Genomic DNA, 72,089 nt, shown 5'->3' on the forward strand with positions numbered 1-72,089 from the left:
TCTGGGATTTACATATCAAAGAAGAGAAACCAGCATATCCCATTATGAAAGATGAAAGTCTTAATCTAAGATCGTTTACTGTATCACATCTCCATGACATTGGACTCCTTTGGCTATAAATTCTGTGAGCATGATCCAAATCTCCACAACCCCTGAGGAAGGAGCGGCCCTCTGAAAGCCAGTGCTTCCATATAAACCTGTTGGACTATAACCTGGTGTTGTGTGATTTTTTAAATAGATTTTTTATTAGAGATTTAACATTTTTACAAGTTTACAAAAATAAACAAAACTCTCAAATACAAACATTAATATACAATTAAATCAAATATACAATAGCCAAAATTTAACAAAAGAAAAAATACCAAAAAAGAAAAAAGTACAAAACTCAACTGTCTGATAATAATCTAACCTACAACTAACCAGAGTGTATATTTAAGTCTCTTACATGCTCGGAATGTGTTAACATCAAATGTAATAAAACCCGTATTCGTGCGGGATTCCTCTCCCAAGGGGCCCCGGACCAGCCAGGTTTGTAATCTCAATTAAATAAAAGCCCTTGTTAGGATAGCCGAAATATCTGTATTTATGTAATTCAAGAAGGGCTGCCATATTTTATAAAATAATTCGGTCTTTCAGTGCACCATATTTGTAAGGAAGTCAAGAGGAATACATTCCATAATTAATCTGTGCCAATTTGAAAGTCCAGGGGGGCCCTCAGCCACCCAGTTCACCAAAATATTTTTCCTTGCACAGAAAGAGAGAATAGAAAATAGTCTTTTCCCGTACGTGTCCAGGGTCCACTTTAATTTCCGTTCTTAAAATTTCTGTCAGGGTACTTGCTACTTTAATCCAATATCAATGGATCTTATGACAGGTCCATAGGCAACGTACAAGAGTGCCCACTTCTATTTTACATTTGGGACACATTGGAGATGCTCCTACCTTAAATTTTGCCAATCGAACCGGTGCTATATGGGCCCTATGAAGTATCTGCAGCTGAATAGCCTGGGTTCTGTTACAGATAGTAATTCTTCTAGCATTTTCCCAAATATCATTCCATGTTTCTATAGAGATTTCTAGTTCCAAATCCTGATCCCATGTTTTAAGCAGATTATCCATATCTCCCGATACTTCATCATGTAGTAAATGATAAATAGTACTGACGGAAGAAACCCCCACTGGTCGTAGGACACTACATTCTCCATCTGATTTATAAAGACTATCTAATAACGTAGTCTTCTTCTGTATATAGTCTCGAATTTGGAAGTATCGAAAGAGGTCTCCATTAGGTAATCCAAATTTCTGACGCAGCTGTTCAAAAGACATCAGGACCCCATCTTTAAATAGGTCCCCTAGAAATGAGATACCCCTGAATCTCCAGAGTTTAAAAGTGGCATCTGTAAACCCCGGTTAAAATCCCCATGCTCCCACTATCGGTGCATAGGGGGATGTTTTATGTGAATTACCCTCATTTTGCCGCATTATATTCCAAGCCTTAATTGTGTTTAGTATTAAAAGGTTTTTACAGTGATCTGTAATGAGTTTCCTCTTGTCTGAAAATAAAAGGTTAATAAGTGGGTATTTTTACTTGAGAGGCCTCAATGTCCAACCAGATTGATTGTGGATCAGACAAGACCCAATCAGCTATGTAACCCAGTAGGGAACTTAACTGATATTTCCTAAAATCTGGGAAGTCCAATCCTCCCCTTGCCTGTGGAAGCTGTAGCTTCTTCAGCTTAATGAGGGGCCGTCTATGATTCCAGATAAAGGAACACAGCCAGCCATATAATTTACATAAAGCCGTCCTCGGCAGCATCACCGGAAGCATTCTCATAGGATATAGGAGACGGGGCAGGACATTCATTTTGATTAGTGCTATTCTACCCAACCAGGAAATTGGAAGGTCTCCCCATCGCTGGAGGTCCTGCCTTATCCTTTCCAGTAAATGCACAAAATTAGCCTTATACAACTGACTAAATACTGGGGTAATAAAAATGCCTAAATATAAGATGCCCTCCAGAGACCAATGAAAGGGAAAAAGGGATCCGTCCACTAAGTGGGGTATCATAGCAAGGCCACCCATTGGCATAGCCTCCGATTTTGAAAAATTAATTTTATAGCCTGAGAATGTGCTAAATGTATTAATAACTTGGATTAGGCGAGGTACAGACATCAGAGGATTACTGAGGAATAGAAGAATATCATCTGCATAAAGAGTAATTTTATGTTTACCTGATGAAGGGCTTTTGCCCGAAACGTCGATTTTGCTGAAGCTCCTCGATGCTGCCTGAATTGCTGTGCTCTTCCAGCACCATTGATCCAGAATCTGGTTTCCAGCATCTGCAGTCATTGTTTTTACCACCTTTATGTTTACCTGTACCAATCCTCGGGGCCATTATATTAGGATCAGTTCATATAGCTTCTGCTAGTGGTTCAATTATTAGCGTAAATAACAATGGCAAGAGAGGACATCCCTGACAGCAGCCCCACCCACATTGAAGCTATGCGAACCTAATCCATTGGTAACCACAACTGCTTTGGGATCACTATACAATGTTGAGACCCATTTGGTAAACACCTGTCCAACGCCAAACCTTTCCAATGTGTAAAACAAATATGACCATTCGACCCTATCAAATGCCTTGTCCGCATCTAATGAAACTATTACTCATGGTATCTTTCCCTGATGACAGGCTTGAATCATAATCAAAACCCTTCTAATATTATTGGATGATCTACGACCCTTAATAAACCCCGTCTGATCCTCCTTTATAATATGTGGCAGTACCCTTTCTAGTCTCAATGCTAACGTTTTAGAAAGGATTTTAAAATCTACATTTAGCAAGGATATTGGTCTGTATGACACACAATCTTCTGGATCCTTTCCTTTTTTAAGGATAAGAGAGATATTTGCCTCTTTCAGCGAAGGCGGGAGACAACCCTGACTATATGCATAGTTATACATGTCCATAAGTAGACCAGCCAATATTTCTGTAAATTCTTTATAGAATTCAGCTTGAAAACCATCTGGGCCCGGTGCCTTACCACTCTGAAGTTGCCTAATTGCATCAAGTATTTCTTGGACTGTTAGAGGAGCATTTAGGACCGATATTTGTTCCAGAGTTAGGCCCGGAAAGGTCAAATTTTTTAAAAATGACTGCATCCTCCTAGTCCTGTCTTCACAATCCTGCGATTTATATAACTCAGAATAAAATTCTCTAAAGATCGCATTAATCTTTTTATGATCATGAGTCAAAATACCCGTACTTTCCTTGAAAGACGTAATAGTCTGAGGGGCCTTTTTCTTCTTTACAAGGAATGCTAAGTATCTACCCGGTTTGTCGCCATATTCATATAACCTTTGTTTTGCAAATAATATTTCCCTCTTAGCCGTTTGAGTAAGCGTAGTGTTTAGAGCTGTCCTAAGAGCCGTAATCCTTTGCAATTTAATAATAGAAGGTCTATCAGTGTATGCTGTTTCAGCTGCTTTTAAGCGAGCTTCAAGCAGATGCTGTTGTTCTCCCTTCACTTTTTTCTGGGTTGCTGAGTAGGAGATGATCAAACCTCGCATGTAAGCTTTAATGGTCTCCCACATCATTGATGGGTTGCGAGCCGTACCTGAATTAATTTCTAAAAAAGTTTTAAATTATTGAGAGAAGTACTTTACAAATGTACTATCTTTCATTAGGAAGGGGTCCATACGCCAATGCCGAGGGGATGTCCCATTGTTCCTCGCCTTAGTTTCCATATATACAGCAGCGTGGTCGGAAATTGCTATACTACCTATTTTACAGGATGATATGGAATTTAAAAAAATCGAGGGGGCAAAAAACATATCAATTCTGGGATGACATATATGTGGATTGGAGTAGAAAGAAAAGTCTCTGCCCTGTGGATGAAGACATCTCCATTCATCTACTAATCCTAATTCTTTGTTCAGATCCACCAATTGTCTAGATCTGGGAGATACTCCTGCAGTACTCTTGGGAATCCTATCTATTTCCAGATCCATAATACAATTAAAGTCTCCCCCTATAATTGTATGACGGGCACCAAAAGCCATCAATTTTGAAAAGGCTTCCGTTATAAATTTAAAGGGGTGTGCTGGGGGGCAGTACAAATTTAAAATCCCATATTCCTCTCCATTTATAAGGGCTTTAATCAAAATATATCGTCCAGATTCATCTTTTATCTGATTTAGGATTTTGAAAGGGAAATTCTTCCGAACAAGAATAACAACTCCCCTGCTTTTTGAGCTAAAAGAAGAAAAAAAGGCCTGATCAAATCCACCCTGTCGTAATTTCAAGTGTTCTTTATCCGACAGGTGTGTCTCCTGTAGGAGAGCTATATCAACTCTTTCTTTCTTAAGATTTGATAATATTTTCTTCCTTTTGACTAGCGAATTACTCCCCTTGACATTCCAGGTGCACTACTTAACCAACTGATCAACCATAATCAACCGGGCAAATCCGAGACCCCTCGGGAGGGGAAACCCTATCCCAGAACATCCCGAGCATAGAGCATATAAAATTTACAAAAATAAAGGCTCTCTAATACACTCACAACAGTATAATAAAAAACTATTTCTAAATAATAAAAAAAATAAAACATATTTAAGTGGAGATTTCCCCCCTTGTCCCAGGGGGTGTCACTTCCTTTCCAAAAGTCCACTATATCCTCTCCCAACCAATGCCCCACCCTTGACCCAGGCGCTCCTCAATAAAATGAGGAGAATTCGGATATAATACAAAGCTAGAGTTAACAGTGAGCACCCTACCCCCACCCATACCAACACCTGGATATATTAGGTAATGTTAATACCATATGTAAACATATAACTATAAACTTACAACCTCAACAAATAATAATTAAATAGAATAATACAAAATAACAAGGGAAAAACAACCCCGCTCCTAAAGACAGAGGTAAAATAGAATAAGGTAACCACCTCCCCCCACCAACATTAACCAAACCCCCCGGCTTATATATATATATATATACACATACACATACATATATATATATATATATATATATATATACACACATATACATACATACTCACATAGATACATAAAATAATAAAAGAGAACAACCCCAAGGGGGGGAGAAAATCAAATCCTTCTCCCCACCCCCATGATAATATTAAACAGTAAAGTAAGAAAAAAGAAAAAAAGGGGGGGGATATAAGCCAAAGCGGGGGGAAAGGCAAACCAACATCGATTATCTCTTACAATTTATCTAAAAGAGTCCAAGAATTCCTTAGCCTTTTCTGGCGATCCAAAGTTATACACGGATCCTTCATGGTTAAAGCGTAGCGTCGCTGGGTAGCGTAAGGAGTACTGAATATTTAAGTCCCTTAAATGCTTCTTCGCCTCGTCGAATGCCTTCCTCTTTCGGACCAGAGCTGGGGAAAAGTCCTGGAATAACATGATCTTGGATCCTTTATAGATCATAGCTAGGGGGTCTTTTCCAAGATTTCTAGACGTTTCTAGGAGTATCTGCCTCTCCCTATAGCTCTGCAGCCGGAACATGACCGGGCGTGGGCGCTGGTTCGAGCCGGGCCCACGTATTGCGACCCGGTAGGCCCATTCTACCCTTACCTGGCCTGATCCAGCCTCCAGATTTAAAAACTGTGGCAGCCACTGCTCGAGGAACGCTGGAAGCTGGCCTTCCTCTTCCCGTTCGGGAAGGCCCAGCAAACAAATATTTTTTCAACGACCTCGATTATCGAGGTCGTCAATGTAATTCTCTAAGGTCCAGACTCACTGTTCGAGAGTCCGGACCTGATCCACGGCCGATTGCGCGGTAGTTTCAGAGGTCGCAGCCTTTAACTCAGCCCCTCCGACTCGGCGCTCGATTTCCTGGATGTCTCGGTCATGCTTCTGCAGCGCGGCCGAGAGTGAGTCCCATCGATTTCGGGATTCTTCGATAAAAGCGTCGATCTTCGCATCCAGCTTGGAGATCATTTCCACAAGGCTTGTCACTGTAGGTAAGTCCCCCGGGGCGGCTGTGGACGCCTCAGCTGCAGCTGGAGAGGGTGGGGGAGGGGTTCCTGCTTGCTGAGAGCTGCGAGCTCCCTTCCCTTTGGTCATTTTTACTAAATATTAGATTGTTTAAATGTAATACTAACCAACTAATTAAATTAAACAGCTATTATGAATGATTTGGGGAGTGTGGTGGGGGTGCGTGACCCACTTTACCCAAGTCTTGGGAGAAGTACTATAGACTCAGACTTGCTGGGTCGCCGCCATCTTGGATTCCCCATGTGATTTTTAAATAAGTGAAAATTGAACTCAATTCAGCTGCCGAAAATATTAGGGATTTGTTGAAAAATGAGGCTGTAACACCATCATCCCCTCACAGCCAACAAGGCTCATCCCAGTCAAAAGGACTGCCGTGAAATGCTACAAGAAAGAAGACTTGCCTTAATGTCACTTTGATCTAAACTTAACACTGTCATGAATTCAGCTGTTGAATAATAAAAAAAAAGTACAAAACAGCTCTACCAAGTAAAAGTTATTGGTGAAGTTGAAGGTCCATTGAAACTGAAACGAGAGTAGGAAAAAGAAAAATGAGTGTCTGACCTATCGCCCCGCGACAGGGTGAAGGTATAGATTTGAGGGGTTTGAAGAGATTGCTGTTACTGTGGGATGGACAAAAGTGAGGTCTGCAGATGCTGGAAACCAGAGTTTAGATCAGAGTGGTGCTGGAAAAGCACAGCAGGTCAGGCAGCATCCGAGGAGCAGGAAGATCAACGTTTCAGGAAAAAGCCCTAAATCAGGAATCCCACTATGGGATGTCCTTGTTGCTATGGGTCCTTGTTGCTGTTACTATGGGATGTCCTTGTTGCTGTTACTATGGGATGTCCATGTTGCTATGGGTCCTTGTTGCTGTTACTATGGGATGTCCTTGTTGCTATGGGTCCTTGTTGCTGTTACTATGGGATGTCCTTGTTGCTATGGGTCCTTGTTGCTGTTACTATGGGATGTCCTTGTTGCTGTTACTATGGGATGTCCTTGTTGCTATGGGTCCTTGTTGCTGTTACTATGGGATGTCCTTGTTGCTATGGGTCCTTGTTGCTGTTACTATGGGATGTCCTTGTTGCTGTTACTATGGGATGTCCTTGTTGCTATGGGTCCTTGTTGCTGTTACTATGGGATGTCCTTGTTGCTGTTACTATGGGATGTCCTTGTTGCTATGGGTCCTTGTTGCTGTTACTATGGGATGTCCTTGTTGCTATGGACCTGATCGGCCCTGGTCGCTCTGTCATGACGTGGCGGTCGCGTTGTTGATGACGACGGTGATGCTGCGGCGGGTGGTTTGCCGGTTCCTGAGACCCGGAGGATGGGCCCCGTTCACCCGGGAGGACCGGGGGGGAGGTGAGTGCACGGAGCCCCGGGTATCTTCACTCCGGGCAGTCTGAGCGGACGGTCAGGTCCCGGGAGGGGACGGAATGGGGTCAAGGGATGAGCAAGGGGCAATGGCGGGGACGAGGCGGAGGGTGAGGGGCGGATAGAGCCGGGAGGGGGGGGGAGAGAAAGAGGGGTAACGGGCCTGGGAATCAGATGAGGAGCAGGGGTTACCGGGGAGAAGGGGCACGGTGCCCTGTAATGGGGAGCAGGGAGCATGGCGAGGTTTGGGGGGTGCTGCTGGTACAGGGGCCACAGGGTGACGGTGAGGAGTAGGGGAGTGTTCACCTTTCTGAAGAGGGTGACAGTTTATTCACCAGGGTTGGAGGGAGCAGGAGGGCAGTGGGGGGTAAACAGGGGAGGGGGGGTGGGGGTAGAGTGGGCAGTGTTGAGAATGCCCGGGGAACAGGCAAAGGCAGCATGAGAATGGGGAGGAATGTCAGGAGATGGTTCAGAGGTATGACGATCCCAGGAATATGTAGCTGGTGGAGGGGTGGGGGGGAATGCATTATGTAAAGCTAATCTTCCTGAACTGTCTAATATTAAACTAACCATAGTGCTGCAGGGTCACAGAGCTGCCCTGTCTTTAGATAGAGGTGACTGCTGGTGTTTGAAGTTGAGGTCACCACACCTCAGGTGAGGGGAGAGGTTGTGAAGGAGACTTCTTTGTGATAATTGTGGGAATTGAACCTGTGTTTTGGCATCTGTCTGCATTGCAAACCAGCCAACTGCTAATTTGAGATACGAAAGATGCCTGAGTGCACTTCAGTTAGAGTATTTTTGCAGTGCTCATAACCCAACTCTCCAGATCCAGTTTAGAAAATATCATAGTACAAGTTTACTCCTCTATGATGCGACAAGATAGTGTCTAACCCATTTCGTGGCCATTGTTGAATGTTGGCTGTCTTCCTACAGGTGCCAGTTCGGTAGCCGTGAACAATTATGCCAGTCTTTCAAAGAAAACCCAAGGTATGTAACAAACATCAGTGGATAGTACAGATACTGAGAGGGAATCTGCTCTTGCTGTATAATTTTTGCAGCAACACATTGACACCCTGTTTCTGTATTAGTTCAATTATCAGAGAGATCAACGGTTGCAGACTGTTGTAAACTAATGGATATCTTAAAGCTTTAGTTGTGTGAGAAATTTCTGAATGGGCTGTACTCAAAGGAGAAAATGGACCCCCAGTGCTAACACGTTACCATTACACTGTAAATACCATTTCATCCTTTCCAAACACACAGGCACCTATGCATGTAGTAAAGATTGGCTTTGGCAGCATGAATGGGTCAGGCATGCAAGGAGCATCTCAGTCTTGAAAGCCACATCCAAACCAGAGATGATGAAAAATCAAAGGAAGAAACTAATCTTTATGAACTGCCACAGTAGTTTAGAGGATGTCATGCAATTCAATTTAAAAAAGCCAATGCCTTGGAAATGAAGTAGCTAAGCGAGCCACAGACAAGTGCAGATGGTTACAGAACACCCAGTTGAAGGCCCAAGCAATAGCACTGCACAATCTTGTTCATGATTTCCTAGAAGTTGAGCTACTGAGGGATGTCTGCTCCGCTGACATGGGCTCCAAATGTCCAAAAAGGGTAACTGAACCACTAGCTAAAATGTAGGGATATTAATGACCAACACTCAGTCCAAATAATTTATGGATATTTGGGGTGTCCCTGAGCACTTGGCATTTGACTAGTGAAAAGTGAGAAGGATTTGGAAGTAAATGTAACTATCAAGAGGATTGATATGAAAAATACAGCCAGTCCAGCCAACAGGAGCTTGGGAGATGTTGAGGACATCCACGTTGGATCTCACACCTAACCCAATTTTTCTCTCTGGCTGAAATCAAATCCAATGCCTGTCTCTATTAAAAGGAGCCAAATCGTCTGAAAGACATTGACAACTGATGGCCATCACATTAAGTCCAATACTGCTCAAATTGTTCACAAAGATTATGGTGAAGTGACTGCACGAGACAATCAAAATCAATTCTTGGCAAAAGGGTTTCCTTGCAGCTACTCCTGGGTGCATAAAAATTATCACAGTCCTCAAAAATATCACTATGAAACAAACTGAAAGAACCTAGCAGCTACTTTTGTCGATCTTGTGAAGGCCTTTGACTCCATTGGTTACAAACTACTTATTAAAACTCAACATAGTGTGTGTGTCCCCAGAGACTTCATAACTCTGGTCTCAGATTTAAACGTTACCATGTGGTGGAAGAAACAAAACTAAGATCATTCCAATCAACAAGGAGAGGGGAGATAAACCATTCTCACTGATAGTATTGCCTGGGATCTATAGGTGTGCTCTCTGGAAAGGGTCAACTCATCCATCGTCCTGGGAGAGAGAAGAATCAAGTATTCATCTTTGGCCTTTGTGGATGTCAGCACTGTTTAATGACTTGGACACCAAGGTGGAGAGAAACATTAAACAGGGTCCATTCATTCTGATAAGCAATCACACTGTGTAGCGAGAGTGGGAATTTACAAAATGGTTAAAGCTCAAAAACCAGGGTATAGGCATATTGTACTCTAAAGGCGATAAGGTCTCAAATACCTGGATAAAATCTGCATACAACGTAAAATCATCACACCTAGTTAACAGTTTCCTGCTGATGCAGCCTGTATGAAAGGGTGAGCTGTGAGGACGATGCAGGGATGTTGCAGTGTGGTTTAGTCAGGCTGAGTGGGCAAATGTATGGCTGATGCAGTACAATGTAGATAAATGTGAGGGTGTCTACATTGATAGCAGAAGTAGGAAGGCAGATTATTGTTTAAATCGAGAGCGCGGAATGCTTAGCGGGACCCTAGGTGTCCCTCGTGCACCAGTCGCTGAAATTTGAGACCCAGGTGTAGCAGGCAGTAAAGAAGGGCAACAGTTATGTATTTGAGAATTCAAATATGGGAAAAGGATGTCTTGCTGCATTTATGCAAGGCATTAGTGAGGCTACGCCTGGAATGTGTGGTTTTGGCCTACTTTTCTGAGGAATGATGTTCTTGTCATAGAGGGAGTGCAGCGAAGGTGTACCAAATTGATTCCTGGGGTGACAGGATTGATGTATGAGGAGAGATTGAGTCGGCTAGCACTGTGTTCACTGAAGTTTAGAAGAATGGGGGGGGGGGGGAAGATATCATAGAAACCCATAAAATTCTAACAAGACAGACAGATTCTATTCAAGAAAAATGTTTCTAATGGTGGGGCAGCCTAGAACCAGAGGTCACAGTTTAAGGATAAGGGGTAAACTTTTGATGATTGAGATGACAAGAAATTTCTTCATGCAAAGGATGGTGAGTCTGGAATCCACCTACAGAAAGTGGTTGAGGCCAAAGCTTGCGTTTTCAAGCAGACAATCAAGAGGTATGAGGAAGAGTGGTATTAGGATATTGAGCTCAATGATCAGCTATGATCATAATTAATATTGGAGCAGCTTGAGAGGCCGAATAGCCTACTTCTGCTCCTGTCTTCCTTTCTATGAACCCCACAAGGTTGACCCTTACACAGGGCTGGCCTCGTATGATAAAATTCTGTCAGAGATGTGAGGATCCCAATGAATGCCTTGCCCATATTTGAGTGTCAACCATTCATAAAGTATGAGAAAATAAAGTGCCACAGCAAGAACTTGGAGATAAGTTGTTATAACCTGTCTTAAGTCTGCACAACCTACCTTGAACCAAGACTGAAAGTCAGTGATGACACTCTCTGGAAATGGGCCATCATGTTCAGAAATGGGCCATCATATTCAGAAAGGGCCAAGGTAGCTGCTGCTCCTGCAATTGCAGGCTTAGTTAAAGATTTATTATAGGTTTTTTTGCAGTTATTATGGTAAATATAGTTTACTAATATAAGACTTTTTTTCTTTATTGTTTTATGAATATTCAAAAAAATCCAAAAGAACCAAACAAAAGTAACTGGGATTTTTTTTAAGTGGACTTCTTTAAAAATAAACTTTTTGAGAGTCTACAGTGAATGGCTGAGGTTTCTTTTATTCTTAATTCAGAAATTTAGAAAGTCTATATGTTTTAGAAGGTTTTTTTTAATATTATGCTTTTCTTTTAAAATAAGGAGTTGTGTTTTTCTTCCAGAGTGTCCTACATATGGTCAGCTCTGGAGAAGTTTTGTTTCCTTTGAGGAACTTATTGAAGTGGAATCATTTTTATTCAGTTAATCAGTTAAGCGGCTGATCTTATCTAAGTTTTACATGTTTGAAATTATATTTTAAATTTTTTTCCATTTGAATATTATTTTCTATAAGTAATGAAAGGTGGTTTATTTTATATATAAGATATGATTGAAATTTCTTTTTAGGCTTAATGTTATTAAGGCCATATATAAGGTACAGAGATGGCTAGTAGATTTAGAAAACTTATTACTCAGTAGGATCAGTCAGACAAATGGATGACTGTCAGGAAAAGTAAGAAGGTAGTTCAAAAGTCTCTGGCTATTCCTCTATCAAATAGATATTCAGTTTTTGGAACTGTCAAAGGGGATAGTCTCTCAGGAAAATGGAAGGGCCAGTTAGTTGTTGGACACTTGGAACAATTCTTATGTTAGACAGCATTTGACAAGATTTAATAGAATTATTGTTATAAGTGACTGTCCTGCCAGGGCATAGACAGGAGATTCTTGGCAGTGAGCATATGTTTAGGGTGGTTTGTTGCTTTCCTGGTGCTAGGATTAAGGACAATTCTAAACATTTCAAGCATGTTGTTAAAGGTGAGATTGCGAAGCATGAAATTATTGTACACATTGGTAGGAATGACATTTTTAGGGAAAAAAATTAAGGCAGAACAGAGAGAATTTAAGAGGTTAAGTAGAAAGTTAAAAAATAAAACCTTTAAAAGTAGTAATTTCTGGTTTCCTCCAATGCCAGACTCAAACGAGCGAAGCAACAAGAGGTAAAGGAGCTAAACCAATGGCTGGAGAGCTGGTGTATTGAGATTAGGTTCCCTACAGTGTGGAGCAGGCCCTTCGGCCCAACAAGTCCACACCGACCCTTCGAAGAGTAACCCACCCATACCCATTTCCCTCTGAATAACACTATGGGCAATTTAGCATGGCCAGTTCACTTGACCTGCACATCTTTGGACTGTGGGAGAAACCAGAGCACCCAGAGGAAACCTACGCAGACACAAGGAGAATGTGCAACCTCCACATAGACAGTCGCCCAAGGCTGGAATTGAACCTGGGTCCGTGGTGCTGTGAGGCAGCAGTGTTAACCACTGAGCCTTCGTTCAGAGATTCAGGTTTTTGGACAACTGGAATGGTCTCTTCTATCCCAAATGACCTGTTCAAAAAGGATGGGTCTAACCTAAACTGGAAAGAGACCAATATCTTAGCAAGGAGATTTATCATTCTATTAAGGGAGTGTTTATACTGATAGAGAAGGTGAGTGGAGGAATTCTAAGTAGCAGTAAAATTGGAAGGATTGATGGGTAAGGTTCTTAATGTGAAAGCATGTCAATTAGAAAAAAAAGACGAGAGTGTCAGAGTTGTAGTAACTCTGAAGAACTAAACTGCATTTATTTTGATGCAAGAAGTCTAAACAGGTAAGGTTGATGAATTTGGGGCATGTTTAAGAACATGGGATTGGGCCATTACAACTATTATAGAAACTTGGCCGAGAGACGGACAAGACTGGCAGCTCAGTGTTCTGGGTTTCAAGTGCTCTAGGAAGAATATAAAAGGAGGGAAGAAAAGAGGGGGTGGTATTTTCATTAAGGAATTGGATTCCTTACAGTTTGGAAACGGGCCCTTCGGCCCAACAAGTCCACACTGACCCACCGAAGAGCAACCCACCCAGACCCATTCCCCTACATTTACCCCTTCACCTCACACTACGGGCAATTTAGCATGGCCAATTCACCTAACCTGCACATTTTTTGGACTGTGGGAGGAAACCGGAGCACCCGGAGGAAACCCATGCAGACACGGGGAGAATGTGCAAACTCCACACAGACAGTTGCCTGAGCCGGGAATTGAACCTAGGTTTCTGGCGCTGTGAGGCAGCAGTGCTAACCACTGTGCCACCGTGCCACCCATAATTATATTACTGGTGTAACTAGGGAAGATAGTGCTGAAAAATCATCCAATGAAAATTGTATGGGTAGAAATTACAAACAAGGAAAGATCACTTTGATGGGATTGTACTAAAGGCCCCCAATCGCAAGAGAGAAATTGAGAAACAAATATGTAGGGAGATCTCTGATATATGTAAGCATTATAAGGTTGTAATAATGGGGGATTTCAATTTTCCAGACATTGACTGGGACTACCATAGTGTTAAAGGTTTGGATGGTGAAGACTTTGTCAAATGTGTTCAAGAAAATTTTCTTTATCAACACGTGGATGCTCTTCCTATGGAAGGAGCAAAACTAGACCTTCATTTGGGCTTAAGACAGAGCAGGTGACTGAAGTAAAAGTGGGGGAACACTTTGGGTCATAATTCATAATTTCAAAATAGTTATGGAAAAGGATAAGCCTTCCATAAATGTTGAAGTCTTTAATTGGAGTAAGGCAGTTTTTAATGGTAAGAGACAAGAACTTTCAAAAGTTGATTAGAATAGGCTGTTCACAGGTCAAAGGAGGCATTCAAGAGTGTGATGACAAGCGTTCAGAGGTATTTTGTTCCTATTAGAGTGAAAGGTAAGGAGAAAGTGAGGACAGCAGATGCTAGAGATCAGAGTCAGAGTGTAATGCTGTGGAAAAGCACAGCCAATCAGGCAGCATCCGAGAAGCAGGAGAGTCAACGTTTCGAGCATAAACCCTTCATCAGGAATTGGATGAAGGGCTTGTGCTGAAACATCGACTCTCCTCTCCTCAGATGCTGCCTGATTGGCTGGGCTTTTCCAACACTACACTCTTCGGCTTGGAAGTGAAGGGTAAGATGAGTATGATTAAGGAATAATGGGTGAATAAAGATAGTGAGGTTCTAATTAATAAAGTTAGGTCACATGGGATTCAGGGTGAGCTTGCCAACTAGATATATAATTGGTTTAATGGCAGGAGACAGAGTGATGGTGGACTGGAGATCTGTGATCAGCAGTGTTCCATAAGGCTGGATTGGTTCTGGGTCCTCTCTTGTTTGACATTTATATAAATTATTTGGATGAGAATATGGAAGGCAAGGTTAGTACATTTGTGGGTGACACTAAAATTGGTGGCATAGTAGACAGTGAGGAAGATTTTCTAAGATTAAAAAAGGATCTTAATCAAATAGGTCAATGGGCTGAAAAATGGCAGATGGCATTCAATCTGGATAAGTGCAAGCTATTGCATTTTAGTACAACAAACAACGATAGGGCTTATACAATTAACGTTAGGGCCTTGCATAGTGTTGTAGAATAGAGGGACTGAAGGGTGCAGGTACATAATTCTTTAAAGTTTGCATCACAGATAGATAGGATGGTTAAAAAGGCATTTGGCATGCTTGCCTTCATTGCTCAGTCCTTTGAGTATAGGAATTGGGGTGTTATGTTGAGGTTGTACAAAACATTGGTGAGGCCTCTTCTGTGTCCAGTTCTGGTTGCCCAGTTATAGGAAGGATATTATCAAGCTGAGAGGGTTTAAGAGATTTACCACGATGTTCCTGGGTATGGAAGGTTTGAGTTATAAAGAAAGGCTGGATAGTCATGGAGATGTACAGCACAGAAACAGATGGGACTTTTTTTCAACACTGGAGTGTAGGAGGTTGTAGAGGTGACCTGATAGAAATTGTAAAACAATAAGAGGTGTAGATAGAGTTGATGGTAGTGGTCTTTTCCTCAGGACAAGGAATTTCGAGACTAGGGCACACATTTTTAAGGTACGAGGACAGAGATTTAAAAAAGTCATGAGGCAAATGTTTTGCACAGAAGGTGGTTCGCCTGTGGAATGAATCCCCTGAGGAAGTGGTGGTTGCAGGTACAATTACAATGTGTAGAAAACGTTTGGATGGATACATGAATAGGAAAGGTTTAAAGAGATGAGGGCCAGGAGCAGATAGGTGAAACTAGTTTAGTTTGGGATTATGTTTGGCATGGACTTGCTGAAGCGAAGGGTCTGTTCCTGTGCTGTGTGACTCTATCACTGTATTGACTGTATGTCACAATCTGACACAAGGATGACAGCTGGGTGCTACAATGGGGCATTGGAAGAAAAATACTGAAATGTTAACAGCTTGAACCAATGATCATAAAATTAATGGGGGAAATGTGAGCCCAAGTAGTTTGGCCTTGTGCTGGGCGCAAGAGGCAAATGATAACTGTAACAACAGCCTCATGAGTTTCCTCAAAAATTCAAGGTTCCAAGTCATTTGCCCAGTAGCTCTCTCAATTAACCATATCCCTCGAACTACAGATTTTCCCCAACAGTTGGAATGACGCAAGGCTCATTGCTGGAGATGACTAACACTGGTCCTGGATACAGGGGAATGTTGTTCAATCTGATCTAGTAGTGAATGCAGCAACACGGATAAAAGATAAAAATGATTTAGGGTTGACATAAATGGTGGACAAATTACAAAATGCATTACTTAATTATTCAGTGTGTATGGTGACTGGTTACTTTCAGAACAGTCAAATCACTCTAAATGATGTCAGATTCCTTGGGCAGCTAATCAAGAACAGCAGTCTGCTCCATAACTCCCTTAGCAAAGAACATCGCAGTTTGGCAATTTGATATGGTAGCTATGTCCTGATCTCTCTTCCATGCCAGTATGGTTTTGCTAATAGAGGTATGGTCTAACGTCAACAAATGATGTGCAAATTTGAGTAAGACACTCGTTTGAGTGTTTCAAAATATTAATGGACATGTGGGTGCACTATCAGAGCACAGCCAGTGAGTGGAGCTCTAACAAGGATCAAAGATTTAGATTGGGAAAAACCTGGATGTACTGCCCAAAAGGATAATGGAAGTCAATTCAATCGTAACTATCAAAAGCCAGAAGAGAGAAATGTTTGCAGGCCTCTGTGGGAAATGCAGGCTAGTGAGTGGCTCTTAATGATGTGGGTAGAGATAGGCTGGGCAGGATGTCCTATGTTTTATAAAGTCCAAATGCTATCATATTTTAATATGTTTTCCCCTCCTTGCAGAATTTCCTAGCCAGCTGGATGACCTGTCATCAACCATGCTGAAGAAGGATTACAAAGACCTGGAGATAATGAATACGTATGTACACTGAGTTTCCTGATGACAGGTGTTGCATTCAAATGCTGGAGCACCATACTTTTCTGCTGAACTCATACTCTGGAAGTGGAGGTGGGGGGCCATTTTGGTGCGGCATTGGTGTGTGGAGTCAGGATACTAGGACTCTGTGGCCTAATGGAAAAGGCATAAGTTTTTTAAGCCATGGGTTATGGGTTGAACACCCATCTGGGGATAGCACATTAGCACAGTGATTAGAAGTGCTGCCTCAAAATACCTGGGACTCTGTATGACTGTGTGGAGTTTGCATGTCCTCCTTGTGTCTGCATGGGTTTCCTCCCACAGTCCATAGATTTACGAGTTAGGTGGATTGGCTAGGGAAAAAGAAAATTGCCTCGTAGTCTCCCTGGATGTGCAGGTTAGGTGGGTTAGCCATGCTACAAATTCCATGTGGGTTATAGGGATGGGGTGCGTGGAATGGTCTTTGACGGGTTGATGCAGACACGATGGGCCGAATAATCTCTTTCTGCACTGTAGAGGTTCTATGATTATATGATACTAAGCTCCTAAATTCAATAACTAATGGGAAGTCAGTTTCCCATCCCATGATATGAAGACTTTAGTTAAGCCATTGGTCTTGAATGTATCTAATTGTGGGATTGAATGTCTTGAATATGCAATTGGTCCTACCACTGTACTGAAGACACTATGTCAGGGTTGGGGCGGATTTCTTCAACCAATTGTGGGCGGCACGGTGGCACAGTGGTTAGCACTGCTGCCTCACAGCGCCAGAGACCCGGGTTCAATTCCTGCCTCAGGCGACTGTGTGGAGTTTGCACGTTCTCCCCGTGTCTGCGTGGGTTTCCTCAGGGTGCTCTGGTTTCCTCCCACATTCCAAAGATGTGCAGGTTAGGTGAATTGGCCGTAGTGTTAGGGGAGTGGGTATGTGTGGGTTGCGGGTCGGTGTGGACTTGTAGGGCCGAAGGGCCTGTTTCCACACTGTAAGTAATCTATCTATAATCTATCTAATCTAATCTAATCTATTAAAGCTGTGGTGGTAGCTGCTGGGTTTCAGCATGTGTACTTCTATCTCTCATTGCTGCCTATTGAGATTTGGTGGCCAGAGCCAATCAACTTCTGCCAAACCTCTGCACTTTCAACTAGTGACTTTGTACAGAAGACTAAGGGATAATCAGGGAGTGGCTGAACAAGCTAGGGCTGTTTCCCCTGGAGCGTCGGAGGCTGAGTGATGACGTTATAGAGGTTTACAAAATCACGAGGGGCATGGATAGGATAAATTGACAAAGTCTTTTCCCTGGGGTTGGGGAGTCCAGAACTAGAGGGTAAATGTTTAGGGTGAGAGGGGAAAGATATAAAAGAGACCTAAGGGGCAACCTTTTCACACAGCGGGTGGTATGGAATGAGCTGCCAGAGGAAGTGGTGGAGGCTGGTACAATTGCAACATATAAGAGGCATCTGGAAATGTATATGAATAGGAAGGGTTTGGATTGATATGGGCCGGGTGCTGGCAGGTGGGACTAGATTGGGTTGGGATATCTGGTCGGCATGGATGGGTTGGACCGACGGGTCTGTTTCCGTGCTGTACATCTCATGACTCTAATCTGACTGGTGTTCAGAATGATGAAGTGAGGGCTGCAGATGCTGGAGATCAGAGCTGAAAATGTGTTGCTGGAAAAGCGCAGCAGGTCAGGCAGCATCCAAGGAACAGGAGAATCCATGTTATGCCCGAAACTTCGATTCTCCTGTTCCTTGGATGCTGCCTGACCTGCTGCGCTTTTCCAGCAACACATTTTCAGTTCAGAATGATGAATTCAACACAATGTATTCTGTCTGGTGGGAAATCTAAACACAAGCTTAAACTTATAGCATGGGTAAAGTCAGTAAACAATTTATCCTCTCACAGTGGTTGAGATCTGAAACTTTCTACCTCAAAAGATTATAGATGGTGAGGTGCTCTGGAAGTTTTCATGACATATCAGTAGGTTTCTATTCTGAAGGATATCAAGAATTACACATTAAATGATTTAGGTTTGCTCGCTGACCTGGAAGGTTCAATTCCAGATGTTTCTTCAATGAGCGTCCGGATGAAGCACTTGATAATTCCTGCTTTCTATTTATACGTTTGGATTTCTTTGGGTTGGTGATGTCATTTCCTGTGGTGATAACATTGCCTGTTCTTTTTCTCAGGGGGTGGTAGATGGGGTCTAACTCGATGTGTTTGTTGAGAGAGTTCCAGTTGGAATGCTGTGCTTCAAGGAATTCTCATGCATGTCTCTGTTTGGCTTGACCTAGGATGGATGTGATGTCCCAGTCGAACCACTTCAGCCCATCAGTAAAGTTCATGTTAAAAATTAATATTTTGTCAGAAAAACTCAATGACTCATTATTACCCTACAATACTGTATGTTTGGCCCTTCGTGACTCAGGTAATAGGGATGTTGCCATCCTGGTGCTGCTGGTGCCAACACCAGCACCCGTTCTCATATCTACAAACAACTTTTAAAAGAATCGATTCACTGTGATCAGCAAGATTATGAAGGGAGAATGCCAGCTGCCCAATGTTCGTGATAGCTCAGTGCCATCTAAGTTGACAGTGATGAGTTCAAAGGGATGATGATTAGGTTCTCCTTCCCATTGGAGACAGTCTTTGCCTGCCATTTATCATGCACCAAACCAAAATGTCCATTTCCTATTGCATAATGGTGCAAACAGTTTCAGCAAATGAGTTGCAAATGCCATTGAATGCTTCCCCATTTCTGCATGTCCTACGCGAGACTGTTCTCCTGTATATTTGAATTGTGAATCTAATTATTCTGCAGGACCAATGATGTGGTTCGAAAGCTGCTCTCACTGGAAATGGCATCTCATGTAAGTCATTCCCTTTTCAGATTAGATTTTATTGAAGTAGTGTGGAGCCCATGCTTTCCCGTTTGTCTTTTTCTCATATTGTAATGACCTTATTTTATTGCTGCATTGATAATCTCCATTTTCAATCCACCGCTTGAGCCTTAACCAAAGGCAGATCTTCTGATGAGGCTGAAATGACTTATATTTCTATAGTGCTTTTAATATAATAAAGTATCCCATGGTGTTTTACAGTTGTTACAAACTTTGATAACTGTGCCATATAACATGGTACTGAGGGCAGATGGCTGAAGGCTTGGTCAGTAAAGTTTATTTTGAAGAGCCCCACAAGAGAAGACTGAGAGAGAGAGAGAGAAAGTTGGAGAGGTTTAGACAACAAATTGAAGAGCTTAGAACCTCGGCAGCTGAAGCCACAGCCATCAGTGGTGAAGGATAAAATTTCAAAAAGACAGAGTTAGAGTACCCTAGATATTGTGGATGGTTGTGGGACTGGAAGGTATTGCAGAGATATTGTGAGGCCATGGAGAGATCTGATGAGAATTTTAAAGTTTTAGACGCTGTTTGACAGGGCTGCTGTGTGGTTCAACTGAACTTTTGCAAATTAGGGCATGGTTTCTGATGGCCTCAAGCTTACCGAAGGCAGGATTTGGAGGTCAGTTAGGGAAGCACTGGGATAATCCAATCTTGAGGTAGCAAAGGCACATGTGAGAGTTTCCGAAGCAAAGAGATTGAAGTAAGGGCAAAATTGGGGATTGTTACGGCAATGCAAATAGGGAGTCTACATGATGAGGTGGGAAAGCGTCTTGTGGTCCAATGTGGCACCTAGCTGTTGAATAATCTGCTTTACTCGCAGACTTTGCAGGGAGAAGATCGGAGTAATTTGCTACGGAACAGAGTTTGCAGTAGAGACTGAACTCATCTCTATTTAAATAGAGAAAATTTCTGGTCATCTAGGTCCCCTACTTTGAATAAGAAGTTGTATGATTTTACAACAATGAAAGAGTGAGGAGTGGTGAAGTACAACTGAGTTGAACAGTGCTATGCTTTGAGATGATATCAAGGTCAGCATATGGAAGAGGGGACCAGATGGGGACAAAGGAGAGACTCCTGGCGATGTGTGCCAGAGAAATAAATATGTGCGAGTGGGAAAAGAAGCCTTTGGAAGTGTTACTCTGACTATAATTAGCTCAGTTAAGAATGGAACCAGATGAGATTAGTCTCACCCAGCTGGATGACTGGAGAAGCATGGCTCAGTGGATAGCGTTGCTGCCTCAGAGCGCCAGGGACCCGGGTTTGATTCCAGCCATGAGTGACTGTCTGTGTGGACTTTGCACATTCTCCCCATGTCTTAGCGGGTTTCCTCCAGATGCTCCGTTTCTTCCACCAGTCCAACGATGTGCCGGTTAGGTGGATTGGCCATGGAAAATGTAGGTGTATCAGGATAGGATATTAGGGTGTATCTGGGTGTACCTTCGAAGAGTCAGTCTGGACTTGACGGGCCAAATACCGTGCTTCCACACTGAAGGGATTTTATGAATGCTATGAATAAATGATGGGCGATGTAGTCAGCCATGTCATAGGCTGCAGACCGAACATGAAGGATGAAGAGTGGAAGTCCTTTGTTTGACTCTGAAGAGCCATGTCTGTGCTATCGCATGATTGGAACCCAACTAGAGGGATTCAAGCATCTGTGAAATGAGAGATCAGGGTGTTTTTAAGAAGACGGGTGATGAAGTCAGATTAAATATTAGGCCTGAAGCCATTGCTTTTGTCCCTGTTCCAAACATCCCTCCTCTGTAACTATTCTAGAATATAAATCCAGACTGGAAAAAGGAAATTCCTCATGCTGTTAACTAGTGATTGACCTTGCGATGTTGATATTGAACTGACATGCTGAATTACTCACTCCAGAAAGAGAAGCTGAAACTGAAAACAAGCCAGCTGATGGAGAAGGTGCAGAGGAGTCCCAGTGACGTTGGCTCTACAGAAGTCCAAAGTGAGTATGCATTTCCATTATGCAATCCCCTACAGGTTGTGTTCAGTTAAATGTGCTCTTTTTATATACTGGTTTAAGCATCTGAGTTTATATTTTTATAACTTGATGTTTCATAGCATAATTGGCAAGTGGCAAAAGACTTATCAAACCAAACCAGTCCCAGAGATCACATGGAGTAGTGTTTTCCATTAGTACTCTAAACTTCAGACGATGTGATCTCTGCTGTAGTCGAGACTCAATTCACCTCCAGCTCTCTCCTGAAGATGTACGCATTTCAAAGACTCTTCTCTCTGAAGAGACAATACCAAGTTAATTTTAACTGCTGAAAATGTGTTGCTGGAACAGCGCAGCAGGTCAGGCAGCATCCAGGGAACAGGAGAATCAACGTTTCGGGCATAAGCCCTTCTTCAGGTTAATTTTAACACAGCTTAAATGCATATTCCTGCAACTGAAATCTGTAAAACTGTAATCTATAGCAATATTACACAGCCATTTAGTTTTTAGACCTCTTCTGGGAAACCCCTGAGTCTGTGTTGCACGGTGGCTCAGTGGTTAGCACTGTTGCCTCACAGCACCAGGGACCCAGGTTCGATTCCAGCCTCGGGCGATTGTCTGTGTGGAGTTTGCACATTCTCCCCATGTCTGCGTGGGTTTCCTCCCACAGTCCAAACATGTGCAGGTTAGGATGAATTAGTCATGCTAAATTATCCATGGAGTTAGGTGCATTAGTTAGGGGGAATGGGTCTGGAAGGGTTACTCTTCGGAGGGTCGGTGTGGACGAGTTCGGCTGAAGGGCCTGTTTCCACACTGTAGGGAATCTTTTTAAAAAAAAAGCTGGAAGTAGAGTCATAGAGATGTACAGCATGGAAACATACCCTTAGGTCCAACCATGCCAACCAGATATCCCAACCCAATCTAGTCTCACCTGCCAGCACCCGGCCCATATCCCTCCAAACCATCCAAATGCCTCTTAAATGTTGCAATTGTACCAGCCTCCACCACTTCCTCTGGCAGCTCATTCCATACACCGACCACCCTTTGCATGAAAAAGTTGCCCCTTAGGTCTCTTTTATATCTTTCCCCTCTCGCCCTAAGCCTATGCCCTCTAGGTCTGGACTCCCCGACCCCAGGGAAAAGACTTTGCCTATTTATCCTATTCATGCCCCTCATAATTTTGTAAACCTCTATAAGGTCACCCCTCAGCCTCCGACACTCCAGGGAAAACAGCCCAGCTTGTTCAGCCTCTCCCTATAGCTCAAATCCTCCAACCCTGGTAACATCCTTGTAAATCTTTTCTGAACCCTTTCAAGTTTCACAACATCTTTCCGATAGGAAGGAGGCAGAGTTGCACGCAATATTCCAACAGTGGCCTAACCAATGTCCTGTACAGCCGCAACGTGACCTCCCAATGTTTGAGCCATTCAAATTATCTGCTTTAAACTTTGAATCATTTTTGCTGCTCACTCCTGGACCTTTTTCTTGGGCACAGTTCATGAGATGTGGTTTGACCATAGACCATGTTGTCTTTAAAGTCCAGCCGCATCTATGAATTAACATTCTGGTGCAGTTCTAGGTAAGTAGGCTATACACCCTAACAAATCAACAGCATGTTCTTTTGATTGTTGATAATAGGCAGAGTACAGATGTACTCCATTAGCCCACTGGAGCATCTATTATTAGACGCAGTTCTGTATTTGGCAGCCCTTCCTGAACAACCTTGAATGAGCTAAAAGCTACATCATCAATCAATGTAATAGAAGTTGAACTTGTCATTAAGCTGATTTACACTTGTGTTTCATAGACAAGGACCCATTCTCTGTAAACAAAAGGAATATGATCAGTTTTGTCGTTTTTTTTGATAACCTGACATCTTTGGGGACCTGTTTTTCTTAGTCTCTATCTCCATGACATTTCTTGATCAATCTGAGTCAACTTGCTAACCAATCAACACCCTTTTGTAAAATTATTTGAAATTTGGTATTTTTGTGTTTTTGAGTCCGAGATGAAAAGCTTCAGCACGTCTCTCTTTTCACCAATATCTGATAAATCACCTCTATGCACTGTCAAAGATTGTGTAGTAATAGTCATCTCTTGATTTCTTGCTGTTGCATTGATAAAACAGACTTTAGATGTGATGTACTGTCAAAACATGCCAAGGTTTCTTAAATCCAATACCTCAAACACTTAGGAGGACAAGGGCATCTATTCCACAGAAACATCATCATCCCAAGTTCTCCTCCATATCGCACGTATCTTCAGATGGACATTGTTCATCATTGCTAGGCGATAATCCATTCACTACCTAACACCATTCGAATCTTTCAATACCTCCTCAATCTGTAGCATCGACTCTGTTTACAGGAACATGTTTAGAATTTAGATACCCTCCCACCTTCATCAGTAAGTTTCATTGTTTTTGTCAACAAGCTTTGATCCTTCCATTGTTGATTAATCCTGGATTCCTGAAAGACAGTTTAATTTCCTTGTTATTGCAAAAGCCCAAAACTCAGCAAATCCTCAGGTTAATTAGAAAAATTGAACAATTGCTTTAACTCATTCTTTGAACTAGAGTCATAGAGATGTACAGCACGGAAACAGACCCTTTGGTCCAGCCCGTCCATGCCGACCAGATATTCCAACCCAATCTAGTACCACCTGCCAGCACCTGGCCCATATCCATCCAAACCCTTCCTATTCATATACCAAATGCCTCTTAAATGTCCAGCCTCCACTACTTCCTCTGGCAGCTCATTCCATAGGTGTACCACCCGCTGCGTGAAAATGTTGCCCCTTGGGTCTCTTTTAAATCTTTCCCCTCTACCCTATGCCCTCTAGTTCTGGACTCCCCGACCCCAGGGAAAAGACTTTGGTTATTTATCCTATCCATGCCTGTCATGATTTTGTAAACCTCTTTGAGGGCACCCCTCAGCCTCCGACACTCCAGGGAAAACAGCCCCAGCCTATTCAGCCTTTCCCTCGAGCTGAAATCCTCCAACACTGGCAACATCCTTGTAAATCTTTTCTGAACCCTTTCAGGTTTCACAACATCTTTCCGATAGGAAGGAGACCAGAATTTCATGCAATATTCCAACAGTGGCCTAACCAATGTCCTGTACAGCCATAATATGACCTCCCACCTGTACTCAATACTCTGACCAATAAAGGAAAGCATACCAAATACCTTCTTCACTATCCTATCTACCTGCAACTCCACTTTCAAGGAGTTCTGAACCTGCACTTCAAGGTGTCTCTATTTAGCAACACTCCCTAAGACCTTTCCGTTAAGTGTATAAGTCCTGCTAAGATTTGTTTTCCCAAAATGCAGCACCTCGCATTTATCTAAATTAAACTCCATCTGCCACTTCTCAGCCCATTGGCCCACCTGATCAAGATCCTGTAGTAATCTGAAGTAACCTTCTTCGCTGTCCATTAGACCTCCAATTTTGGTGTCATCTGCAAAATTGCTAACTGTAGCTCTTATGCTCACATCCAAATCATTCATATAAATGATGAAAAGTAGTGGACCCGGCACCGATCCTTGTGGTGCTCCACTGGTCACAGGCCTCCAGTCTGAAAAACAACCCTCCACCACCACCCTCTGTCTGCTACCTTTGAGCCAATTCTGTATCCAAATAGCCAGTTCTCCCTGTATTCCATGAGATTTAATCAGTCTCCCATGGAGAACCTTGTCGAATGTTTTACTGAAGTCCGTAGAGATCACATCTACTGCTCTGCCCTCTACAATCCTCTTTGTTACTTCTTCAGAAAATTCCAATCAAGTTTGCGAGACATGATTTCCCACACACAAAGCGATGTTGACTATCCCTCATCAGTCCTTGCCTTTCCAAATACATGTGCATCCTGTCCTTCAGGATTCCCACTTGCCCACCACCTCATCAGGCTCACTGGTCTGTAGTTTCCTGGCTTGTCCTTATCACCCTTCGTAAACAGTGGCATCACATTAGCCAACCTCCAGACTTCCGGCACCTCACCTGTGACTATTGATGATGCAAATATCTCAGTAAGAGGCCCAGCAATCCCTTCCCTAGCTTCCCACAGAGTTCTAGGGTACACCTGATCAGGTCCTGGGGATTTATCCACTTTTATGCGTTTCAAGACATCCAGCATTTCCTCCTCTGTAATATGGACATTTTTCAAGATGTCATCATCTATTTCCCTACATCCTATGTCTTCCATGTCCTTTTCCACAGCAAATACTGATCTAAAATACTTGTACATTATCACAGATAAGAGTGTCAATATAAGAAATATATCATTTTGATATGTATGAGTTAAAGAAAAATGCAAACTTCAAATTGATTTCAAGCAAAGCATTTTAACATGACTACATTATTTCTACTTTGGCCTTTTCATTTGCTGTTTTGCAATAATCTTTCCCAATAGTCTGAACTCAGCCTACCTAAATGCCTATATGGTGTCAGGTTTCAGCTTAACTCGCAAGTCATAATTAATAAGATTACAATGAGACTGAATTGAAGAGCAGCGCAAGTTTAAATTTAACTTCTAACCCTGCTGCTTCCATTAAATTAGCTTAATCTCCTCATCTAACATTATACACATGGTATTGTTAATAAAAACTGGGCATCTGTGTCTCTTGATAATGCAGCTTCATTGAGAGCAGAATAGAAATGAAAGTTTATTCTAAGGCCTTGATAAGCTCCTCACTATTTAGGATGTTCTTACTTACATATTTTATAATTACTTCTTCAGTCAACAGCACTAAGCGTTTTGCGTGGTCAAGGTATTGCTCATTCATTGCTGTAGCTGACTGGAACTGTTTCATTTTGTCAATTTCTCTCCTACATTGTCCGTGGAAAAGTTGAATGTGACAAGGTTTCCAGAAGGCTTTCTCCAAATTGTCTATAAATAATTGAGTAGCCATCGGTACACCATTTCACCAACAGACATATCCATGCAGAATTAAAGAGCAATAGTAGGATGCTGTCCTCATCCACTCTAGGTCTTTGCCCGATGATCATTATAACCAGTAATCAATTCCGTTTTGATCTCCACCCTTTTGCCATCGGGCGAGAAAGTGTAATGGCTCCCTTCTTTTCTAACCCAAGAGTGAAATTTTACTCCTGCTGTTTAACTGTCTTATGTTTTCCATAATCGCATTGCTGCAGATGTCCCAGGGTTCTCATTGCTATTTTTTCTGAGCTTCACACAGAGAGAGCGCATGTGCAAGCAAGCACTCACGCACAAGCATGAGAGGGACTTGTCCAGTTCTTGTTCACAAATCCATTTTTGTTTGTGTCTCCCTGTTGCTTAGGAGCAGCTACTGATAAAGAATGATTTGCATGTCACTATATCTGTTCATTGTTTCTCAGATAACCTTTCATCTCAAAGGTGTGAATTGGCTGAAAGGTACAGTGTTTTAGTGCCCTTTGAAACAATGTTAATTTCAACTCAAAGTTGATCTTTGTTGATGGATTCGTGGGCTTGGCTCAATGTGGTCAGGTGATCGGAGTAGTCATTTTAGGTTTGTATTTGTCCATTTTTTAAAAACTTTTTTTTTGTCCAAGCATGTCTTTCACAAGTAAAATAGTGAAAATTGATAGTATTTTTTACTATAATCTAACAAAACCTTGTTAAGGACTTCGACTGAACAGCAATTGTTCTATAACATGAGATTATTTTTGATGGTGTCTAAATTGTGTTTGCGTCTGTTCTCTGAAGTGGAAAGTGCATACTCAAATACACAACATAAAGTCAATTGCTTAGGAAGGCAATTGAACAGTACTGCACGGGGGAAAAAAATCACTAAGCAGATAGTTGACGTTATTTTCAAATTCATCCATGCTTGCCTCAGCTGTCTCGTATATCTCTAATCTCCTCCAATACACAATCCTTGGGTATTTGTTTTCCTGCAATTCTAATATCTGCTGCATCCCAGATTTTAATGTCTGTACTGCTGATGAATGTGCCTTTGGTTGATGGACTCTTAAGCACTGAAATTCCCTGAGTCTTCATGATTCTATATCAACTCTTAACTTGATCTTTAAAACCTACCACTTTGGTCTCCTGTTAAGCTCTGTCAAATTTAGTTTGAAATTGCTTTGTGAAAATTGTTTTATGTCTTAGCAACTATGACAAAAGCATGTGTGTTGCAATGGCGAAATGTATGCACACACCGTGGGATGGCACGGTGGCTCAGTGGTTAGCATTGCTGTCTCACAGCACCAGGGGTCTCAGGTTCAATCCAGCCTCGGGTGAATGTCTGTGTGAAGTTTGCACATTCTCCCCGTGTCTGCGTGGGTTTCCTCCGGGTGCTCTGATTTCCTCCCACAGTCCAAAGATGTGCAGGTTAGGTGAATTGGCCATGCTAAATTGCCCATAGTGCTAGGTGCATTAGTCAGGGGAAATGGGTCAGGGTGGATTACTCTTCAGAGGGTCGGTGTGGACCGATTGGGCTGAAGGGCCTGTTTCCGCATTGTAGGGAATTTAATCTAATTTAATCTTAAACAAATGCAGTCATTTGTCCCGTTACTAAGTTTGTTAAGGGCACCACTCATACCGAAACAAATGCACTGACATACATGCACGCGTTCCTCCTGACACATTCAAGTTCTCATGTGTGGCTCAATACCCTCTCAACACCTATGGACATTCAGACCAGTTCATGCGGGTATCCACTCATGCATGCTGCTGCTTATCATGCCTTTAACAGATGTGAAGGGCCAAAAGAAACTCAAAACCTTCTCCTCGGGGATATCACCAGCTGACAGTTAACAAAGCTAACATTCACCAAAGTCAAAGCCCGTGGATTTGTCTGAAATTTTAGTTGACTGCAAACATCACCAACTGCAACCTGGTAACTAACTGGAATGAAGTACCTTTCTCAGAAATTCTGGACAACTCTGAGCCACTTGAGGATGGCTCAGGGAAGATGTAGTTGCAAGTGTGGTGCTGGAAAAGCACAGCAGGTCAGGCAGCAACCAAGGAGCAGAAGAATCAATGTTTCGGGCAATAGTCCTTCATCAGGAAAAAAACTGATGAAGGGCTTATGCCTGAAACGTCGATTCTCCTGCTCCTCGAATGTTGCCTCACCTGCTGTGCTTTTCCAGCAACACACTCTGGCCTCTGCAGTCCTCACTTTCTCCTCAGAGAAGATGTAGTTAGCATCTGGTTGTGGTTGTGGATAAAGTGTTGGAAAAGGTTATAAGAGAGAGGATTTATAATTATCCAGAAAGGAATAAGTTGATTCGGGATAGTCAACATGGTTTTGTGAAGGGTAGGTAGTGTCTCGCAAACCTTATTGAGTTCTTTGAGAGAGTGACCAAACAGATGAATGAGGCTAAAGCGGTTGATGTAGTGTATATGGATTTCAGTAAAGCGTTTGATAAGGTACCCCACCCACAGTAGGCTGTTGCTGAAAATACAGATAGAGTAGATTTTGAGAGAGAGTAGATTTTATTTGTCATTTCTACAAGATAGCATTCCTCCAGGACCAAGATACTACATGGACAGCACAAACTACATGATCATACAAAGGACAGTATAAAGTGTAAAACATGCAGATTAAGTGTAATAAAAGAATGATAATTAATAGAGGTGTGGGATTGAGGGTGATTTGGTGGTTTGGATCAGAAATTAGCTGAAAGAAGACATAGGGTGGTGGTTCACTCTGAGATCAGTTACTAGTGGTGTACCACGAGGATCTGTTTTGGGGCCACTGCTATTTGTCATGTTTATAAAAACCTGGATGAGAGCATAGATGGATAGATTAGTAAATTTGCAGGTGACACTAAGGTCGGTGGAGTTGTGAGAGTGTCGAAGGATGTTGCAGATTACAGAGGGACATAGATAAGTTCCAGATCTGGGCTGAGAGGTGGAAAATAGAGTTTAATGCAGAAATGAGTAAGTTGATTCTCTTTGGAAGGTGCAACAGGAAAACAGAGTACTGGGCTAATGAAAAGATTCTTCGCAGTGTAGATGAGTGGAGAGATGTGGAGAGAGTGGAAATCCATGCACTTACATTCCTGAAAGTTGCCACCGAGGTTGATAGAGTTGTTAAGAAGGCATCCGGTGTGTTAGCTTTTATTGGTACAGGGATTGAGTTTTGGAGCCATGAGGTCACGTTGCGGCTGTACGGACTTGAGGCTGTTTTCATCAGAGAGAAAGTGGTTGAGAGGTGGCTTAATTAAGCTATATAAAGATAATCAGAGGGTTAGATAGGTTGAACGGTGAGAGCCGTTTTCCTCTGATAGTGATGACTGGCACGAGGGGGCAAAAATTTAAATTGAGGGGCGATAGATATAGGATTGATGTCCAGAGGTAGTCTCTTTACTCAGTAGTAGGGGCGTGGAACACACTGCCTGCGACAGTAGTAGACTCGCCAACTTCATGGGCATTTAAATGGTCCTTAGATAGACATATGGATGAGAATGGAATAGTGTAGGTTAGATGGGCTTCGGATTGGTTTCACAGGTCGGCGCACCATCGAAGGCTGAAGGGGCTCTATTGCACTGTAATGTTCTATGGTCCACAGTGGAACAGCTCAATATTTTGACTGTGACCATCCAAGTCACCTCACTGGCCACAGATTGAATTGCTGCCTTGAGAGATCCAATCCTGGTGGCATTACAACAATTCACACTACAGTAGCTATCAAATACACACAAACAAATACATGCATGGTGGCACTCACTGTCAGATACAGTCTCAGACTCTCTCTCACTTTCATAACCAGGCACATGTTGACATCCTTACTCCTGTGCATATTGTTGACGACACTCTCCAAAGCTTCCATATCCTTCCTATAATGAGGCAACCAGAACTAAACACAATATTCCAAGCGTGGTCTAACCAGTGCTTTCATCTGCATTCAAACTTGATCTTTCAAAATGAATCACATCACACTTTTCCAGGTTGAACTCTATCTACCAATTCTCTGCATCTTGTCGATGTCCCGCTGCAACCGACAACAGCCTTCCACACTATCCACAACTTCACAAAAGACTGATGTTTGCTGCTGGGGACTGGCCTAAAAATATAAAGCAGATCAATTACTGCTATAAGAATACCATTTTGGTATTTGGCACTGAGATGTTGATATACTCCTGAGGAGTGGCAGCTAGTTCGATGTTGACTTAGTCAGTCAAGCAAGGACAGATGCAGGCCAGCCAATCTCACACAGTGCTTTTTAAAAGAAGAAATTAATGGGTGAACTGGTTTTGTCTGGGGAGAAAGCACTGTTGCTTTGGAAGGTGCAGGACTGAGGTTTTTCTTTTGGTTTTCCACTCTCTAGTTAATATTGTTACTGACTCGTTGATAGCCCTGACAAAGAACCCTAGTCTATAAGGAAAAGTCTCCAGAGATCTGCAGAAATGATTTGCATTGACTGGTGACTTTTGAATTCAAGTAAGATACAATCATATGTGCCTGTAATACAACCCATTGGATTTCATGAATGCACGGTTGAAATATAGTTGAAATGGTTATTGAACTGGCAACTTAAATTCTTTTTTTTACATGTTTATCTCTTAACTATGTCTGTCTGTCAGTGGAGAGGGGGAATAATCAGGCTTAGATTGTAGATGTTAATTAGATTGCCTTGTGTTCTGCTAAAGTTACATTATTGTTTAAGTTATAAACTCGATGTCCAAGACTGGTTATTTGTAAAGACCAGTTAGGAACAGTTGAGCAATTTTGAGGGTTGTCAAGTATTTAACTTTACTGTATTGTGAATCTACAGTCAGCAAGTCTGATTTAGTCTGGCTTACATCCCTGTGTCGTAACAATATCTACAGATACAGAAGTATGCAGTCAGATATATGAACACTCACGCATATTCAGGTTCTCACACAAGTGTTAACGTGTCTATATTCAAACATTGTTCATGTGCTTACAACCCTCTAAGATCTCTGCATTGGTCTCGCAGATTGCTGGGTGCTCCTGAATTCCATTGCTCCACTGTTGATGTCTTTATGTCCAACTCCCTGAACTCTGAATTGCACTTTAAAACTCTCACATGCTCTGTATTCCAAAATTAGGGTTTCTTGATTTCTCACAGTCTCACTATCCTCCTTTAAACTGCTTTTCAAATTTTGATTCTTCAGTCAAGGTTTTGGCGACTGACCCGTAATACCTTCTTTTATAGTTCAGTTCCAAATGTTATATGATAATTGCTCCTGTGAAGATCTTTGGAACATTTTGCTATTCTTCCATTAAGCAAGTGTTTACCCCAATGTGCTAACAGAAACTGAGCTCCAGATGAAAGGCATGATCCATTTCCAACTCCTTCACTCTGAAGGCATTTTGTGTAGATCATATAATTATCTTTCTCAAAGAATCACTTATTCTTAACCAAAACAGAAATTTTTGAAGAAACTCAGATCACCTGGCAGAATCAATGGAGAAAAAGAAAAGTTAATGTTTTGTGTTTCCCAACTATCATTTCTTCACTTACAGAAGCAGCCTAGTAGTATTATTGCTGGACTGTTAATCCAGAGGCCCAGATAATGTTCTGGGCACCTGGTTTGAATCTTGCCATGGCAAATGGTGGAACTTGAATTCAATAAAAATCTATTGAATTCAATAAAAAATGGAGAGTCAAATAATGACCATGAATCCATTGTCAATTATCAGGAAAACCATCTGGTTCTCTAATGCCCTTTTGGAATGGAAACTGCCATCCTTACCTAGTGTGGCCTGGATGTGACTTCAGACTCACAGCAATATGGTTGACCTTTAACTCCGCTAAGGGCGATTAAGGATGGGCAATAAAAGCTGGTCTAGCCAGCGACTTCCATGAATGAAGATTTTTTTTAAAAAGCCTGCGTGCAGTCCTTGACACTGTCCAACCATCCCCTCATTTCTCTACCACCAGGCAACTGGCTGGTGTTGCTGTCGCCTATCTAACTTTAACCAGAGAATGACTGCAATTGCTCCTCTTTCTGTTTCCTCACTTTCATCTCTGATATCCTTCAAGAATAGATTGTTGACCCTCTCCTATTTCTCATCTTCAGATTGCCAAAGGCAATAGGATCTGGAAGTAAAGTGTTAGTTTTCACTTTACGCTGATGATACGCAGCTTTAACTGTTGACCACTCCTTTTAAAATCTCCACTATTGGTAAATCATTGGACCAAATTCTGGACAAGTTGGTGTAAAAAGATGATAGATATGTCTGATATCTAATTCTGCACAGAACTACTGACTGCTATGTGTTAAATTAATGGATTCTCACACTCTCTCTCTCTCTCTCCCATTAGTTGCCATCTTAACAGCAAAAATTCGGAATTACCAAGAGCACCTGCAGGTACACAGGAAGGTGAGTGGTAGAAAATTTGATAGGGGCCCACACAGTGAATCTGACTTTTAACACTGTACAAGGACAAGTACTACTAAGACACATTGCTATTTGTCACAATCCTGGACCTAGCCATTCACAATGCCACTATCAGGCAATTAACCACCCCGTCAATATTCTCCCAGCATCCAATTGAAGACAATGAGAAGTGCTGACGGGAGAGGAATTCATTTGGGTTGTCGTGCTGAATTGTAGTTTGTTCGTGCTTTCAGTTCACAGAGCTGTTGGACCTGTGTCCGGTAAAGTGAAAATAAAGCCTGGGGCTCTGGACCACCCCACATTGTATTTCTACCCCAGTTGGGCACACCCTACATGAGGTTGGGAAACATTAACCTCCACATACGTTTGGTGCACAATCCAATGCCCCTTTGAATAGCACTGAAACAAACCTAAATTATGTTGGAATCTGGGAGTACAGTTCAAACTCATGACACTCTAACTTCTAGGAGAGATCTTTCATTGGCACCAGTCATCTGTCAAACTGTTATTCATTCATTTTCAGTTCCACTTTATTATTCCATATCGCTGTGAAATTTTGTCACTTTTACCAAGCAATGCAAATTTCAGTTAATAGATGAACGATTTCTTTTGGCTTAATTCATTGTTGTAGCTTGTGACAATACATTGGGAAAGTCAATGACACAATGATTCTGATGTCTCAATTTACACCACATTTTGAAGGAAACTCTCCTCTCTGCAAATTTAACTAACTTTCTAAAGTTCATTGATTCCTTTCGGCAGAATGATTCTGTAAGTGGCAGATGTGATGCAGGACCAGGTATCTGTACTTCATGGTTAATTGACTGTGGTAGATATCATAATTGAACCTGGTTGCTTGTCATCTCTGACCAGATCATACTGGTATTACATGGAATTTTACAGATGGCCATGAGCCCGATGTCCCTGCTGGTGTTTATGTTCCATGTAAGGGATCTCCTGCTGTACTTCAGCTAACTCAGCATAGTCTCTTCCTGAACTATAGTCTTTGCACGATTCTAGGAGTTTGAGCCTTATCTTGCTTTTGCGTGTTTGTGCTTATCTAACATTCCCCTACATTCACACGTTATACAATATGGAAACAGACCCTTCAGTCCAACTAGCCTATGCCGACCAAATGTCCCAAACTAATCTAGTCTTATTTTCCAACACCTGGCCCGTATGCCTCTAAATCCTTCATATACCCATCCAGATGCCTTTTAAATGTTGTATTTGTACCGGCTTCCACTTCCACTGGCAGCTCATTCCATACGTGTACCACCCTCTGCATGAAAAAGTTGCTGCTTAGGTCCCTTCAAAATATTTCCCCCTCATCCTAAACCTTTGCCCTCTAGTTCTGGACTCCTCCCACCCCAGGGAAAATACCTTGTCTGTTCTCCCTATCCATGCCGATCGTGATTTTATAAAAAGGTCACCACTCAGCATCCAGCCTATTCAGCCTCTCCCTATAGCTGAAACCCTCGGACCCTGGCAACATCCTTTTAAGTGTTTTCTGGCAACACAGTGGCTCAGTGGTTAGTACTGTTGCCTCACAGCGCCAGCAACCCAGCCTCAGCCGACTGTCTGTGTGGAGTTTGCACATTCTTCTTGAAGTCAAGCAAGAAATGCATTAGCCGTGCAGCTTCAGTGCTGTGTCTGACAGGAATGTGGGTTTCTTTTTCTGACCATGTGGTCTCTGCCTTTCTCTCTCTCCCTCCTTTTTAAAATGCCGTTCTTTGGATGTTATTTCCCCTGATGTTCCAAAACAATGAAACAGCTTATAAGACAATAATTGCTGTTCCTGGCATTCAAGGAAATCGCCTAGATACAGGACCTTTAGTTTTATCCTTTTACCATTTTGTAAATTTTAATTTCATCTGTTGATTGCCTCTTACATTCATGCTCTCTATTCCTTCAAACAAGGTCTGTTTACGATATCTTATAAAATTATTCTCACTCTTTGGCCTTGACGCTCTGATTTATCATATAATCTCAAATTTGATCTCGTGCCCCATCTATTCAGTTTAAAATCCTTTCTATTTCCCTACTTATAAAGTTGGCAAGAACACTAACCTTAATCGGTACAAGTTCCACTTTCCCCACTGCTACTACCAGTCTCATGAACCTTCCTCCACACCACTCTTTGAGCCATGCATTCGTGTTTCTAATCTGATTTGCCTTGTACCACTTTGCACACCACTCAGGTAATATTGCAGGGATTATGACATTTGATGTTCTTAATTTCGGATCTCGCTCCTCATACTGACAATGCAGAACCTACTATTTTGTTCCTGAATCACTTAACTCTCGTGCTCTATTATAAGTTGCACTCAAGCTAGGTCAGCCCAAGTTGGCTTTTTTTATATGCTCTGAAATAATTGCACGGAGGCCATTATCCCATCACCAAGTCGCCCATTATTTACATAAGCACAACACATGGGCTGTGACCAGCTCGCTCAAAGCCAGTCCCTTGACTGAGGGGACCATTGCAATCTCCTGTTTATATCTGTCAATCAAGGCTATCTGATGAGCCCAGGTTATTAACACCAATTAAGAGCTCAGTCTATGGGATCCACCTGGTTCTAAACACTACATGCTGTTAACACACATCGGCCTTCCTGATCTACTTAATGATCCAGTTACGGCTGTTTCTTAGTTAAAGTTGTTCTTTTACTGGACTTTCAGAAACATCTTACTTCAGACTGGAAACGGCAGAGTTGACACAGTAGATATAAGTTTGCCACCTCCAAACTAGATTACACTTATGCCAAATAAAAATTTAGACTTTCTTACCCAACAGTTGCGCACACACAATCCCATCTAGAGAGGCACATTGCTCCATAAAGATCCATTGTCAATTTCATGTAGTTGAGTCAATCTCACATACTCAAGTCCCATTCTCCTCACTTCTCATGGTCTTTAATATCCCACCGATCTAATGCTGCTCATTTTCACTCTACGATATTTCCCTGTCCAACTGCACTAAAAAAAATGTACATAGTGTTTCAGTGACAACAAACATTGAACAGCACAGTACAGGTCCTTCGGCACTCAATGTTGTGCCAGCCTTTTATCCTACTTTAAGACCACACTACCCTACATACCCTTCATTGTACTATCCAAAACTCACTTAAGTGTCCCTAATGTATCTGACTCTCCTACCACTGCTGGCAGTGCATTCCAAGCACCAATACTCTGTGTAAAGAACCTACCTCTGACATCTCCCCTAAACCTTCCTTCAATTACCTTAAAATTACGCCCCATCATGACAGCCCTGGGAAAAGGTCTCTGGTTATCCACTCTATCTATGCCTCTCATCATCTTGTACACCTCTGTCAAGTCATCGCTCACCCTTCGTCATTCCAATGAGAAAAGCCCTCACCCCCTCAACCTTTCTTCATAAGACATGCCCTCCAGTCCAGGCAGCATCCTAGTAAATCTCCTCTGCACCTATAGCTTCTACAATCTTCCTATAATGAGGTAATAAGAATTGAATGCAATATTACAAATGTGGTCTAACCAGGCAAGATCACATTTGAAACCTTTCACTTGGGTAACCTTTTCTAAAATTTTCTAAACCTTTCTTATTGATTCTTCTTGTGGTTGATTTACTGTGTTAATAAAGAGTAGAAATACACTTTGAGGCAGAATAAAAATTTCACTCTGTATCTACCCCAGTTGGGAAAGATGCTGGAGTCTATTATAAAGGATGAAATTACGACACATCTGGATAGTAGTAACAGGATAGGTCAGAGTCAGCATGGATTTATGAAGGGGAAATCATGCTTGACTAATCTTCTGGAATTTTTTGAGGATGTAACTCTGAAGATGGACGAGGGTGATCCAGTAGATGTAGTGTACCTGGACTTTCAGAAAGCTTTTGAAAAAGTCCCACAGAAGAGGTTAGTGAGCAAAATTAGGGTGCATGGTATTGGGGGCAAAGTACTAACTTGGATTGAAAGTTGGTTGGCTGATAGGAAACAAAGAGTAGTGATAAACGGCTCCATTTCGGAATGGCAGGCAGTGACCAGTGGAATACCGCAGGGATCAGTACTGGGACCGCAGCTTTTTACAATATATGTTAATGATATAGAAGATGGTATTAGTAATAACATTAGCAAATTTGCTGGTGATACTAAACTGGGTGGCAGGGTGAAATGTGATGAGGATGTTAGAAGATTACAGGGTGACCTGGACAAGTTAGGTGAGTGGTCAGATGCATTGCAGATGCAGTTTAATGTGGATAAATGTATGGTTATCCACTTTGGTGGCAAGAACAAGAAGGCAGATTACTACCTAAATGGAATCAATTTAGGTAAAGGGGCAGTACAGAGAGATCTGGGTGTTCTTGTGCACCAGTCAATGAAGGTAAGCATGCAGGTACAGCAGGTAGTGAAGAAGGCTACTATCATGCTGGTCTTCATTACAAGAGGGATTGAGTATAGAAGCAAAGAGGTTCTTCTGCAGCTGTACAGGGTCTGGTGAGACCACACCTAGAGTACTGTATGCAGTTCTGGTCTCCAAATTTGAGGAAAGACATTCTGGCTATTGAGGGAGTGCAGCGTAGGTTCACAAGGTGAATTCCTGGAATGGCGGGATTACCTTACACTGAAAGACTGGAGCGACTGGGCTTGTATATCCTTTAGTTTAGAAGACTGAGAGGGGATCTGATTGAGACATATAAGATTATTAAAGGATTGGACACTCTGGAGGCAGGAAACATGTTTCCGCTGATGGGTGAGTGCCGAACCAGAGGACACAGCTTAAAAATACGGGGTAGACCATTTAGGACAGAGATGAGGAGAAATTTCTTCACCCAGAGAGTGGTGGCTGTGTGGAATGCTCTGTCCCAGAGGGCAGTGGAGGCCCAGTATCTGGATTCATTTGAGAAAGAGTTGGATAGTGCTGTCAAGGATCGTGGAAGCAAGGGTTATGGAGATAAGGCAGGAACAGGATACTGATAAAGAATGATCAGCCATGATCATATTGAATGGTGGTGCAGGCTCGAAGGGCAGAATGGCCTACTCCTGCACCTATTGTCTATCGTGTATCTGTTTTGGGAGCATTTGCTGGGTACAGTGTAGAGAGAGTTTTACTCTGTATCTAACCCAGAGCTGATTATCTGCCTTTAGGAATGTTTGGTGAGGACAGTTTGGTGAGGGAGCTTTATTTTTGCAGAAAAATAGAAGAAAAGTATTCCTTGGGACCGAGGGACTGGAGCTGTTTGACCTATGCTCATCTCAATGCAATTTTCTCATTCCACTTTCCTGTTCTTTCCATATGTCCTTTTTAATATTTTTCTTTATCTAAGTCTTGTGAAAAGGTTTTTAATGGCACTTGTAATGGTTCTGTACTCCCGTAATGGTAATGTTGCATGTTCACATGCCATCACAATCGCAGTTTTAGTGATTAGTTCATATCTTCACCTTCAGCAATTACATGACCAATGCTTTCATCTATCATAAATGCAAACTTGGTACCCAGATGCAATGTCGGCAGAGTCTGGGTCATCATTGCGCAATTGCTTGGTCAAGTGTATCTTTCTAATGTACTCAGACATGTTTGTTCTTAAATAGGATAAGACCAACAAACGCTACATGTTAATGGCAATCGACAGACGGAAGAAGCTGTTGAAGTATCTCCGGCGAACACGCTATGAGGTGTTTGAGAATGTGTGCACCCAGCTAGGCATTCAGTACACCTTCCCCCCAGAATATTACAGGAAGGTGACACAGCGATGGGCTGCCAAAAAAGCTTTGTGCATAAGGGTAAGGAGATTAGCCAACTGGGTTCGATATGATTGCTAACATGGCAGAATTTGTTGAATAAACTTGAAATTATGCTCTGCAACCTGGACAAAGTAGGGAAAGATTTTCAGAGAGATTGTCTTCTGATCCCACCTCACAAGAATGCTGGATGTGGGCAGGATCAGGGCTCTGAAAGATGGCTGTCGTGGTAGGCTAGCTTATCACCAAATACTGGGTGAACTAAAATTCTGGCTGTGGGGATGGACATAAGTGTCACTTGGTGCTGTTTTGAGAAACCTGAACAGATATCAATAGCCATGCAGTGTTGATGCATTATGGAGCTTTCAGATTGAGGCCTAGAGATCTACAGCACAGAAGAAGGTCACTGATCTCTACATCAAGGAAAAACATTGTCAACCCACCTATGCCCATATAACTTTATATTTTTCAGTCGTGTCCCCTCTCAATCTCCTCTGCTCTACAGAAAACAACCCCAGTCTGTCCAATCTCTCTCTATAACTGAAACTCTCCAGGTCAGGCAATTCCCTCCTATAATGTGGATTACATGCACTAATCTAGCTCTAGTCTAACCATATTTTATAAAACATTAAACACATGAAAGATTTACTCTGTGCTCTTAAGTGCTATGCCTCGACTAATAAAGACAAATATACCCTACACCTTCTTAACCACTGTATCCACCTGCCCCAATACCTTAACGGGCCAGTGTATTTACACACTAAGGTTCCTTTGATCCTCTGTGCTTCCCAGGGTTCTACCATTCATTGTGTATTCCCTTGCTTTGTTTGTCCTGCCTGCATGCATCACTTCTCATTTATCTGGAATGAATTCCATTTGCCACTGATCTACTCATCCCACCAGCTCATCAATGTCCTCTTGTAGTCTCAGGCTATCCTACTCACTATTCACCATGAGACCAATCTCCATATCAACAAACAGCAAGGGCCCCCACACAAACTTCAGTGGAACCCTACTGGACAAAGCCCTCAACCATCACACTCTGCCACCTGCCACTCAGCCGCTTGTGTATCCAATTTACCAATTTCTTGAATCCCATGGACTGTTACTTATGCTATAAGGCTCCCATGGGAGCCTTGTACAAGGCATTGCCGAAGTCCAAGTAGACTACCACAAAAGTATTGTTGTCCTATTCAAACCTGATAATTTCTTCAAAAATCTCAATCAAGTTAGTCAGACATGACCTCTCATTAACAAAACTATGCTGACAGTTTTTGATTAATCCCTGCTTCTCAAAATGCAGATTAATTCTGCTTCCAACAGTTTCCCCACCATTGAGGTTAGATTGACTGGTCTGTAGCTTCCTCCTTGGACCGTGAGATCATAGGCCTTCGGTCCAACCAATCCATGTTTCCAATGTAAACCAGTCCCACCTGCCTGCATTTGCCCCAGACCCCTCCAGACCTTTCCTATTCATGTACTTATCCAAATGTCTTTCCAATGTTGTAACTACCCACATCCATCACTTCCTGTGGAAGTTCATTCCACATATGGTCCACTCTGTATAAAAAAACCTTACATCTTTATTAAATCTTTCTCCTTTCATCCTAGTCTTGAAATCCCCAACCCTAGGAAAGGACACCTGCCATTCACGTTATGTGTAACCTTCATGATTTTCTCAACCTCAATAAGGTCACCACCCAATCTCCTACAATCCAGTGAAAAAGCCGCAGCCTGTCCCGTCACGTGTCGACGGGCTATTAAGCTGTAAACATCATTCAGTCATATCTTTAATGGACACAGATAGGAAATACCAGCTGGAATCTGGAGGAATCCAGTGATCCACAGATCAGTTGCAACATTCCTTAATGCCATCTGGTTGAGATCAGCAGGTTCTTGCACTTTGAGTGAGGACTTACAACATGACTTGTTATTGATCTGATAGAATCATGCAATAAAGAGAGGCCTTTGGGCCATCAACAAAAACTACTCTATATCTGCATTAAATGCAGTTTCCAGCACTTGGCCTTGAATGTTATGACATTTCAAGTGTTCATCGCAAGCACTTTTTAAAGCTCTTTTGATTTACCTGGATTGATGAAATAATTTGCCTCAGTGCATCCCATATATTTTAAGACCAATAAAACCACTTTCTAGATTACAGCAGTGACTATGCTTCAACACTACTGCACTGGTTATAAATTACTTTGGGATACTATAGTATATACTGAAAATGCAAATTCTGTCTTTGCTTTGGTGTTGCTCAGTTGGATTATCAGGTGAATCCTGAAATTGTGTTCTGTTTATCTTGCCACAATAACAAAAACTTTAAATCCTCCTCATTATTATAACCTAAAAATTACTGATTAAAGACAGTTAAGTATAGGGTTAAGTAGTTTAAATATAACTAACTTACTTACTCGCTCCCTTCATTAGCTGTGAGCCCCATTCTCTAGCCAAAGTGTTGCACATTGCTGTTTTTTCCTGTAGTCCAAACTTAGCCATGAATTATTTCCTTGCTCCCTTCTTGAAGTCAATTTTGCAATTCAATTTTGTAATGATCACCAAAGCTATACGACAGTACTTTCAGTTCTGCCTCATGCTATGGAATTAAGCCCCAAAATCTGGAATTGCATTTTGAAACCTCAACTCCTCTTTGCTCTTTCAAGAGTCCCTCCCACTCTGAAATCTTCCTCACTGTATACCCTTCTGGTCAGCTTTATGGCTCAGTGTCAAGTTTTGCTTGCTTGTTGTTCCTGTGAACCACCTTGGAAAATATTACTACATTGGAATTTGCTATGTAAATAGAAGCTGTTGTCAAGGCTGTCAGGAAGTTGGTTTGGGGAAAGGCTTTGCAGTAACTAGTATATCTTTGATCTTCTTAAAACCAGTTACAACTGAACAGAAACCAGTTGACCAGTATTGGGAGTTCCATCCAGAAAGAAACTGCAGTTACTCTGCAGTCCTCCCACTTCCTCCCTGATGTTAGAAAGTATATCAAGTATAAAAGGACCATTCCTAGACGTGATGGTACAGAGAACACCGAACGGAAAATTCACTACAAGGGTATACAGGAAAGCCACACACACAGACCAAGTCCTAAACTATGAAAGTAACCACCCGAACACACACAAACGAAGCTGCATCAGGACACTATTCAAAAGGGCCACAACACACTGCAGGACACCAGAACTGCAAAAAGAAAAAGAGGAACACCTATACAAGGTATTCGCCAAAAACGGTTACCTGCGCAACTTCGTCAACAGATGCCTAAGAGAAAGACCACGGAACGAGGACATACCACAACCAGAAGGACTAGCCACACTACCATACATCAGGAGCATCTCAGAACTGACAGCCAGACTACTGCGACCCCTAGGACTCATAACGGCACACGAAACAACAGCCACGCTTAGACAACAACTCACCAGAACGAAGGACCCGATACCCAACATGAGCAAAACTAATGTAGTGTACAAAATACCATGCAAGGACTGCACAAAACACTATATAGGACAAACAGGAAGACAGCTAACAATCCGCATACATGAACATCAACTAGCCACGAAACGACACGACCAGCTATCCTTAGTAGCCACACACGCAGACAACAAGCAACATGAATTCGACTGGGACAACACTACTGTCATAGGGCAAGCCAGACAGAGAACAGCCAGGGAATTCCTAGAGGCATGGCATTCATCCACAAACTCCATCAACAAACACATCGACCTGGACCCAATATACCAACCACTACAGCAGACAGCTGAAACTGACAACCGGAAGCGGCAGGGACAGACCACTATAAACATCGGAGGAAACATCAAAGAAGGGCTTCGCAGGAGGCTCCCAAGCACTGATGATGTCGCCTAGCCAGGGGACGAAACGTTTGCAACAAAAACTTCCAGCTCGGCGAACAGAACCACAACAACGAGCACCCGAGCTACAAATCTTCGCACAAACTTTGAGTATAAAAGGAATCAGACTTGGCCATTGTGCCTCACAATTGAAAGCCTACCTAGAGACCCTGCTTAGACCTGTGAGTAATTATGGATGAGTGGAACTACAGCTCAAGAAATTGTGCATGTAGAGGCAGGGGCAAACCTGCTTTCTGTTCACCCCATAAACGATAATGGCAAACTCATTCTGAGTAATTTGCGAACTCACCATACAACAAAATTCTTAAATGGATGAATCGGAAATGTGCAGATCGGAATTGAAACTGGGAAGGGAAAAATCCCATTGTCCTTGTCTTCGTGGATTCTGTCAGTTTAAGTAAGATTTTGAATGAGGTGTTGGTTGAGATGGTCTGAACAATTGGGATGTAAATTCAAAAGGAGAAACACAAAAATTATAATTTCTAAATTGCTGCCTGAGCAACAAGCAAATTGGTGTGGCTCAATAAAGTCAGCGGGTTGAGTGTGGCTCAAGGATTTGATGTGGGAACATGGGTTTCAAATCCCAGAACAGTGACACTAATACTGGAAAAGGGAGATGTTCAATAGGAATGGGTTTCACTTGAATGCTGCAGTGACTAATGAGCTGGTAAACAGGTAGGGCTGTAGATAAGTCTTTAAAATAAGTAGTTGCTCAAAGTTAAGGGAAAATTTGAATTTCAGAAGGATAGTCAAAAAAGAGAGAGAGTAGCTCTATCAATAAAGGATAAGATCAGTACAGGATTATGAAATGATTTTGGCTCAGAAGATCAAGTTGTAGATCTTATTGTGTGGCTCAGTGGTTAGCACTGTTGCCTCACATCGCCAGCAGCCCAGGTTCGACTCTAGCCTCGGGCAACTGTCTGTGTAGAGCCTGCACATTCTGACTGCATGGGTTTCCTCTGGGTGCTCTAGTTTCCTCCCACAGTCCAAAGATGTGCAAGTTAGGTGAATTGGCTGTGCTAAATTGTCCATAGTGTTCAGGGATGTGTAGGGTAGGTGCATTAGTCAGGAGTGTACATATAGGGTTGGGGGAATGGATATGGGTGGGTTACTCTTTTGAAGGTCGGTATGGACTTGTTGGGCCAAAGACCTGTTTCCACACTGTAGGGATTCTATGAATCTGTGAATAGCAAAGGAAAGAAGTAACAAATACTTTGCATCGATATTCACAAAGAAGGATATGTTGAGTCTCAGGAGGGATACATCAATATTCTGGGACATTGTCAATATAAAAAAATGGTGGTGTTGGGTGTTTTAAAAAGAATTAAGGTAGACAAGTTCCCAGGACCGGATGGGGTCCCAGACAACTGGAGAATAGCTAACATTATTCCTTCATTTAAGAAGGGCAACAGGGTTAATCTGGGAAATTGCAGGCTGGCAGCCTTGCATCAATGGTAGGTAAATTATTGGAGAAAATTCTTCGGGATAGAGTTTACCCTCATTTTAAAAAAATTGACTTATTGGGAGATATTAGCATGGCTTAGTATGAGGAAGGTTGTGTGTCTCAAACTTGATTGTCTTTGTCACTTCTTCAAAAGACTCAATGTATAATGGTGGAGCAGTAAATGTCTATCTGGACTTTAGCAAGGCCTTTGACAAGGTTCCACATGGCAGTCTGATACAAAAGGTAAAGTCAAATGGGATCTGCAGTGAGCTGGTAAGATGATTACAGAACTGGCATGGTTATAGAAGACAGAGCAGCGATGGAAATGTTTTTTTGGTAGCTTTGTGATAACTATGGTAAAAGGGACATGAGATACCTTTGACAGGGTAAAGGAGAATCCAAAGAGATTCTACAAGTATATTAAGCGCAAATGAGTAACAAAAGAGAGAATAAGGTCAGGATCAACGTTGCCATCTAAGTGTGGGACCAAAGGAGATGGGTGATATCCTAAACAAACGTTTTGAGTCAGTGTTTACAGTAGATACAGACATGGAAGCTAGGGAGCTCCAGAATATAAATAGTGATCTTTTGAAAAGAGTCCAAAATGCAGAAGAGGAAGTGCTGAAGGTCTTAAAACACATGAAGGTAGATATATCCCAGGATCTGATCAATTGTATTCCAGGACATTGTGGGAAGCTAGGAAAGAAATTACAGGGCTCCTAGCAGAGATTTTTGTATCATCGACAGCCACAGGTGAGGTGTAAGAAGACAGGAGGGTGGCTAATGTGCCATTATTTAAGAAAGGCTGCAAGGAAACGTCAAGAACTACAGATCAGTGATCCTAATGTCAGTGGTGGGTAAGTGGTTGGAGGGCTTACTGAGAGACAGAATCTACATACAAAGAAAGATTATGGATAATCAGTATGGCTTTGTGTGTGGGAAATCAGATCTTTCAAATTTGATTTGGTTTTTTAAAGAGGTGACCAAGAAGATAGATGAATGCAGAGCAGTAGACATTGTCTGCTTGAACTTCAGCAAGACTTGATAAGGTCCCAGTGGGAGACTGATAGTACATGGGATTCAAGGAAATTTGATAGATTGGATCCAAAAGTGGCTGTGTAGCAGGGAGCAGAGGGTGATGGTTGAGGAGTATGCCCGGTGGGGTTCCACCAGGGTCAGTGTTGCAGACATTGCTGTTTGTTGATACAAAAATTGGTGAGGTGGTAAATAGTAAGGACAATAGTCTTAGATTACAAGAGGACATAGATGGGCTGGACAGATGAGCCAAATTCAATCCAGATAAGTATGAAATGATGCATTTAGGCAGTGCAGACAAGGAGATACACAGTGAATGGTAGGACCTGGAAAAAGCAGAGGGTCACAGTCCCTTAAACTATCAGGACAGGAGGATAACATGGTTAAGAAGGCATATTGCATACTTAATTAGTCGAGGCATAACATCTAAGAGCAGGAGATTATGTAGGAACTTTTATATGTTTAAATTTTTATAAAACATTGGTTAGGCCAGAGCTAGATTAGTGTGTGTAGTTTTGGAATCCATGGTATAGGAAGGATGTGGCTGCGCAGGAGCAGCTGAAGAGCAGATTTACCAGAGTGTTGTCTGCGCCGGAGAGTTCCAGTTAGAGGAGAGATTGGACAAACTTGGTTTGTTTTCCCTTGAATACCAAAGGATGAGGAGTTGTATGATAGCAATTTACAAAATTGAGAGGTATGGATGGTCAGTGTTTTTCCCAGAATAAAATGTGAATTATCTCGTGGTCATCGGTTTAAGGTAAAAGGAGGTAGGTTTAAAGGAGCTGCAAGAGGCAAGTTTTTTTTTCGCAGAGGGTGGTAAATGTCTAGTTTGCAGAGGAGCCGGTGGAGGCGGATACAATAGTAACATTTAAGAAGCGTTTTGACAGATAAATGAATCGGCAGGGAATGGAGGGTTATGGACCATGTAGGGGCAAAAGGTTTTTAGTTTAGAAAGGTACCGTGTGGCAGCACAATCTTGGTGGGCTGAAGGGCCTGTTCCTATGCTGTACTATACTTTGTTAACTGGTGGAAATAATCTAGAGCCCCCTATCAGCAGCTATCCTGTAGAAATAAGTATAAATTAACAAGTAATAGGACTGTATTAGGTAGCAATCGTGTGTGACTTCAAATCTTTGGATGAATGAAGTAGGTAAAGTTAGCCTTGAAGATGAGTTCGTAATGTACATTCAGGATAGTTTCTTAGAACAAAGTATGAAGAAAAAAACCATGAAGCAAACTGATTGGATCTTTTAAGATGAAATATTAATGCTGTAATGGTGAAGATTATCATGACAAATTGAATGCAGTATTCTATTTTGAGGCTGATGTTTTAAAGACATCTACAAAGTATGAGGACATGTCTGGCTGAAGTCAACTCTGAAAATAGGTTAGAAGGTGAGTAGACATGTAGTGCTGGATATTTATGGAGATTACGGAATGTCTTTGAGAATTAAGAAAGGATGAACTATTTGTAGATAGCAAAGGAAATTAATCATATCAAGTTTTAAGAAAGGTGGATAACATTGCAAATATTATGAATAGGCCACAAGATTGGGAGATTTTAGAAATAGTAAAAGGAGCGCTCAGGAAAAATAAAGTGTCTGTAATAGCCAGAAATGGGAAATTAGGCTATAAAGAAGTAACCAATGTAAATGGTGGTTCCTCAGAGGATAAGATTGGGGTATTAGTGATAGAAAGGCAGGAAATAGCCGAAAGTTGGAATAAAATTTTATTTCTGTCTTCATGGTCGAGGACAGTAAAAGCATCCAATTAATAGTGTAGAAGTGGGTACGGTGGTGCATGACGAATCAATCGTGATCATTAGAGAAAAAAAACACCTGGCAGAATTCGCTGTTATGGATAGTCCCAAAGGGTTGAAAAGCCACAAATGTAATGCTCCAATTGAAGAAAGGTGGGAGACATGAAGCAGGAAACTATAGACTCGTTAGCCTGACAACTCTTATGAAGGAAATGCTAGAGTTCATTATTTTAAAAACTGCAGCTAAGCATTTAGAAAATCATATTGTATTCAGACAGACTCAGTGATTTTGCAAAACAAATTTATTAGAGTTCTTTCAGGATGTAACAAGCAGAAGGGATAAAGATGCCAGTAAATGTAGTGTATTACAGTTTCCAAAAGACATTTGAAAAGATGCCACATTAAAAAAATTATTACACAAGATGGTGTTGGAGGTGATGTATTAGCACAGGAAGATGTTTGGCTAACTAACTGGAAAAACACGGGTTAAAAGATTTATTTTCAGGTTGGAAATTTCTGAGACACCACAGGACATGGTAGGGTATCAGCTATCAGAAACAAAGGACTTGGAGAAGGAGGCGGTCATTTAACCTTTCAAGATTGCTCCCCATTTATGACTGTGCTGGTTGCAGCCTCAGCTCTACTTTCCTATCTGCTGCCATAACCTTTTGTCAATCCAGAATCTATCCAATCTAACCACGAATAATTTGAATGCATCAGCTATAACTGTTTTCTGGGAAGAGAATTCCATAGACTAACGACAATTAGGAAATGCTCTTCTCATTTTAAAATGGAGAACTCTTATTCTTTACCAACTTGCTCCGGTTCAGGTCTCTTCCAGAAGCAAAGCATCCTCCCAGAACTACCCTGTGAGCTTTAGATTACAGTAAAATCAACCCATAACTCTCAATGGTATAGGGCCAGACTATATCAACTTTCTTCACAAGATAAGCCATTCATCCTAGAAACCAGCCTAAGTCATTGAATTTATTAAAGACTGAGATAGATTCTTTAGCTTGTACAGGATTTGAGTCTAACGGGGCAGGAAAGTGGAATTAAGGCCACAGTCTGATCGCCATGATATTATTGAATGACAATTGCTGTTCGTTTTTTTGCTCTTATTGAAGCAGGTTAGTGTTTTGGGTAGAAATTGTTTGTCACAAGCAGTCTGATCAATGAGGAAAATCCTGTCTAAACTGAAGTAACAAAGGGGAACAGCATGCAGCTGATACAAGTTGAGATTGCAAACAGTGGCACCCAATGCGGTTAAAAACTATGCACTTTAGGAGATGGGACATGCTGAATATATGTGCTTACACGCTGATCCATTCTCAATCACAGCTTTGTGCTTTGTTTCAGGTGTTCCAGGAGGTACAGAAACTGCGTGCTGCTGAACGGCAGAAGCAGAAAGCAGCAGTTGAAGAGAAAGCCCAGTCCATCAATAAGGAAGTTAATGAAGGTACACCAGTGTGAACAAAAGAGTGTGTAAAGCAAATACTACAGGACTGGTTATGTGTTGGACACAGTAACTGTATTTTAACAGAAGACGATGGATGTTCAGTGTCAGATTAATAAATATTTATATCTTTAAATCTCCTTTGCACTTGATGTAAAATTTCCTTAAAGAAAATCTTTAATGAAGAAAATCTTTGAAGAAGTAGCAAGCAAACAGATGAAGGAGAAACTGTAGATGTGTTGTGTTTGAATTTCTATAAGGCATTTGATAAGGTTTCACACTAGTGTTCTAAGAGTATACTTAGGTGGGAAATCAGAAGGGCAAACAAGGGACACAAGCTTGCTTATCTAAATTATTTGGCAAACAGAGTTAAGGAGAACCCAAAGAGATTCTAAAAGTATATTAAGAGCAAAAGAGTAACTCAGGAGAGAATAGGCCTCTTAAAGATGAATGTGGCTGTCTTTATGTGAAACCATAGGAGATGGGTGAGATACTAAATGAATATTTCGTGTCAGTATTGCTTGGAGAAGAACATGAAAGCTCAGGAGCTTGGAAAAATAAATGTTTTCAAAACGATTTCATATTACAGAAGAGGAGATGCTGGAGGTCTTAAAACGCATAAAGGTAGTTAGGCCATGTTTGGAATGCTGTTTACAATTGTGGTCGCCCTTTTTATAGGAAGGATGTTGTTAAACTTGATGGTGCTGAAAAGATTCACAAGGCTGTTGCTAGGACTTGAGGGTTTGAGTTACAGGGAGAGGCTGAATAGACTGGTTTGTTTTTCCTGGAGCATCAGAGACTGAGGGGTGACTTTATTGAAGTTTATAAAATCATGAGGGGCATGTATAGGGTAAATAGCTAACGTCATTTTTCTAGGGAGTCCAAAACTAACAGGCATAGGTTTAAGGTGAGAAGGGAAAGATTTAAAATGGACGTAGGGGTAACATTTTCACAAGGAGGGTGGTGTGTGTTTGGAATGAACTGCCAGAGGGAATAGTGGAGTCTGGTACAATTACAACATTTAAAAGCCATCTGGATGGGTACATGAATAGGAATATGGGCCTGGTGCTGGCAAATGGGACCAGATTAGTTTATGATATCTGGTCAGCATGGATGAGTTGGACTGAAGGGTCTGTTTCTGCGCTGTACATCTCTGAGTATGACCTGAGGTGTAATCTTTTCACGCGCAATGTGGTGCGTATATAGAATGAGCTGCCAGAGGAAATGTTGGAGGTTGGTACAATTTACAACATTTTAAAGGCATTGCATGGATATATGAGTAGGAAGGATTTGGAGGGATAGGGGCAAAATGCTAGCAAATGGGTCTGCGTCAGATAGGGATGTCTGATCAGCATAGACGAGTTGAATTGAATGATCTGTTTCCATGCTGTACGTCTGTAAAGGAACTTGTGATTTAAGAGGTAATATTTTAGTATGAATGAATGATTAGTTCGATAAAACAAAGCAGAGAAGAATTATAAATGTGTCATTTTTGAGTTGACAAGCTGTAAACTAATGGAGCGCTACAGTGATCAGAGCTAGGGTTTCCAAGCTATTTACAACCAATATATATGAATTTGTCCATTTTAGCAGGAAGAACAGAAAAGCAGAATCACAGAGACGTTAGGGGATAGAATGAGTTCTTTTGGCCATTGTGTTCCGCATCATCTCCTCAAATGAGCATTATAACCTACTCCCATTATCGTGCTTTTTCTTAATAACTCTTTCCCTTGCACAGTATATCTAGCCAAATAATCATCCCATACTTTCTTGAATAGGTCATTTTAAAACTGCCTTCCCAACATTTTCAAGCTATGCATTCCACACCCTATTACTCTCTATGTGAAAAAGGTTTTTCTGATCTCACGCTTTCCTCGTTTGTAAATTACATAAATCTGAGTCATCTCGTTCTTGTACCTTTTATGAGGCTGAGTTTTTTGCCATCTACTCTGTACAGCTCTCTAAAGATTTTGAAAACTACTCTCTGATCATCTGTTAGCCGCCTCCTCTCCAAGGATGACAGTCCCAGCTTCTTCAATCTATTCTCGTAATTGAAAATTCTTATCCCTGGAATTATTATTGTAAATTGCTTATTATTTATTATAATTAGAATAATATTTAACAGGAAAAACTGCAGAATTTTGAGGTACAGAGGGATCTGGGTGTTCTGGTACATGAATGATGAAATATTAGTATGCAGGTACAATCAGTACTCTATAACGCAATGGCTATATTTGTACGCAACCACGAGTTATAGAAAAATCATGCTTTAGAAACAGCGCTTAAAGTGTTGGTGCTGTAATTGCATTACACCATTATGACCATTCGGGCCGTTGAGTCCAAACAGACCCTCAGAAGAGCATCCCACATGGACTCAATCCCTACACATTTTAAAAATTTGTGCTTTAAAAACAGCGTCCTCAATTCATCAATCACATTACAGCGAATTTGTGTTGACAAATGTGTGTTACAGCAACTGATTAGGAATGCAAATAGAATGTTGATTATTGAAATGGAAGTGGAATATAAAAGTAGAAATGTTTTGCTACGATTGGACAAAGCAATATTGAGATTGCATCTGAAAAAGGATATAGTTGCAGTAGAAACATTGCAAAGATGGTTCACTTGACTGATTCCTGGCATGAAGGGGTTATCTTGAGGAAAGTTTAGACCACAGACATAGGAGAAGAAGCAGAAGAGTGCAATGAAGGCAGTGTCATGGATATTTGTAAGGCTGGCTTAGATTGATTCTTGATTTTCAAGAGAGTTTATTGATGCGCCTAGTTCATTTGTTTGTATGTATGTTGTAAAAGTGAATCATATTGGCCATCATAACATATATAAACTTAACCCCTCTGATGTCAACAAACAAAGCTGGTTCTTCAAATGCCTATTTTTCCCAGATCATGAGAAAATTTATATACAGGTAGCCCCCACTATCTGAAACTGGAGCAATCCCAGGAAATCTTTCTTAAGTCAGAAATGGCGTAAAGCAAAGATGAACAATTTATATGGGAAAATGTATCGCAGTTTTTCGTAAAAGTGAAAATCCTCTTTGCATTTGCTAAAACAGATACTAATGTAGGTCTTTTGTGAAAATGAAATTGCATAAAGTGAATGTTCGAAAAGCAGGGGATACCCTGTATTACTTCCTGACACCCTGCAACCTTCTGTCACCTCATTCAGTCTTGAGCAGCGACTGCTATCAGTCTGTTCTTCAGCTGATATCTCTCAGCAATAGAGCATCAAAGAACTGTAGGGATCAAATCAGACAAGTGGTTTGCTGCACTGTTTAGGAGGTTACATCAGTTAAGATGCTGTTTTGGAGTCTAGCCCAGACACCCACAGCTGAAACTCATGGAATAATGACCCAACCATTCTCAAAATGGAGAGACACTGCCAAGATAACTTTATCACTAATTTAGCAGGGACACTGAGAACGTCACCGTGTAATCACATCCATAGTATTTACAGGGGAAGTTGAAAATTCCAGATTATAGACTTCATAATTCCAATGATAGTGGAATCGATGACCAGAACCATGCGGATTTATGGTGATTGCCCTAAATTTAATTCGGATTTTACATGGATTTCCTTAATCTTTCAGAGAATCATGGAACCCTTACTGTGTGGAAACAGGCCATTCTGGCCATTGAATCCAAACCAGCCCTCAAAAGAGCATCCCACATAGACCCACTCCCTACCCTATCCCTGTAACTCAGCATTTCCCATGGCTACCCCCCCTAGCCTGCACATCCCTGGACACTAAGAAGTAATTTAGCATGGCCAATCCACCTAACCTGCGTATCTTAAAGTCATAGAGCACAGAAACAGACCATTTAGTCCAACCAGTCCATGCTGAACATAATCCCAAAGTAAACTAGTCCCACCTGCCTGCTCCTGGCCAATCTCCCTCCAAACCTTTCCTATTAATGTACCTATCCAAATATCTTTTAAACATTGTAATTGTACCCATATCCACTGCTGCCTCAGGAAGGTCATTCCACATGTGAATCACCCTCTGTGTAAACAATATGCCCCCGTGTCTTTTTTTTTTAAATCTCTCTCACCTTAAAGGTGTGCTCCCTAGTCTTGAAATGCCCCATCCAAAAGAAAAGACAACTACCATCAGCTTTATCTATACTCCTCATTATTTTATAAACTCCTATCTGGTTGCCTGTCAACCTCCTACACTCCAGTGAAAAACATTCCAGCCTATTCAGCCTTTCTTTATAACTCAAACCTTTCATACCCAGCACCATCCTGGTAAATCTCTTCTGAGCCCCCTCCAGCTGGATAATAGCCTTCCTATAATTGGGTGACGCAGTATTCCAGAAGAGGCCTCACCAGTCACAACATGATTTCCCAACTCATTGTGGTCTAAAGACTGCTCAGGAGTATCGATCTAGTGAAAGCGCTCCAGGACACACGCAATATGCATCATCATAGTGCTTACCCTCAAGACCACACCACTTCTACATACTTAGATCACTGTTTCCCAGCTGACTCAGGTCAGAAGATTGGCAATATCAGGCAGGGAGACAGTAGCAGTTGAGTACTTTTGGGAGGTAAAAAGTGAGAGGGCAGGGTCAGAATTGGGATTGTGGGGTGAACATATAACAGGATGTTAAACACTCAGTAGTGAGGGAGAAGGGTAAGAACTTGGGGGAAGGTGAGGGAGGAGGGTGAACATTTGGGGGGGTTGAAGAGGGTAAACACTTGGAGGTGGGGGAGGAGGGTGAACATTAAAACTACTGGCTGCAGGATTATTATAACATAGGTTTGAAAATATTCTGTACTGGTACACAAAGCTGAAAACAGCATAATTAAGATAATTTTTGTGACATTTAAGCTAATAAAATATGACAGTGAGTGCCATAAGATAGAATCATAGTTTGCCTTGCCTCAAAGGTTCTGTGCTTCGAGGGAATAGTTGATGAGAAGTTATGCTCCCCGTTTGTGCAAAGACTGTGATGTGATCAGAATTCAGTGCCATAAACAGGGAGCTTAGTTGTAGCATAGAAAATATAGGGTTAAAAATCACACAACACCAGGTTATAGTCCAACAGGTTTAATTGGAAGCACTAGCTTTCGGAGCGCCGCTCCTTCAAGTGATTTTTAACTTTGTACACCCTAGTCCAACACCAGCACCTCCAAATCAGAAAATATAGGAACAGAGTGGCAAATCTGTTGGTGGTTGTCATGTCTTAAAAGATTGAGACCAATACATCCAGTAATGGTGGGTACTGAATGTTTGCCACAGCAAGAATAATAAAGGTTCAACATGAGCACTAATACAGATATATTGGATGTATAACACCCCTAACAGGGGTTTCAGCAATCATTTAGTTCCACTGGGGAAGCCAGCTGATCCATACAAACTTTCCCATTCTGAGATTCAATTCCAGGTATTTCCCAAGTGATTAACAGATGTAATCATGGATTCGTAGAAGCATACAGTACAGCCCATCAAGTCTGTACCACAAAATATGTGCGACTACTGTTGTGGAAGAATCACGCAATGTTCAATAAAAATTAACAGGAGATGCAGAAAATTCTTTAATGTTGCAAAATCAAAGCTGTGGCAGTCAGAAAAATGTCTTTCCTGACCGCCCACAAGCTCCTCTGCCGTTAACAGTTGTTGTTCCCACGTTTATCAGCTAACATTAGCATAACCAATCATGCTGGCTTGCTTTGTCTTTCTAAACTAATCATCGTCTGCCACACTGGTTCCCTACATTACACTTAACCTAAAACAGCATACTACCATTATCTGTTACTGGAGCCCTGTAATATAATCCTGGGCATGCATTACAACACTAAGTTAACTACATACCTGTCAAGTTAAGAATCACACAACACCAGGTTATAGTCCAACAGATTTAATTGGAAGCACACTAGCTTTCGGAGCATCGCTCCTTCATCAGGTGATTGTGGAGGGCTCGATCGTAACACAGAATTTATAGCAAAAATTTGCAGTGTGATGTAACTGAAATTATACATTGAAAAATTGATTGTCTGTTAAGCCTTTCATCTGTCAGAATACAGTGATAGTTTCACTTCTTTCATGTGTAATCACAAAAACATTTTTTAAAAGTGGCATTCTCGGGTTAGCTGTTAACAATGGTGATAGCTAGACAATATGTTGAAGGTGTTAGCCCCCTGTGTTCCCCCTGTGCCATGATGTTTAGATTGATCCTAATCTTAAAAAGTGAGGTAACGGAGTTCTACATGAATGCATGCAGTTTTTGAGCAAAGTACAATGTAACCCTGAAAGTACAAATTCACCCCACAAAATATGTGTGCATGTGGGTCTTTGTCTGCCTATGTGTGTGTGTGTGTCTGTCTGTGTTGAGAGTTGAGTGTGAGAAAATGTGTGTGTGTGTAGTGAGTGCAGAGTGTCTTAAGTCTGTGAGGGTGTGTCTGTGGGAGTGTGTGTGGGTGTCACACACGCACACGCATATACCCAGACACCCACACACACACCCCCACACGCACCCCCTCACAGACTTAAGACACTGCATTCACTACACGCACACATACACTTTCTCACATCACAACCCCCAACCCAGACACACACACACAGACAGACAAAGACCCACATGCATATATTTTGTGGGGTGAATTTGTACTTGCAGGGTTACATTGTACTTTGCTCAAAAACTGCATGCATTCATGTAGAACTCTGAGCTCAAACACTGCATTAATTCATGTAAAACTCCGTTATCTCACTTTTTAGATTAGGATCAATCTAAACATCATGGCATAGATAGAGAACACAGGGGGCTAACACCTTCAACATATTGTCTAGCTATCACCATTGTTAACAGCTAACCTGAAAATGCAACTTTTTTAAAAAAGGTTTTGTGATTTACACATGAAAGAAGTGAAACTATCATGGTATTCTGACAGATGAAAGGCTTAACAGATAATTAATTTTTCAATGTATAATTTCAGTTACATCACACTATAAATTTTTGCTATAAATTCTGTGTTAGGATTGAGCCCTCCACTACCACCTAATGAAGGAGTGACGTTCAGAAAGCTAGTATGCTTCCAATTAAGCCTGTTGGCCTATAACCTGGTGTTGTGTGACTTTTAGGTTAACCTATCACAGCATACTACCATTATCTGTTACTGGAGCTCTGTAATATGATCCTGGGCTTGCATTACAACACTAAGTTAACTACATAACTGCCAGAGTAACTTCCATGCTACCCACACAATTGTTCTTTTAAATGTTGAGGTGTCCTGCCTTGACTATCCTCGCAGGTACTGCATTCCAGACCCTCACCACCCTCCAGAAGAAACTGAAGTGGAGGCAGTGCACCATGAATCATTTCTCATTACAGAAACACCATCCTCAGATCTGCTGAAGAAAATGCAGATTATCTTTGTTAGAATACTAACAGGACATTCTGGACCTTAACTTACTCTTTCCGGACAGTGTGGTAGAGACTTAAGCTGTGGTTCGTGCTGTTGATTTTGTGGTAGCGGTCACAGGGCCTCTTGTATGCTTTTGACTCAACAGCAAAGATTGTAAAGGTTCTATTGTGTGTCCTGAGGAGCAGTTTTTTTATTGTGAAGAGCAGCAAAGAGGTAAATTTATCTGCATATTTTATTGAACTTACCAATGATGTATAACAAAGACATACATCATTTAGATGTAGAAATTGCTTCCTGTGAATGCCAGAACATTGTAGGGAAGCAGGAAGGGACTGAAGGTGATTAGATGACTTAGCAAAACTGGAATCAATGGGTAGCAGGAGCCAAATGCTCTGGTTGGATGGACTCATACCTGATACATAGGAAGATGTTGTTAGAGGTCAGTCATCTCAGCCCCAGGGCATCTCTGCAGGGGTTCCTCAGGGTAGTTTCCTAGGTCCAACCATCATCTGCTGTTCACCAGTGACCTTCCCTCCATTGTAAGGTCAGAAGTGGGGACGATTGCACAATGTTCAGCACCTTTCATGACTTCTCAGGCACTGAAGATGTTCATGTTCAATGCATCAAGATCTGGACAACATCCAGGCTTCGGCTGACAAGTGGCAAGTAACATTTATGCCATAAAAATGCCAGGCTATGACCATCACTGAAAAGACTACCCCTTGACATTCCATGGTGTACCATCACTGAATCCGCCATCCTTGGGGTTATCATTGACCAGAAACTCAACTGGACTCACTGTATAAGTACAGTGGCTACAAGAGCAGGTCAGAGGTTAGGAATATTAATACTGCAGATAAATCACTTCCTGACTCCACAAAGCATGTCCACCATCTACAAGGCACTGGTCAGGAGTGTGATGGAATCCTCCCCACTTGCCTGAGGAGACCGCTCCAACAGCACTCAAGAAGCTTGACACCATCCAGGAAAAAGCAGCCCACTTGATTGACACCACATCAAAAAGCATCCACACACCCTCCACTACTGGCACCTGGTAGCAGCAGTGTATACTATCTACAAGATGCACTGCAGGAATTCACTAAAGATCCTCAGACGTCAGCTTCCAAATCCATGACCAATTCCATCTAGAAGTGCAAGGACAGCAAATGTAAAAGAATATCATCATCTTTAAGTTCCATGCCAAGCCACTCACCACCCTGACTTGGAAATATATCACTGTTCCTTCACTGTTGCAGGATCTAAATCCTGTAATTCTCTCCCCTAATGGTACTGTGGGTCAACTCATAGCAGGTGGACTACAGCAATTCAAGAAGGCAGCTCACCACCACCTTAAGGGCAATTAGGGATGGGCTATCAATGCTGGCCAGCCATTAATGCTCACATCCACAAATGAATATTTTTTTTTAAAAATGGGTGGTTGAAGGGCAGCACATATGCAGCACAGTTGTAAACCTCCTCTAATCTGACCCATTACAACCAGTCTGAGGGGACAATGTTTATGCAGCATTCAGGCAGAAATGCACAGTCCCACTGTTCTGAGTTATCCTGAGCTGTCATCATTGATCTCTATTCTTTTCTTACCTTTTCTAAACCATTTAGAATCTTATATCATGGCTAAATACAGAGTGGACAGGGTGACATGACAGCTCAGTGTTAACTCTGTTGCCTGACAGTGCCAGGGACCCAGGTTTGTTTCCATCCTCAGGCGATTGTCTGTGTGTAGTTTATACATTCCCCCCCATGTCCTTGTGGGTTTCCTCCCCCATTCCAAAGATGTGTGGGTTAGGTGGATTGGCAAAATTGCCCTATGGTGTCCAGGGATATGCAAGCTAGGTGGATTAGCCATGGGAAATGCAGGGTTACAGGGATAGGACAGGGTAAGAGGGTCTGGGTGGGATGCTGTTTGGGGGGGTTGGTTGTGACTCGATGGGCTGAATGACCTGTTTCCACACTGTAGGGATTCTATGAAATCTCAATCTTCTTTGATCCAAAGAGAACAACGTCAGCCTCTCCAACCTCACTTTGTGGTTAAAACCCCTCCATTCTGACAGTGATATCTTAATGTCCATTCTCTGGACGCCACCATCATCCCTGGATTATGTACTGACAGACCATCTGAGGAGGAGACGGCACAGTTGTAAAGATTTGAGATGGAATTGCCGTGGGAATCCTTAACATTTACTCCGGACCACATGAAGTCTCATGGTATCATGTAGAACATGGGCAAGGAAACCTCCTGCTTACTCCATATGCTGTCCTCCCTCAGCAGATGAATTGGTGCTCCTCCAAGCTGAACAACACTTGGGAAAGTGCTGAGTATGGCAAGGGTGCAAAATGTGCTCTGGGTGGGGGATTTCAATGTCCACCAGCAAGAGTAGCTTGGTAGCAGTAGTAGTGATCAAGCTGGTCGTGTCCTAAAGGATGTAGCTGCTTGATTGGGTCTGTGGCAGGAGCTGAAGGAAACAACGAAAGGGAAAAACATACTTTTTTTTAGGTTAGATTCCCTACAGTGTGGAAACAGGCCCTTTAGCCCAACTAGTCCACACCGACCCTCTGAAGAGTAACCCACTCAGACCCACTTCCCTCTGACTAAAGCACCTAATGCTATGGGCAATTTAGAATGGCCAATTCACCTGACCTGCGCATCTTTGAACTATGGAAGGAAATCGGAGCACCCGGAGGAAGTCTATGCAGACACGGGGAGAACGTGCAAACTCCACACAGACAGTCACCCAAGGTAGGAATTGAACCTGGGTTCCTGGCACTGTGACGCAGCAGTGCTAACCACTCAGCCACCGCGCCGCCCCCTCAGCCTTCCCAATCTACAAGCAGATTATCTGTCCATGACAGTAGCGGTAAAAGTGACCACCGCACAGTTCTTGTGGAGACGAAGACCCGCCTTCATATTGAGAATAATCTCCATCTTGCTTATGTGGCACTTATCACTGTGCTAAATGGCACAGACTTCGAGCAGATCCAGCAACTCAAGACTGGGCATTCATGAGGCACAGTGGACCATCAACAGCAGCAGAATTGTACTCCTGCACCACCTGTAACCTCCCACTCAATCAAGTCAGGGGATCAAAACCTCATTCATTGGAGAGTACAGGAGGGAATGCCAGGAGCAGCATCAGGCGTGCCTGAACATAAGATGTCAACCTGCTGAAACTACCAAACAGGACAATTTGCATGCCAAACAGCAAAAGCAGCAAGTGATAGACAGAGTTGAGCGATCCTATAACCAATGGATCAGATTTAAGCTCTACAGTCCTGCCACATCTAGGTATGAATTGTGGTGGACAATTAAACAACTCACTGGGGGGAGATTCAAGATAGTGGTGACCAAGTAGGTCTGAATCTGCAGCACTCTGCCTAAGACTCAGGCAAAGTGGGGTACCCACCCTCACCTCACCTGCTAAATTGTTTAAAATAGATTTTGACCAGCAGCCTTGGCCATCCTACATCAAACTTTAGCAGTTTTATGCTTTTTAAAATGACCAAAGGCAAAGGCTCTCGTAGTTCGCAACAGGCAGGGAACACTGTTCCCCCCCCCCCCCCCCCAACTCCAACCCTCCCCCCGAAAATCGAGGTCGTCGGAAAAATGTTCTGTTGCTGGGCCTTCCCGAATGGGAGGAGGAAGGTCAACTTGTTGATTTTCTGGAGCAATAGTTCCCACAGCTGCTGAAACTGGAGTTGGAGCTGGGCTGGGTGCAGGTTTAGCAGGCCCACCGGGTTGCTGTGCACAGGCTCGGGTTGGACCAGCACTCCCCGCCCGGTCCTAGTTTGACTTCAACATTACAGGGAAAAACAAATGCTGCTGGAGGCTTCCAGAGTCTTGGGGAAGGATCCCCATGTCATGATATACAAGGGCTCCAAGATAATGTTGTTCCAGGACTTTTCTCCGGCTGTGGTTCGCAAGTGGAAGGCATTTGATGAGGCAAAGAAGCGTCTGAGGGACTTAAATATTAAATATTCTATACGCTATCTGACAACGCTGCGCTTCAGTCGTGGAGGATCTGTATATAACTTCGGGTCACTGGAAAAAGTAAAAGAATTCCTGGATGCTTTCAAATAGACTGCAAGACTTGAACTGTATGGATAATGGCTTTATTCTGCCGCCCCCCCCCCCCCCACACTTCTGTTTTTTTCTCCTCCTTTCTCCCTCGTTCTCTTCTCCATCTTCTTTGGTGGGGAGGGGCTCATTCCTTATCCTTTCCTTGGACTCTTATCTATAGCTTGCACCGTTTATATGATTATTGGGGATGTTTCTGAGTGTTTTTTTAATTTGGTTGCTTAATACTTGCTGGGATTTTAATTTTGCAATCTTATATATTTTTATCTTGTGTTGTTTTGCTAAGTTTATCTAGGTGATAGTGTGGGGGGGATAGGTGGGTCGCCCACTTTTAACTCCTGTTTTATAAGATATTGGCATTTATTTACTCTAATTTATAATGTCTGGGCTGAGGGCATGGCTCTAGCTGGGAGATGTTGTGGCAGGATTATTGTAAAGTAGTAGTGCCTCCTGTGAACAAGGGGGAAAGTCTCCTTTTAAATATGTTTTTTGTTATTTGTTTTTAGGAGTAGTTCTTAGCAGTTTTGATTTAGTTGTTTTAAAGAGTATTTTTATATGTGAATCGTTTTTGTTTTTTATTCAATGTCTTTTGGGTGGGGTTCTTCCTTTTGGGTGGTCTCAGGCTTGCTTGGATGACCATGGCTAGTCATTCGTTTAGGTGGTGCACCTGGAATGTCAAGGGGAGCCACTCACCAATCAAAAGGAAAAAATATTATCAAGCCTTAAAAAAGAAAGGGTTGATGTAGCCCTTCTACAGGGCACACTTTTACTTGATAAGGAGCATTCGAAGCTGCAACAGGGTGGGTTTGGCCATGTATTCTTTTCATCTTTCAGCTCAAAAAGTAGGGGAGTAGCCATTCTTATTCAGAAGAATCTTCCCTTCCAAATGCTAAGCCAGATAAAAGATGTGCCTGGATGGTATATATTAATTAAAGCCCTACTATATGGAGGGGAATATGGGATTTTGAATCTTTATTGCCTCCAGTGCAGACTTTTAAATTTGTAACAGAAGTGTTCTCTAATTTAATGGCTTTCGGGGTCAGCCATACAATTATAGGGGGAGATTTTAATTGTATTGTCAACCCAGAGATGGACAGGATACCTAGGAGCTCTGCAGCGCAGTACAGGCCCTTTGGCCCTCGATGTTGCGCCGCCCTCTCAAAGTAATCTGAAGCCCATCCCACCTACACTATTCCATGTACATCCATTTGTCTGTCCAATGATGACTTGGCGAATCTACTACCGATGCAGGCAAAGCATTCCATACCCTTACTACTCTCTGACATCTGTCTTATACCTATCTCCCCTCACTTTAAAGTTGTGTCCCCTCGCGTTTGCCGTCCCCATACTTGGAAAAAGGCTCTCCCTGTCCACCCTATCTAACCCATCGCAGACCTGAGTAGGGAGTTGGGACTGGTAGATGTGTGGCAGTGTCTTCAACCTGAGGGTAGAGATTTTACTTTTTGTTCTAACCCACACAAGTGCCATACCAGAATCAATATGTTTTTTGTCCTCTCGACCCTTTTGAATTCGATATTGTTTTGTAAAATAGGTAATATAACTATTTCTGACCATGCCACAGTATATATGGAGGTTAAGATTAGGGATAATGAGATAGGTTCCTGACATTGGTGTATAGATCCTTTTCTATTGAAGGATAGTAAGTTCATAAAATATTTCTCGCAAGAATTTAAAACGTTCTGAGATATCAACTCAGGTACGGCTAGTAACCCTTCAATGATGTGGGAGACTGTAAAGGCATACCCTCGAGACTTGGTTATTTCATATTCTGCGACCCAGAAAAGACAAAAGGGAGAACAACAGCGTCTGCTCGAGGCTCGCCTGAAGGTAGCTGAAACTGCATATGTTGATAGGCCCTCCATTACTAAGCTACAGTGGATCACAGCCCTTAGGGCAACTTATTCAAACAGCAAAGAGGAAGATATTATTTGCGAAGCAGAGATTATTTGAATATGGCGACAAACCTGGCAGGTATCCAGCACACCTTGCCAAAAAGAAAAAAGCTCTCCAAGCCGTTATGTATATTAGAGAGAGTGCCGGACCCCTGACTTGTGATCGTAAAAAGATCAATGCAGCCTTTAGAAAGTTCTATTTCGAATTGTATAAGTCGCAGGACTATGAGGATAGAACGAGGAAGATGGGAGTCTTTTTCTGAAAATCTGGCCCTCCCTGGCCTAACCTCGGAGCAGCTGTCATTCTTGATGGCACTTTCCCCTGCCACCGCAGGAACTGTAAAACCTGCACCCACACCTCTTCCCTCACCTCTATCCAAGGCCCTAAAGGAGCCTTCCACATCCATCAAAGTTTTACTTGCACATCCACTAATATCATTTAGTGTATCCGTTGCTCCCGATGCAGTCTCCTCTACATTGGGGAGATTGGGCGCCTCCTAGCAGAGCGCTTTAGGGAACATCTCCGGGACACCCGCATCAATCAACCACACCGCCCTGTGGCCCAACATTTCAACTCCCCCTCCCACTCTGCCGAGGACATGGAAGTCCTGGGCCTCCTTCACCGCCATTCCCTCACCACCAGACGCCTGGAGGAAGAACGCCTCATCTTCCGCCTCGGAACACTTCAACCCCAGGGCATCAATGTGGACTTCAACAGTTTCCTCATTTCCCCTTCCCCGACCTCACCCCAGTTCCAAACTTCCAGCTCAGCACTGTCCCCATGACTTGTCCTACCTGTCTATCTTCTTTTCCACCTATCCACTCCACCCTTTTCCCCCACCGACCTATCACCTTCATCCCCTCCCCCACTCATCTATTGTACTCTATGTTACTTTCTCCCCACCCCCACCCTCCTCTCACATATCTCTCCATCCTTCAGGCTCTCTGCTTGTATTCCTAATGAAGGGCTTTTGCCCAAAACGTCGATTTTACTGCTCCTTGGATGCTGCCTGAACTGCTGTGCTCTTCCAGCACCACTAATCCAGAATCTGGTTTCCAGCATCTGCAGTCGTTGTTTTTACCTTTATGTAGACGATGTCCTTTTTTTTAATATAAGTATTTTTATTGAAAAAAGATAATTTACAAAATTATAAAAGTAATACAAACAAGTATAAACACCAAAATAAATTAAATAAATAAGAAAAAAGAATAGAAATAAATAATAACCGAAACAAAAAAAGAGAAAAACCCAACTAACGACTCCACACACATCATCTATTGCATCCTCTGCACCTGATGTGGCCTCATCTATATTGGGGAGACAGGCCGGCTACTTGCGGAGCGTTTCAGAGAACACCTCTGGGACACCCGGACCAACCAACCCAACCACTCTGTGGCTCAACATTTCAATTCCCCCTCCCACTCCACCAAGGATATGCAGGTCTTTGGACTCCTCCATCGCCAGACCACAACAAAACAACGGTTGGAGGAAGAGCGCCTCATCTTACGCCTAGGAACCCTCCAACCACAAGGGATGAACTCGGATTTCACCAGTTTCCTCATTTCCCCTCCCCCCACCTTGTCTCAGTCTAATCCATCGAATTCAGCACCGCCTTCCTAACCTGCAATCTTCTTCCCAACCTCTCCGCCCCCACCCCAGTCTGACCTATCACCCTCACCTTGACCTCTTTCCACCTATCACATTTCTGACGCCCCTCCCCCAAGTCCCTCCTCCCTACCTTTTATCTTAGCCTGCTGGACAAACTTTCCTCATTCCTGAAGAAGGGCTTATGCCCGAAACGTCGATTCTCCTGTTCCCTGGATGCTGCCTGACCTGCTGCGCTTTTCCAGCAACACATTTTCAGCAGCTAACTACTCATCTATCCTACAAACAACCAAAACATAAGATAGGGTATCATACATTACTAGCGATAAGCAACAGAATAATTAAATAACTAAGTACATGCTCAAAATAGATTTATATCCTGTATTTATACGGGATTCCTCCTCCCGGGGGTCCCCGGACCAGCCAGAAACACTACCACAGCCAGACAAAAGCCCGGGACAATATGGCTGAAATATTTGTGTCAGTATAGTTCAAAAAGGGCTGCCATATTTTATAGAATAATTCAGTTTTTTGGTGCACTATATTTGTGAGGAAGTCAAGGGGGATATATTTCAAGATTAACCTGTGCCAGTTCGAAAGTCCAGCCTTCAGCTGTCCAATTCACTAAAATATTTTTCCTTGCACAAAAGGAGAGAATGGAAAATAATTTCCTCCTGTGCATGTCCAGGGAGGGAAAATCTGAAAAGCCCAAAAGTAGACACACTGGATCCAACCTAATCTCCGTACCCATGATCTCTGTCAAGGCATTCACTACTCTGCCCCAATACATGCGAATCTTATGGCATGTCCATAGACAATGCGTGAGAGTGCCCACTTCTACTTTGTATTTAGGACACATTGGGGATGCTCCTGCCTTGAATTTTGCGAGTCGTTCAGGTGCTATATGAGCCCTGTGGAGTATCTTTAATTGAATAGCTTGAGTTCTATTACAAATAGAGATCTTTCTGGCATTTTCCCAAATGTCCTCCCACATTTCTAAAGAGATTTCTAACCCCAATTCTTATAATCGTTCCATGTCTTTCAATACCTCATTATATAATGAATGATAAAGAGTACTGACCAAGGGTGGCCCCATCGGCCATAGCACTCTTCTTCCCCTGTCCGATTTGAAGGGATTGCCTATCAATGTGATCTTCTTCTGTATATATAATCTCGTATTTGGAAATACCAAAAAAGGTCCCTGTTAGGCAGTCCAAACTTCTGGTGCAGCTGCTCAAAAGACATCCAAACCTCCCCATCGAACAGGTCCCCCAAGCAAGAGTTACGTCTGGACGTCCAAGTTTTAAATGTCTGTCAGCCCTGGCTGAAATCCCGATGCTCCCACTATAGGAGTATAAGGGGAGGGTTTTTTGCAGGTTGCCCCCATCTTGTCACATTATCCTCCAGGCTTTAATTGTATTTATTACAAAAGAGTTTTTGCAATAGTCCATAATAGCTCTCATCTTGTCCATAAATAATTGATTGCGGGTCACAAGCGACCCAATCAGCTACATAGGATAATAAAGAGCTCAACTGGTACCTCCGAAAGTCTGGGAAGCCCTGTCCTCCCCTTGCCTGTGGAAGCTGCAGCTTTTCTAATTTGATGAGGGGCCGTCTGTGATTCCAGATAAAGGAACCAAGCCAACCGTGGAGCTTACGCAACGCCAATCTCATCAACATCAAGGGGAGCATTCTAATAAGATATAGAAGACGAGGTAAAATATTCATTTTAACTAGGGCTACTCTGCCTAACCAGGATATTGGGAGATCTCCCCAGCGTTGAAGGTCCTGCCTTATTTTCTCTAATAGGTGCACAAAATTGGCTTTATACAGCTGACCAAATACTGGGGTGATAAAAATACCTAAGTATAGAAAACCCTCCAGTGACCATCGAAAGGGGAAAGCAAGATCCGTCCAGTAAATTGGATATACTGGCAAAACCTCCCAACGGCATGGCTTCTGATTTTATAACATTGATTTTATCATCTGAGAACATACCAAATAGATTGACCACTTGAATTAGGCAGGGCACGGATATCAATGGATCACTTAAGAAAAGGAGGACATCATCTGCGTAGAGAGTAATTTTATGTTTACCCGAACCAACCCTCGAAGCTGTTATGTTAGAGTCAGTTTGTATAGCTTCTGCTAGTGGATCGATTACTAGCGTGAATAATAATGGTGAGAGACGACATCCCTGACAACAACCCCTACCAACACTGAAGCTATCCGAACCTAAACCATTGGTGATCTCAGCTGCTTTGGGGTCATTGTATTATACTGAGACCCATTTAGAAAATACCCCTCCGAACCTTTCCAGTGTATAAAAAAGATATGGCCATTCTACACGATCAACTGCCTTCTCTGCATCCAAGGAGACAACTAGCCCCGGCATTCTTCCCTGTTGACAGGCTTGTATCATGTTTAAGACCCTTCTAATATTATTAGTTGACCTGCGGCCGTTTATAAAACCCATCTGGTCCTGTTTTATGATGTATGGTCAGACTCTCTCCAATCTTAATACTAACATTTTCGAAAGAATTTTAAAATCCACATTCAGCAAGGATACTGGTCTATATGATGAACAATCTACAGGGGCCTTTCCTTTTTTAAGAATGAGAGAGATATTTGCTTCTCTCAATGAAGGCGGGAGGCAGCCCTGACTATGTGAGTAATTATACATATTTATACGTAGCCCAGCCCGTTCCCCTATAAATTCTTTATAAAACTCAACCTGGAATCCATCTGGTCCAGGCACTTTGCCACTGTGAAGCTGCCTCACCACGTCCTGTACTTCCTGAGTTGTCAGGGGCACATTCAAGATCAATACCTGCTCTGAGGTTAAGCCCGGAAAGGCCAAGTTTTTAAAGAAGGACTCCATCTTCTTAGTTCTATCCTCACAGTCCTGCAATTTATACAGTTCAAAATAGAACTTTCTAAAGGCTGTATTGACCCTTTTGCGATCACTAGTCAGAGTACCAGAACTTTCTGTAATGGATGTAATAGCTTGAGGAGCCTTTTTTTACCTAGCAAGATATGCTAGGTATCTGCCAGGCTTGTCGCCTTATTCATATAATCTCTGCTTTCCAAATAATATTTCCCACTTTGCTGTTTGGGTAAATGCGGTATTCAAGGCTGCCCTAAGGGCTGTGATCCTTTGTAGCTTAGTAATAGAGGGCCTATCAACATGCGCTGTCTCAGCTGCCTTCAAGCAAGCCTCGAGCAGGCGCTGTTGTTCTCCCTTTTGTTTTTTCTGGGTTCCAGAATATGAGATGGCCAAACCTCGCGCATAAGCCTTAATGGTCTCCCACATCGTCGACGAGTTACTGGCCGTACCTGAATTAATTTCTAAAAAGGTTTTGTATTCCTGAGAAAAATATTTAATAAATTTGCTATCCTTCAATAAGAAATAATCCATACGCCAATGTTGGGGGCCTATCCCATTGTCCCTAGTCTCGACTTCCATATATATTGCGGCATGATCAGAAATAGCTATATTACCTATTTTGTAACACAATATGGAATTCAAAAGGATCGAGGGAGCAAAGAACATGTTAATTCTAGTATAGCACTTGTGTGGGTTAGAGTAGAAAGTAAAGTCTCTGCCCTCAGGTTGAAGACACCTCCACACATCTACCAGCCCCAACTCCCTACTCAGGTCCGCCAGTTGTCTAGATCTAAGAGATATACCCATAGTGCTCTTAGGTATCCTATCTGTCTCTGGGTCCATAACACAGTTAAAATCTCCTCCTATAATTGCATGGCGGACCCCAAAAGCATCAGCTTAGAGAACCCTTCCATTACAAATTTAAAGGGGTGCATCAGGGAGCAATAAAGATTCAAAATTCCATATTCCTCTCCATATATTAGGGCTTTGATCAGTATATTCCATCCAGACTCATCTTTTATCTGGCTTAAGATTTGGAAAGGAAGATTCTTCCGAATGAGAATGACTACTCCCCTACTTTTTGAACTGAAAGATGAGAAAAAAGCCTGATCAAATCCACCCTGTTGTAGCTTTAAGTGCTTTTTGTCAATTAGATGTATCTCCTGTAAGAGAGCTATGTCAACCCTTTCTTATTTGAGACTTGATAATATCTTTTTCCTTTTGATTGTTGAATTAGTCCCCTTGACATTCCAGGTGCACCACCTAAGCGAATAGCTAGCCATGATCGTCCAGGCAAGCCCGAGAACCCCCAGGAGGAAGAACCCCATCCAAAATACCTTGAAGAAAGACCATAGAAAATTCACAAATGCAAAAATTCTTGAAAACATTTACACCAACACAATTAAAAACTATTCCTAAGTAAAAGAAAATGCAAAACACATTTGGAAGGAGACCTTCCCACTTGTTCCCAGGGGACGTGACTACCTGTCAATAATCCCACCATAACCTCTCCTAACTAGGGCGCTGCCCTCAGCCCAGGCATTATAAAATGGAGTAAACAAATTCAAGTATTCTATAAAACCAAAGTTAAAAGTCAGTGACCCCCCCAACACCAACACCTAGATGTGTTTAGCAAACATAATACAAAATATAAATACATAAAACTACAAAGTTACAATCCCAGCAAGTATTAGGTAACTCAGTAAAATTACAAAAGAAGAAAACCACGCTCTAAAGAGAGATAGAACAAAACAAACCCCCTTCCCACACAAATCGAATAAGCTGCACGAGCTGTAAAAAATAAACCAAAGAGAGAGTAAAGAATAAGCCCCCCACCCCATCCCCCCGGGAAAGATAATGGAAAAGAGATGAAGAAGGAAAAAAGGGTAAACAAGGGGGAGGCAAAATAAAATCGTTATCCATACAGTTTAAGTCCTGCAGTCTATTTAAGAGAGTCCAAGAATTCTTTAGCTTTCTCCGGTGATCCAAAGTTATATACGGATCTTTCATGGCTGAAGCGCAGCGTTGCTGGGTAACGCATGGAGTATTGAATATTTAGGTCTCTTAGACATTTCTTCGCCTCCTCAAATACCCTCCTCTTGCGGACCACAGCTGGAGAGAAATCCTGAAATAACATAATCCTGGAACCCTTGTGCATCATGACCTTGGGATCCTTCCCCAGGATTCTGGACGCTTCCAGGAGCATTTGTTTTTCTCTATAACATTGGAATGGGAATAGAACTGGGCGGGAGCATGGTCCGATCCTGGCCTGTGTACAGCAACCCGGTGGGCCCACTTCACCCGCACCTGGCCTGGTCCCGAATCCAACTTTAATATTTGTGGGAACCATCGCTCCAGAACGTCTACAAGCTGGCCTTCCTCTTCCCATTTGGGAAGGCGCAGCAACTGAATATTTTTTCAACGGCCCCGATTGTCGAGGTCGTCCATGTGCTCCTCCAAGGTCCGGATTTGCTGTTCAAGAGTCCTGACTTGACCCACGGACAACTCAGCAGCAGTCTCTCAGGCCGCAGCCTGTTGCTCCGCCCCTCTGACCTGCTGTTCAAGTTTTTCGATTTCTCGGTCGTGTTTCTGCAGCATGACCGAGAACGACTCCCACCTGGACCGGGACTCCTCAATAAAGGCATCGATCTTCTCCTGAAGCTTGTTGATCCTGGAGATCAGGCTCCCCTCTGCAGGTAAGTCCCCCGAGGTGGCCGCGGACGTCTCTGCTGCTGCGGGAGGGGTCCCTGCCTGTTGCGAACTGTGGGAATTTTTGCCCTTAGTTATTTTAAAAACAACACCAAACTGTCCAAGTTTGATGTAAAACGACCAACTATGCTGGGCAAAAGCTATCTTAAATGATTTAAAGGGTGAGGTGAAGGCGGGTGCCCCACTTTGCCCGAGTCTTAGGCAGAGCACTACAGACTCAGACTTGCTGGGTCACTGCCATCTTGAATCTCCGTCCTTTTCTTAAATGGTCCATTGACATCTGTGCCCCGCTTAATTCAAGTGGTTAACTTATTTGGTATGTTCTCAGGTTACAAAATTAATTTTATGAAATCGGAGGCCGTGCGGCTAGGAGATCTTACGAGCATACCCAATTCTCTGGATGGATCCGGTTTCCCCTTTCGATGGTCACTGAGAGGTTTCCTTTACTTAGGTATTTTTGTTACTCCGGCATTTGGTCAGCTATATAAAGCTAATTATACACACTTATTAGAGAAAATAAGACAGGACCTTCAACGCTGGGAAGATCTCCCAAATTCCTGGGTGCGTAGAATAGCTTTGGTTAAGATGAATATCCTACCTCATCTTTTATACTCGATGAGAATGCTCCCCTTGATGCTGCTGAGACAGGCGCTGTGTAAGCTCTATGGTTGGCTCGGCTTTTTTATTTGGAATCATAATCGGCTCCTTATTAAATTCGAAAAGCTGCAGCTTCCAGAAGTAAGGGGTGGGCTGGATTTTCCAGATTTCAGAAGGTACCAGTTGAGCTCTCTATTATCTTATGTAGCTGATTGGGTCTCTTCTGACCCACAATCAATCTGGTTAGATATTGAGGCCTCCCATGCAAAATGTCCCCTCATCAATCTACTATTTATGGACAAGATGAGAGTTATTACGGATCATTGTAAAAATCCTATTGTATTAAATACAATCGAAGCTTGGAGGATAATGTGACAGGATGAGGGTAACCTACAAAAAACCTCCCCTTATACCTTTGTAGTGGGAATATTGGGATTCCAGCCAGGGCTGACTGATGCTGTATTCAAAATCTGGGAGTCCAGAGGTGTCTACTGTTTGGGAGATCTGTTCGATAGGGAGGTCATGATGTCCTTCTGACGTACAGCTGCATCAGAAGTTTGGGCTGCCGAGCAAGGACCTTTATTGATATTTTCAAATACGAGCATTCATACAAAAGAAGACCACATTGATAATTAATCCTTATAAATCGGATAGGGAAAGGAGAGTGCTTCGGCCGATGGGTCCGCCTGCGGTCAGTACTCTCTACCACTTATGATGTAATAAGGTATCGAAGGGCATGGAACAGTTGTATAAAACCTGGAGTCAAGAATTGGGAATGGAAATCTCCTTAGAGATGTGGGAGGATGTCTGGGAAAATGCCAGTAAGATCTCTATCTGTAACAGAACTCAGGCTATTCAATTGAAGATATTTCATAGGGCTCACATGGCACCTGAGCAACTTGCAAAGTTCAAGACAGGAGCATCTCCGATGTGTCCTAAATTCAAAATAGAAGTTGGTACTCTCACGCATTGTCTGTGGACATGCCATAAGATCCGCAGGTACTGGGACAGAGTAGCAAATGCCTTGACAAAGATTTTGGGTACGGAGATCGGGTTGGACCCAGTGTCTCTACTTTTGGGGTCCCCAAATGTCCTCTCGTTGGATGTATACGGGAGGAAATTATTCATTATCCTTTCCTTTTGTGTGAGGAAAAGCATCTTAGTGAATTGGGTCTCCGAAGGTCCCCCAGGACTTTCAAATTGGCACAGGATAGTCATGGAATATATCCCCCTTGACTTCCTTATGAATTTGGTGCACCAAAAAAACTGAATTATTTTATAGAACATGGCAACCGTTTTTGAACGACATTGACACAGATATATCAGCCACATAGTTCAGGGCCTTTGCTTCGCCTTGGGTGTCGTTCAGGCTGGTTCGGGGGCTCCTGGGAGGAGGAATCCCGTATCAATACTTGACATGACTTGACATAAATTTATTTTGAATATGTATCTAGTTATTTATTTACTTATTTATTTTCTGTTCTCCTTTTGTTTATTGTTAGTAATGTATGATATCCTATTTTATGTTTTGGTAATTTGTAGTTAGTTTTTTAAAAATTCTATATTGGTGTTGTTATTATATCGTAAAGTGGAATACACTAATTTTTACTATTTTTGTAATTTTGTAAACAATCGCAAAAATCTTCTTTTTCAATAAAAATATCTACATAAAAAAAAGAACTCACTGGAGGAGGAGATTTCAGAAATATCTTCAATGATGAAGAGCCCAACATATAAGTACAAAGGAAAGGCTGAAGCATTCACAGAAATTTTCAATCAGAAGTTCCAAGTGGATGATCCATCTCTGGCTCCTCCAGTGGTCCCCAGCATCAGAGATACCAGTCTTGAGCCAATTCAGTTCACTCCACATGATACCAAGAAATGGTTCGAGGCACTGGAGGCAAAGGTAATGAGCCCTGATAATATCTGCCAATAGTACTGAAGACTTGTGCTCCAGAACTTGCTGCTCCCCGAGCCAAGCTGTTCCGGTACAGTTACAACACTGGCATCTACCTGACAATTTGGAAAATGCACAGGTATGTCCTGTACACAAAAAGCAGGACAAATCCAACCCACCAATTTACCACCCAGTCTACTCCCAATCATCAGTAAAAGTGATCAAAGCTGTCACCAGTAGAGCTGTTACGCAGCACCTGCTCAGCAATAAGCTGCTCAGTAACGCCCAGATTGGGTTCTGCCAGGCCCACTCAATGTAGAACATAGAACAGTACAGCACAGTAGAGTCCCTTCAGCCCTCGATGTTGTGCTGACCTTTTATTCTACTCTAAGATCAAACTAAGTACCTACATATTCTTCATTTTACTCTCATCCAAGTGCCTATGCAAGAGTCGTTTAAACATCCCTAATCTATCTGACTCTACTACCACTGCTGGCAGTGTATTCTATGCACCCTCCACTCACTGCATAAAGAACCTACCTCTGCCATCTCCCCTAAACCTTCCTCCAATCACTTTAAAATTATGCCCCCTTGTGATAGCTGTTTCTGCCCTGGGAAAAAGTCTCTGGCTATCCCACTCTATCTATGCCTCTTGTCATCTTGTACACCTCTATCAAGTCGCCTCTCACCCTTCTTCGCTCCAAAGAGAAAAGCCCTAGCTCCCTCAACCTTTCTTTATAAGACATGCCCTCCAGTTCAGGCAACATCCTGGTAAATCTCTTCTGTACCCTCTCTAAAGCTTCCACATCCTTCCTATAATGAGGCAACCAGAACTGAACACAATATTCTGGGTGTGTTCTAACCAGGGCTTTATAGAGCTGCAGCACAACCTCGTGGCTCTTAAACTCTAATGAAAACCAACACACCATACGCCTTCCTAACAAAGCTATCAACTTGGGTCAAAAAATG

At 42.2% G+C, this 72,089-nt stretch overlaps 1 protein-coding gene across 1 annotated transcript; it reads left to right on the forward strand.

Annotated features, from left to right (window-relative positions):
• The first annotated feature begins 7,279 nt into the window (after positions 1-7,279).
• On the forward strand, positions 7,280-48,172 carry mrps15 (mitochondrial ribosomal protein S15). The gene is made up of 8 exons (XM_087976952.1): positions 7,280-7,382; positions 8,328-8,381; positions 16,491-16,566; positions 19,383-19,431; positions 21,340-21,424; positions 32,661-32,719; positions 38,311-38,502; positions 47,936-48,172. The coding sequence occupies exons 1-8, from the start codon at positions 7,295-7,297 to the stop codon at positions 48,047-48,049; spliced, it is 717 nt and encodes a 238-aa protein (XP_087833078.1). The 5' UTR covers positions 7,280-7,294; the 3' UTR covers positions 48,050-48,172.
• Positions 48,173-72,089: the final 23,917 nt, after the last annotated feature.

The sequence above is a fragment of the Chiloscyllium plagiosum genome, unplaced genomic scaffold, assembly GCF_037043375.1.
Source record: "Chiloscyllium plagiosum isolate Xiang-an unplaced genomic scaffold, Cpla_swu_hap1 HiC_scaffold_30, whole genome shotgun sequence".
NCBI classification, from domain to species: domain Eukaryota; kingdom Metazoa; phylum Chordata; class Chondrichthyes; order Orectolobiformes; family Hemiscylliidae; genus Chiloscyllium; species Chiloscyllium plagiosum.

Coding starts and splice junctions, on each gene's coding strand:
- mrps15 (XM_087976952.1), top strand. CDS start 7,295: ATGACGACGGTGATGCTGCGGCGGGTGGTTTGCCGGTTCCTGAGACCC. Junction 16,567..19,382: donor GACCTGGAGATAATGAATAC/GTATGTACACTG, acceptor ATTATTCTGCAG/GACCAATGATGTGGTTCGAA. Junction 38,503..47,935: donor AAAAAGCTTTGTGCATAAGG/GTAAGGAGATTA, acceptor GCTTTGTTTCAG/GTGTTCCAGGAGGTACAGAA.